Consider the following 72,089-nt stretch of genomic DNA (forward strand, 5'->3'; position numbering starts at 1 on the left):
CTGCAAGCCCCCTCCAGTTGTTTCTGCTAACCAGGGTAACGAGATGGTGATGGTTGCTCCAATCAACAGTCAGGTACACACTAATACTTACTTATCCTTCTATTACAATTCCTGTGTGTTAAGTGAAAAGCATGATATTCAAATGAATGAATGTGTCTGGATGATTATGTGCATTGAAAAAGTTCGTTTATCGCATGTCATTAAGGAATGGTGTCTTAGTATGCATGATTATGTCAAGTAGAAAGAGTGTATGCAATTGAACTTTAATCAACTTTATAATTGGTTTTTGAAGAGGGATTTAGAAAGGTTGGATGGTACAGATGTTTGTCCTAGTTATGATATGAAATGATTGTGGCATGATGGTTATGTTAAGATGAATCTTGTCAATACCGTGGATATTGAAATCTTGAATTTACACAATTATTTTTGGTATAAGGAATGCATTCAATTTGAAAGTATAAAAGTCATGTCTTGGAATTGTCAGGGATGTGCGAAAAAGTATCCTAGAGAGCACTTCAGGAACTTAGTTCAGTCGATAAAACCTGATATTATCTTTCTTAGTGAAACAAAAAACACTAGACAAAATATTATAAGCCTTTTCAGATCGGTCAATTATAATAACGTGCAAATAATGGATCCAATAGGAAAATCAAGGGGAATATCAATGGCTTGGGTTGACACAGTTAATCTTAAAGTTACTCAGACCTTAGACTACTTCATTAATGCTTGAATAACAGATCAGATCAGTGGTAAAGATTGGATGATTAGTTGCTTATATGGTAGTCCTAATAACAAGAACATTACTTGGATTTTTTTTTGTCTCATATGTCTTCTGTAATTAACCTTCCTTGGATGGTAATAGGGGATTTGAATATTACTTTGCATCAGGATGAAATCGGGGGTGTTGGTAAGATCAATAGAGGGGAAATTGATAACTCAGTTAATGCTGTGAATGAGGATGGTCTTATAGATTTAGGGTTCTGGGGATATCCTTTCACTTGGTCTAATCACAGAAATGATAACGATCTGATTGAAAAGAGATTAGATAGAAGTTTAGCGAATAATGAATGAATCTCTCTCTTTCCAGATGCTAAGGTTTCTCACTTGAGTCTGATAGCTTCAGATCATGGGTCGATTATTCTAAGTACTAAACATGATAGGAAAGATGGCGTTAAACCCTTTAAATGTTTTGGCACTTGGCTAGATGAAAAATCCTGTATAGATGTAGTAAATGATTCCTGGTTAATTTATCATCATGGTTCTCCTCCCTTTCAAGTTGCTAAAAAATTATGTGTTTGCAAAAGAAACTTAATTATGTGGAACAAAAACCAGTTTGGTAATGTTCATTTAAAATTATATCAGGCGATTCAAAATCTTGAAAATTTTAATAATAACACTCAGGTTAGAAATAAATCTGAAATTTTGAAACAGTTAAATATGGAAGTTGAGAAATGGTACAACATTCGCGAGTCCTTTCTGAAAATAAAAAGTGAAGATAAAATCTTGAACCTATGAGACAAAAATACTGGTTACTTTCATGGTCTTGTGAGAACTAGGACTATGAGAAATAGAATAACTGCTATTAAGAATGATAATGGTGTTTGGATGGAAAGTAGGAACCAGATTAAGGAAGTGTTTTTCAACACTTCTCTAAAATGGCGACTACTACTAATACTGAAATAAATAGTGAAATCTTGGCTAATATTCCTTGTATGGTTATTGATGATGATAATCTGGTCCTTATGAAAACTCCTCAATATGAGGAGATAAAAGACATCGTTTTTCAAATGACTCCTTCTTCTTCTCCGGGGCCTGATGGCTTCCCGGCTGTTTTCTTTCAGAAAAATTGGGATCTTGTTTCTTTGGATATTGTTTCAATGGTTCAAAAAAAATTAAACTTTGGGTTTCTTCTTAAGGAGATGAACAATATGTTCATTTCCTTGATTCCGAAAAACAAAAATCCGGATGAAGCTAGCCAATTCAGGCCGATAAGTTTATGCAATACTACTTATAAAATAATTTCAAAAACTGATGGCTAGTAGAATAAAACCTCTTTTAGATAAATTGATTTCTCCATTACAATCGGCTTATGTCCCAAGCAGGAAGATTTCAGACAACATATTAATAACACATGAATTGATACACACAATGAAAAAAAAGAAAGGAAAAAATGATTACCTAGGTTTAAAGATTGACATGTCGAAAGCGTTCGACAGGCTTGAATGGAATTTTCTCCTAGCTGTTCTTAGGAAAATTGGTTTTGGTCTTGCCTGGTGTAATCTTATTCACCAGTGCATCAACACTACCTCTTCTTCTGTGTTATTAAATGGTTCTCCTGGGAAGATGTTCTATCCTTCTAGAGGAATTATGCAAGGAGATCCTTTATCTCCTTACCTATTCATTCTTTGTATGGAAAGTTTGTCCTGTTATTCGATGGATTCTCAAAAAAAAAGGGTTAATACATGGTATTAAAGTTACCAAAGATTGTCCCCCTATCAATCATTTGCTTTTAGCAGATAATTGTCTGATTTTTGCTAATGCTAATCTCATTGAGAGTAAAAATATTCTTAAAATCTTCAATACTTTTAGTGAAGGAGCGGGTAAACTAATAAACTTTCAAAAATCAGGGGTGTTCTTTAGTAGTAGATTTCCTAATAAATTTCAGCGAATCATAATCAAAATCCTTAAGTCCAAAAAATCAAGTTAGATGACAAATACCTGGGGGCTCCTCTTTTCACCAACACCTCTAAAATTGCTTGTTTTGAACCTCTCGTATGTAGAGTTGCTGGTAGGCTAAAAGGGTGGAAAAATAGGAATGTTCCCCTGACGGCAGAGGAGTGCTTATTAAATCCACCCTTGAAACGATTCCGAATTATCAAATGAATTGTTTCAGAATTCCGCAGTTTACTTTAGACAAAATAATGGCATTGCAACATGATTTTTTTTTGGGGGAAAAGAGGGTAAATCTGAAAGGCTTTATCCCAAAGCCTGGTCTGGTGTTAATAAAAGAAAAAAAGAGGGTGGGTTAGGTTTCCGTAACCTAAAACTTATGAATGAATCTATGATAACTAAGAAAGGTTGGAGGTTGATATCTTATCTTAAGGCTTTGTGGGGTACTATTTTCAAGTTGAAGTATTTCCCTAATGGAGATATCTTAGATGCCAACTACAAAGCGAAACCTACTGACTCTTGGCTTTGGAAAGGGATTTCCAAAAGCTTTAAGAACCTCAGGAAGGGGAGTTTCTGGGAAGTTAATAATGGTACAAATGTTGATATTTGGAATCACAAGTGGATTCTAGGTGAAGATAATCTGATTGTTCCCATTAATGAAAAGGCCAGACTTAATTTTGTTAAAGTCAGGGATCTTTTTAATGTTCTAGCTATTAATTGGGATCTAAACAAACTTAAATTATGTTTTGCTGATATTATAATCCAAAAAGTTGTTGTTATCAGATTTGATATTAACTCCAAAGATAGGCTGAGATGGAGTTATACTCCAAACTTGAACTTCACTGTTGGGTCTTTGTATAAAAATTTGTCTGAAAATGATGGTTCTAATTGTCCGATACATTCTGTTACTAGTACTGTTAATTGGCCTAGGCTCTGGAAAATGAATGTCATGCCCAGAATTAAAGTTTTCATTTTGAAGTGTCTTCATGACATTCTTCCGTAGGAGACAGAATCCACAGGATTCTAAAAAACATAGATAATTGTTGTACTTTGTGCAACTCTGAAATAGAGAATGTTGATAATTTTTTAATGAATTGTGAATTTGTTAAAAATGTTTGGAAGTGTCTGCCGTACAACCTCAGTAAAGTTAAAACCAAAAGTCATACTTTTCAAATTTGGTTTCAAAATAAAAATAATTTTAGTCATGATGATGTTAACTGGGAAAACATATGTGCTACCACTATTTGGTTTGTATGGAAAGATAGGTGCCAGAAAGTCTTTGAGAAAAAAAAAAAACTTGTCACAAGTTTGTAGCCAGCCAGATTGTGAGTCATATTATGGTAGGCAACAATTTTACAAGAAAGAGGAAGACAGTTACAGATGCGTCTAGAGAGGATGGAAGTAACAAGGTTTACTTTACTATGTACAGAATGCTCAGAAATCTGAATCTTACTTTATTTTGTATGTCACTGATTTGGCAGGCAAGTTCGAAGGTGTCAGGTGCGGTGGAGCACCAAGAGGAGTGACTGAAAACAAGGAAAAGACCATGATAACTATGATGCGGTGGTTGATTGATTTAAGTTGTAATAGAGTCACAATTATATGGCAGGGAAAGGGGTTCTCTGGAGACTCAAGTGCTGGCTTACGAAATCTGAATCTTGAAGATTACATCAGGGATGCAAATTTTCAGAAGATATATAAAACTTTTATTTCCTTCAAAGTTGTTGTTGTAACATTATGAAAGACAATATAATGCTCAGTAATATGTACATGCTAAGAGTTCTTTTTGGTAGAGATTGGATGTGGTCGCAAATGGAAGTGAGAAACATGAAGAACTGGTTTGAAGTCTTGGAAAGGTCAGATCAGAATCTGAAGTCTAGCTCAAGTTTTACATATGATTTCTCTATGCAGGGTGAAGACCAGTCAGATAATATAAATGGAGTGGGTGAAATTGGGGGATATGGTTATCAATGATTACTACACAAAGGTTATGAATCAGGGTCATCTCGACAATATAACCTGGGAAGGAAGTGCTAATCATTCCAGAAATGTCTGGAGAGATGGCGCGAAAAGGAGATTCTTCAGAAATTCAATGTATGAAGCAGGTAGTATGAGTTGAGTGTCTGGATCTTCGAAAATTCTGAATACCACCAATGTAAACACTAGGTATAATTCTCAAGATAATAGTCAACTTGGGCATGTAACCGATTACACGGTCTCTGTTATCAATAATAAGTTTCTCTTTTGCCAAAAAAAAATGATCTCTTCTTAGAGGTCACTTAATTGATGTAGGTCGTAGGGGTCATTTAATCCATGTAGTTAAACAAGCCACTTCTCAATGGTTCAATGCAAAGCGTCCTTGAGATCCCAAATTTTATGGACAATGTCCATATCTTGTTTACCTAACTATTGTCCTAATTGTGATTTTTATTGTTTAGTATAATGACTAAGTGACTTTGATATGAAGCAACTCCAACTGTATTTTGACATCAAAGACACTATCAATATGATGCTGAGACACTTTTATCCTATACAGTATACACGAATTGAGAGAATTTTGCTTTTCTTTTTGATCGTAATGTCGGCGAATTTCCGAACTCAAGTCAACGGTATTATCACTCACCGGCCGGACCTCTATATACTACAATGACATTGGCAAAGGAATTGATGGAGGGTTTTGTCTTAGTGACAAACGGTTACTATTTGAAGAGAATTAATTCTCACAAGATGGGCCGTGGGTACAATTGTCTATACCCATTTAATCTTTTATGAAAAGAAGGCCGAATACTATGATGAACATTAAAGACTTAAAGTACTACTACATGGGAAGAGAGAGCATTTCTTTACAACTTTCTTAAGTCCTTTTCTTTTCTTCGTTTCATCCTTTTGTTTCTGCTAGGGCCTCCCGGGCATCAGTCATTTCGTGATCTTGTCTCTGTCACTGGGGTGGGGCTTTCTTCCCTTTTAGCCATGCATCTCTCTGCTTGTTTCTTACGAGCTTCTTCTTCTACGAGCTTTGCATTTTGCTGATCAACGGAAGTTGTTGTTGATGCGGCGGATATGCCAAATGACTAATTCCAAGAGATGGTCTACCTAATTCATAACTAAAGTGGGTCCAGTCATATGTAAAAGCGTAAAAGTGTGCCAAATACAAAAAAGATCAAAGTCTAGACTCCAGAATGCTAACCCCTTGCGAGTATTAGCGCACTCTTTCGCAATTAGGGATGATACAAGGCACGGAATCTTACATAGGCATGACGGCAAGCAAGGGTAACGTAATTGCTAGTCATAATTACAGGTGGTTAACAACTTCCACCTAAAGAACAATTATGATTTCATGAAATTAATGCAAATTATTAGGGGTCAGTTTCCCCAAAGTTGAAATAAGGTCTTTGGATATACTTTAAGAAATAATTTTTCAATTAAGTTGAAAAGTTAAAGAATAAATTTGGAACAGATTTTTTCGGAATAACTCGGTATGGAACAAATTTTTTTAATTTACTTCTGACTTCTAAAAACAACTTCTCTTTCCACTTATTAAACATGCTCTTAAGTTATACGGAACAAACATTTCTAATTTGCTTCTGACTTATGAAAAAAACTTCTCCTTCCGCCTGTCGAACAAACCGTTAAGTTTCGAAATCAAAGCTCTAGCAAACTAAGTTTTGCTAGGTTATCTGATCTAGTAATCACACTTTCTCCGCAAGATAAACCTAGTTTAATTGGGGGCCTTAACTTCCAATTGCGGGCCATTGAATTTTGTTTGCCCCCAAATTTTTTAGGGGTGTAAAAATCGGAAAATGAATATACTATTTTACCCTTGATTAATATTTTTTTTCTCAAGTAACGATCCTCATTAACGACCCTTCACCGATTTTAGCGACAGTTTAGGGTCGTCATTTACATCATGATCAAAACAATAACGACTCTAAACTGTCATACACTAACGACTCTTTTTAGAGATTAACGACAGTCTATAACGACATTTCTAAAACATTAACGATTGTTTAAGTCGTCAAATGCGTAACCAAAACAGTAACAACCCTTCCAAAGGGTCGTCAGGGAATTGATCATCTTTATGACGACCCAAAATTGTCGTACATTTCCGCCATTAATGAATCTTCGACAGTTTAGAGTCGTCACTTAAACAGTCTAAACATTAAACTATTGAGGGTCGTCAATGAAAATTTTTAATACCTTGATGATTTTTCATACTATCTGGGCAAAAAAAAAGTTAGACTTAAAATTGCAGATAAAAAATCTTGGAAAAAAAATTAAAATCTAATTAAGTAAGATTATCACTAATTAATTAATTAAGATTATCACTAATTAATTAAATTTTAACACTAATAATTTAGGGGCATTTTAGCCATTTAAAAAATATTTTTATAAGGGATGACCCAAATTAGGTTCTGGTGACCTTTTTGGTCCTCTAGTGCATGGCCCCCAATTAATTCCGATGGCCCCCAATTAAACTAGGAAGATAAAGATTGTTTTATTTTTGTTTTTTGTTAAGCATAATCTTACTGATATAAAGAAAAGATGGATTTTTGGTAGAAGACCCATAAATTACTTAATTGTCCCAATCTTTTACGTATTTATGTAAATACCATTGTTTTAAAAATAGATCAAATTTTTTAAAAACTTGATATCTTTCAAAATATACACCGGATTTTTAAAAAATTTATATATTTGAAAAGCTCTTTCAATTATCTAGGTAACAAGTACAAATAAGAATAGTAAATTTTTGTTTTAGAAAAAGAATTTCATGGCTTTCAAATTTAGTATCGTTGGATGAGTAAAAATTCAAACCCGTGCATCGCACATGTGTCCTTACTAGTAATTATAATGTTAATGACATAAATATGTATGCAATACTCAAAATTTAGAAGGATATAAATCTAAGGGTTATGTGCATGTGATTGTACGTATAACAAAATAATGGCATAGAACAAGTCCTTTAGAAGGGAGTTGCTAAGGTCTAAAGCCAAAAAGATGACCAAGTAAACAAGTTTTGGATGCCTAACATTACCAACCAAAGCCCCACTCCATCTCTCTCACTCTCTTACTTGCAGCTAAAAAAAGAGATTAGTTAATTGGTGACGTTTTGGTACCAAAGACAGTAACCAACCCCCACCCATACATATGTCTCTCCACATCAAACAAAGAAATACGAAAACCTTCTGTTTTTCTCCTCTCTAATTCAATGCAATTCAATCTCTTCCATTACTGTACAATTAGGTTATGCATATCATCACCAGTTATGTCATGCCAACTGTTTCTTCCTGTTATCATCATGTTGCTTTCAGTTTTCACTAAACAAGGTACCTAATTTGACTTATATTTTTTAAAAAGCTCTGCTCTTTTCTATATATATACAGTCTCTTTTTTATCATCCAACCCAAAAAGAAATCTGCATCCCATTTTTCTTCTGATCTTTTCATAAAAGTTCTTTTTAATGCAACCCATGTGTTTCTAATTACACTCTTTCTATATTTAGTTGTTTCCCATTTCAGTTTTCAGGTGTTTCTGTTGGCAATTTCTTTGGTAAACCCTCTTAAATATCTCTCTGTATTTGCAGTTGCATTAATGTGAATCAAACAATATTTTTGCAACACTTATAATTATCCTTGTTTGTTGATTAGGTTTTGAAGCTTGAAGATTAATCTTGTTACAAATGGATAACCACACAAATGGGAAGAAGGTAGTTGAACTAAGTGTGGAGAAAGGAGAACCAACTTTGGTGCAACCAGCTGCAGAAACAAAGAAAGGTTTATATTACTTGTCGAATCTTGACCAGAATATTGCAGTTATAATTCAAACTATCTACTGCTTCAAGTCGGATGAGAAGGGAAATGAACTAGCCGCGGAAGTGATCAAGGACGCATTAGCAAAGGTTCTCGTTCATTATTACCCGCTCGCTGGTCGGCTTACGATTAGTACCGATGGTAAACTTATCGTTGATTGCACCGGTGAAGGTGGTGTTTTCGTTGAGGCAGAAGCTAACTGCAGAATGGAAGAGATTGGGAACATAACAAAACCTGATCCTGCTACTCTTGAAAAGCTGGTTCATAACATTCCCAGTGCTAAAAACATTCTTGAAATTCCTCCTCTCGTAGCTCAGGTACGTAAAATTTGACGATTTTGCCTAATAATTTCATATCTTGAAGGTGTCGTCTTAAACGTGTACTTCTGTTAATTTTCTTAGGTGACTAAGTTTAAGTGTGGAGGATTCGTTCTTGGCCTATGCATGAACCATTGTATGTTCGATGGACTTGCTGCAATGGAATTCGTGAACTCATGGGGTGAAATGGCAAGAGGTTTACCGCTAAGCATCCCACCGTACCTAGACAGGCACATACTTGATCCCAGAGACCCACCTAATGTAGAGTTCCCTCACCGTGAATTTGAAGAGATCGACGATGTATCAAACATTATGGACATGTACGACGAAGAAATGCAGTACAGATCGTTCTGTATCGGTCCCGAAAAGCTTGATTTGCTCAAGATGAAAGCCATGGAAGACGGGGTTCTTGAAAAGTGCACAACGTTTGAAGCGCTTTCCGGTTTCGTATGGAGAGCTAGATGCAAGGCTCTAAATTTGCAGCCAGAGCAACAGACAAAGCTGTTGTTCGCTGTTGATGGTCGAGCTAGATTCAACCCGCCACTGCCAAGAGGATATTTCGGTAACGGGATCGTGCTAACTAATTCGCTGTGCAGCTCGGGGGAAATACTGAAGAATCCTTTATCATTTTCAGCTGGGTTAGTTCAAAAGGCAGTTAAGATGGTTTCAGACAGTTACATGAGATCTGCCATAGATTATTTTGAAACAACTAGAGCTAGGCCATCTTTAGCTGCAACATTGCTTATAACTACTTGGTCTAGATTACCTTTCCATATTACCGATTTCGGATGGGGAGAACCTGTTCTGTCTGGACCGGTTACGCTACCTCAGAAAGAAGTCATATTGTTCCTATCCCATGGAACAGAAAGAAAAAGCATAAACATCCTTCTGGGTTTGCCTACTTCTGCCATGAAAACATTCGAACAACTAATGGAAATATAATTACAGATTAATTATATTTTCCGACCCTCGGTTCCGTGGCATCTTTTGTTGAAGCAGTTGACGAATTTCGGCAAAATTGATACTGACAAAGAGGTAAATATTAAGCATGGTGGGGTGGTGAATTCGTCATTGTTGTAATTCAAGAAATGAAACTTCGAATCGAGGGGGAGAAAATTTGTGTTTGTTATTTCCTTCTTTTTTTTTCTTTTTCATTTTGGAGGTTATTGTTTGGACCTATAAAATTTATATGTTTACTATGTTTCAGAATTTGGTTTCGTGTTGTTTATCCATTGAAATGACAATTGTATTAGCAGTTGTATTTATTAATTCATTCATAAAGGTGATGTTTTGTTTCACTTACTTCATGTTTTTGATAACTTTGCTATGTGCTCTTTGTCAAGAGCATTTCATTGTGCCTGAAAAGTGAAAATGAAAAGCCGAAGCGAAATGCATCGGTTCGAAAAACAGTTTTCATTCATGACTTTATTTATTACCAAAATTACAACCGAAAATAAAAGAACCCACAAGAAAAGCCCAAATGGCAAACGCTAACCAAAACACAACTCAAGCAAGTTTTACTTGGTAAACTGGGCTGTAAAAGTCTTTGGATACTGCTTACACTAGTGAAGCTAGTTGTGAGGGCAACTCATATGGTACGAAGATATAAGCATCTGTATCTTAAGGATAATCCAAATAAATAGGAATATTTAGAATCTTATAAAAAAAATTCTACTATGGAAAATTTAGATAGATATCCACAAATCTGAACCTACGTTATTTTTCTTTATTTTATTTTAGATATCTTAAAAAGAAAGTGAAAAAAATTATCATTCGGCCAAAACATAGATTGATTTGTTTTCAAATAATATATTTTTTTAATAGTTGTTGTATATCGTCCGTTGAGTGACCGCACAAAGAAAAAACAAAATAAAAAAAGAAATCCTGGATGACCTTATATCTTATCTTGTCATTCAATGTTGGATGGATACTCCACACTAATCTCTTCAAATTTGAGGAGTACTTACCGGAGCTTATTGATTTGTGGAGGGTTTTTTTTCCACAGTAGCAAGTCTATATCTTATGGTCACATACTTGTGGATGAAATTTTTCTCCGTAAGAATTGCTCTAATGATGGATTGATTTAGGACTTAATTTGAAAAATCGTGGCTAAATCACATGAATAAGATAGTGTTCAAGCCTTTGCTTGAACATGAAGTTGGATCAATTCTGGAGCGTCCCACGCAGCTAGCACAAATGAATTTTACTTTTTTTGCCGAACCATTAATACTTCAAATCTGCGCAACCGTTTTTTTTTTAAGTTAAAACCCAGTGGCTTTATCTAGTTATGCGCATCAAATCTTAGCCATCGGATTTTCTTTTATAAGATAAAATCCAACAGTTTTATTTATTTGTGCCAACCATCCAATGCTTCTCATGAACAATTGTAGCAGTTAGTAGCTGGTTCAAGCTGACGTGGTTTCAAGTTGAAATTTGAATTTGAAGCACCCAGAGATAAGCTAAAAACTCTGAGGATGAGCTTCATACAAGCACATATTAAATGCAATTGTCGAGCAACATGCAGATTGGAATGACCATGGCCAGCCCGACCACCTAATATTTAGAAAAATTTAGAAAGTTAGTCGGTTTATGGGTCGGATCACAAAAATTATCAAATTCGGTTTCTGAAGAGATACACCAAGTGATAGCTTGTAGATCTATACAACAAGCTATAAAACATCTACGCAATATATACGATCTTGCCGGATCCCAATCAATCAAACATGCACCAAGTATCGCAAAGATCATAAAACCAATAAGAAAATCTTATAGTTTTCAGATCTTTTGTCTCAAAATACATGCACAAACTATCAAATATACCCTTTATTTTTTATAATCAAAAAATGACTTTTAGTCTAAACTCTATCCAAAATCTTAAATAGTATCACCATATATAAGGAGAAAAAATATATTCAATATCTTTCATATTAATCGTCATTCCCTTTTTAAATAAAAATATCTATGGATAGGTATAAAATTCTTTATAAAGATTCTACTTATTCATACATAATATGTTCATCCGTATTAATTTTAATAATAATATAGTAGCATTTAATAGGGTTAGTCAGACATTTGTTACGGTCACTTTAATATCCTGACTTTGTCAATTAGGACTGTTAATAAAAGATGGAGGGAGTACTTTACTAATATAATATCTAGAGATATGCTTTGATTATTGGGAAGTAAAAGCATATGCTTTCTGAATATCAAAAATATTTCTTAGAATATTTTGGTTTGGGATCTCACCTTGAGTATCAAGAAAATTATTTCAAATATTAAGTGATAAGAGTTTATCTCATGTTCAAAATATTATGTCGACGTTTTGCGAACTTTCTATATTAACCTAACTATATTTTAGAGAGTTAAAACCCTTAGTCAATAGCATAAAATTGGAAATTATCATGTTTGGTTAACATTAAAGATTGTCAAACTATAGATCCTTATTAAGAGATCGGTCCTGCTAGAGGTCCTTGGGACCGGTTCCAATAGAAACCCTTGCTTAAGTGATCAGTCCTAATAGAGATCATAGGGATCGGTCATAGTATAGATCTTTGTTTAAGGGACTGGTCCTAAAATAGAACCTTTGAACTACGAAACAAGTTTCGCAAGTTTACTTCCTTAAACCCATGTAGTTTTCTAGGTATGGAATAAACCCAAAAATTTAGCACTCTAACTAGTAAACAATTACCAAATAGTGTTATGTTGAATCTACGAAATTCAAAAGATAAACGTTATTATTCATGATCCATATACCAAAGTTATGTAAAACAATTAGTATACACTTCCTTGACACCTTGACCATAATATGATGATCAAATCTTTAATACCAGATATACATATATATACTTTGTATGTATATTTTCAATCTAAACGATTTGAAAGAAACATATACAGAAATGTTAACAAGTCAAGTATGCATTACTAACCTCGAACAAAAAAATGATGTGTACGTTGATGCAAATACGTCTTCAGTTTCTTCAGAGTAACACGGTCAAGTCTCAACATTTATATTGTTCCTATATAACCTAACAAAGTTGACTCTATTACTCTAATCAAGCAACCTCGAATTTGGAGTTAAAACATGACAACTGAACTTGGTATACCAACGCTTGGTGGGTTTAACCGAGCAATATTCTAACAATAAGGAAAATACTTATGGTGGGTTTGTTTGCAGAATTTACTGTTTCCAGGAATTTATAATCCCATGGGATTACAAATTATGGGATTCATGTAAATTCCTTGTGTGTTTGGTAACTCAATTAAAATTCCTAGGATTTATAGAGTTTTCTTGTATGAAAGTCTTTGTACCGTTTGATATTACCCTCAAATCTTAAAATTGCATATATATGAGATTTAGAGTTAAAAAAAATGGGTCCATAAATCCCTTGATAAGTTTCCCAGCAAATCTTGGGGTGGAGTGGGTGGATGGTGGGTGTGTGTGTGGTGGGTGTCTAAATTCCACCAATATCCCCAGTAAACATGATTCCAACCAATATCCCGTAGAACCATAAATTCCACCTTTAAAATTCTACATCCAAATCCACCATTAATTGATCTGACATCTGTGGGCGGGTGTCTAAAGGATTTTATAAGTGTCACCCGCGTACGGTATACAAAAATGACAGGTTTCAAAGGTTTATTTGTGCCTAGCCCACCAATAGACGGGAAGGTGTCCAACATGAAATACTGACTGGATCACGTAAAATCTGTTGATTTGAGTAGTTTTGTTTAACCCTAAAAAGGGTTATTAATGATTGCTAGGGACTTACATCCTATATTTTGATGAATCTCGCATACTACACAAAATAGGAGATGATGATTACTTATCCAATCGATTGAAAAAAGAGACAACATAAAGAAATAACTGAAGAAAATCATCGAACACCTTATCCTCCACATCTTTGTTAGATTGAATAACATCGTTTTGAATCTGACAGTTCTAATTGTTGAGGAATTTTTTAGAGATTTATCAGAATGAGGAAAGATAATGATAAGTTTAGTTAAGTCCTCGCCGCTAATTGCTTCTTATATAAACATGGTTATTTCTTACAAAATTAGAGTATGTGACATATTCTAATTTTAGCAGACCGGATCTAAGAAATTTTTTTCTTCCAAGTTTGCATATGCTTCCTATTTATATAGTGATGAATCTTTTTCTTCCAAGTTTGGATATGCTTCCTATTTATATAGTGATGTACAATATATGAAGGCTTTATTAAATCTCAAGCTAAGTTACTTCCATAAATGATACCTAACTTGATTCCCAAGATATATTATATCCATAAAAACAATTAGCTTGATTTCCAAGCAACATATATTGCTTAAGTTTTAAGCTAATCCATTTTCATAATCAATTATGATCTTTATTTTTAAGCAATTTACTTACCTAAATTAACACTCTTCCGATGTCTAACAAAATTGTCGAAGAGTTAAGTAATAAGTAAAACACTATTTAATTTATGTAAGTATAAGATAGTTTTAGTAATTAAAAACTAATCGATTTTCAAAATTTATTTATTGCTTTTAGAAACTGTATAATACAACTAAGATTAATTGAAATCCGAATTTTCAAAATATTTCCTTCCTATTTGGATACAAAAAGGGGATGCATACTTAAAATACGTGACATGTAGTTTTAATTTTAGTTTTCAAATACTTGGAGCATGTGACATATTCTAGCAACCAAATTCACGGTGTTTCGTCTATGCGATTTGTTTCCATGCATAAAATATGAATCAATCATTAACACGAAACATTGTAAACAATGGAGTATGAAAGGTAATATAAATTTGTAGCGGAGAATACATATTTTGTAATTCTATGATACAAAATTAAGACTTGAAATATCCAAGTCCACCTTTACGAAAAGAAATTCAACAAAAATTATCTCACAATCCAAAAAATAATTAAAAACAAACAATATTTCACATAAATTTATGCACGCATATTAATGGGGGTGTCAGTTTTCTCATATAGGTACATGGAAAATCCATACATTAAATGAAAACTTCCTTCACTACTAGATAGATACTCCCCAAATAAATTGGTACTCTTATTAGCGAAGTTAAAATTAAGGTGTTTTTACGAGAACAATCAACTCGCCAGAGCCATCAACGTCCACCAAATTAACCTCCCGGCGAGGTTGGCGGATTCATTAATGTCCCCTACTCATCTCACCTCCGTGAAAATAACCAATCTCACTGCTTGCTTTTCTTGGGTTCTTTTTTACTTTTAACTTGTACTGTTCAAACTGTTACTGGAACAGTACTTTTTCTGACACTCTGACTTTGACGAGACATTTTTCTCTGCCCTAAAAAAACAACACAACACCCACACCTCCAGTAATATCTCCAAAGCACAAGGGCCCTTCTCGTAACTTTCCCCGATCTGTCAGGCAAGCTTAAATCACTTGCCCACTTAAACACTTCAACTCCCCCTACGGACGCAAACAGAAGTAGATAAACAGGAAAAAAACATGTAACAGTTTCATTAAATCCGTTTTCGACGCCGCTTAATTTTCCGCCGATACGATTTCTTAAACACTTTATCGTACACACACAAAACGAAATTCAAATTTTAATTTACTAGGTTTCCAAAAAAAAAAAAAATTCCCCTAAAATCACAGCAGAAATTTCTTCAGCCATGGCTGAATCGGAATCTACATTGAATATCAAACAAGAAACGACACCGATTGATTCGATTAAAGGAAACGAGAACGGAGATTCAAAAAAATCTGCTGTTCAAGTAATTGATCTTGATAGCAGTAGTGGTGGTTCGGATTCTGATGATGATGATGAAGATAGTGATGGAGATGCTCACAGGTCTAAAGATTCTAGGGTTGGTGGTGGTGGTAGTAATAAGAGGAAGAAGAAGAAAAGAAGGATTGATAATAGAGGGGTAGTATTACCACTTGGATTTCTTGATCCATTACCTAGTAAAGATAAAGATGTTGCTGCTGGTGTTCCGAAACCTCCTGCTACGCCGAAAGATGTTGTGGTTCCGAAGCCTCCTGCTACACCTAAAGATTTTGTTGCTTCAAAACCACCAAATACACCGAAAGAGGTTGTTGTGCCGAAACCGAAAGATGTAGTTATGGTACAGACATGTAAACAGTTTTGGAAAGCTGGAGATTATGATGGAGGTGGTGGTGTGGTGGAGGATCCTTTTGCTTTTTCTACTGGTATTCTTTTACTCTCTTTAAATTGTGAGTCACTACTCTCTTTAATTTGGTTATTGGTCTGATTTTTATATTATCATACATAATGTTGTATCAAAACCTAAAATTCTTGTTAATTTGCAGTGAAATTAGTGTATTTTCCCTAGTTTAGATGCTACTTTTCTTTGTTATTTGGTTGATAAGAATGTGCATCTGATGGAACATTATCCCCTTAAAGATAGAGATTTGATGTGGTTTAGGAAACCATCGCTGTTGAGTAGTCGAGGTTGATATGAGTATACTGATGAACTTTCATGGCCTAATGTCTCTAGGATTTCTTTAACTTTAAAATTAGTGCAACTGTCAAGATGCAAAAATTTTGTTAGGTTTCGCTTGATGAGAAGTTAAAGAATTTGGAAAAGCTGTATGCAAACGACTGTTTTAAGGCTGAAGGAGGTATTTTTTTTAGAAGAGCTTACTACCTTTTTCACCCCGTTTACATAGAACTTCCGAGAGTCACAACTATTTGGAAGGGAGTCTTCAATCCAAACCATAACCTTCGAAATTTGAGTTTTGGAAAGTGCAAAAGAGTACCTGATTGAGATATTTGTTCATTTCGGCTATGGGCCTGCAGCAGTTAAAGGTTCTTTTATAGTATGTAACATTAAAGCTGTGTTAGTAATTCCACAGAGTGGGTAGAAATGACTGGAATAACTGCGTACTCTCGTGGTAGATTTAACGCCATTATATATTTTCAGTGTTTGGGATGCCTAATAAACTAAGTCGAGTTATTTTAGTAATTACGAGACAGTTGCAATTCTTATTTTGCATTCATAACCAAGATTTTTCCATAGCTGGTGGAACTCTAATGTTGTTTCGTTCCTGTTTGAAGGTGGCATGGATCATGTCAGGGTACATCCAAAGTTTCTGCATTCAAATGCAACCAGTCATAAGTGGGCTCTTGGAGGTGAGACTCCTTCCTTCCTTACTCGTGATGTTCGGGGTGTCAATTACGTAAACTTAACTTCTAATTAAGTACTTCACGATTAGGTCATTGATGCATTTTTGTTGAATCTTATTTTTCTTCTGCTTCCACAGCCTTTGCAGAACTGTTGGATAATTCTTTGGATGAGGTATTTACACCTATTCAAACACCAAGGTTATCGCTCCTACGCCTTTAGACTTTCTGTTTTTTTAATCTGCTAAAAATATGCACTTTCATGCCAGGTCTGCAATGGAGCTACATTTGTGAACATCGATATGTTACACAACATAAAAGATGGCAGCGAGATGCTGCTGGTGGAAGGTACATAGCTTTGCCTTCGTTTGTTTTGATATACATATGTTCAGCATTACACGCACTATGTACGACTCTGTTTGCTATGCGATACATATCCATGATTTGATGTTTTTGTATCCTTTTATCACATAATTATGATGGTTATTCCTGTATGCCAAAGAAAATTTAATGCTAAAATAAACACTTTTGCTACCCTGATCTAGATGACGGCGGCGGAATGGATCCGGATAAAATGCGACAATGCATGTCCCTTGGGTACTCGGCGAAAAGCAAACTAGCAAATACGATAGGACAGTGTATGTCACCTCTTCTTTAACATGAAAGAAAGTACATCCTTGATTCTTTACATCAGTTGTTCAGCATGAAAACCTAAGAAAACCTTTTTGTTATTTCTTGTTTTATTCAGATGGGAATGGTTTTAAGACGAGTACCATGAGACTAGGGGCAGATGTTATTGTCTTCTCACGCTGTCGTGGAAAAAATGGGAATAGGTATTGGGTTCGCTCATGTTGTTACGTATCGCTTTGTATCTCAGTAACTGTATTCTTTCACTTATGTATACTTGATTACCACAATGCTTTTAAGTTGATATGATAAATCCAGGCTGGAGACGAATCCAGGCTTGGTTACTCCACATAAATAAGTAGATGTGCCACCTTTCATATCACGAGAATAATTTTCAACAGGGCTTCCATTCCCTTAAAATGCTATGCGCAGTAGCAATCTTAGCAGGCTAGATAGTATTTGATTTTGTTAGTGGGACAAACACAACTCCTATGGAAAGCCAGCTTAATCTTCTTCTTTTGCCCCAAGCCTTTCCCCACCACACAATAATTGCATCCTCAGCAGCTCATGTAAGTCTTTGTAGTTGTGGAAAAACTCTCTCAAATACGCCAAGTATAGTAGACAGATATGTAGGGAATCAGTAACGAAGAGAGTATAAGTTTGATACTGTTTTTTACCTCTACCTCATTACTCCTTGTTATATGCATATTCTTTTTCTTTCTTGGAACTCGGTGTATTTTCAAGTTGTCAATTTTAAACTTATGGAGCACATTTTGTTGTATGGACAAATAATTGATAATTCATTCTATGATCTTTAGCTCTACTCAAAGCATTGGATTGTTATCCTACACATTCTTAAGGGGCACAGGCAAGGAAGATATTGTAGTTCCAATGGTAAGCAGCATGTTTCAGTTTCTGGTTATTGGTACTGGTGATTAAATATATTAGTACCTTTTGTATCAACTATCACTATTCTTCCTTCCTTTTTTGATAAGTTTTGTGTTGGTAATATTAGCTTGACTATGAAAAAGAGGGACGAGAATGGAAGGAGTTGATTCGATCATCTTCAAGTGACTGGAATAGAAATGTAGACACCATTGTGCAATGGTCACCATTTGCAAGTGAAGCAGATCTTTTGAAACAGGTGATTCTTTTCCTCGTCCATTTCCACTATGCTTTCTATATTAGCAACACTTCAAGTATGTGTTATTATTAATATTCTTGAACGAGTAAGCTTCTATTAAGCCACTTTGTATTCAATCATGAGATATATGGATGCTTCTCTTCTATTAATTGTTGCTAGCGTATATAACTTGTCCTACATGGGCATTTTGGAATACCGTCATTCTGTGAACGTGTGAGGTTGTGGTTGTAATTTTTGTGGACTCCAATTTGGTTCCTTAGTATCTAAGAGCAATTGTATCTAGTTTGTAATATTATGCTGTCAGTTTGAGGTATCTCATTGAAAATAATCATCTGATGGGACCCTGGGAACTGCAAAAATTAATGTGTATTTTGTAAGAGTTCTGTTACTGTACTTTGGATTCTTTTAGTAATACTTATGTTAAGGGATCAGAACTTCAGTATTGTTCTTTTAGAATTTAATTAATTTTTGTTCTAACTTCAGTTCAATGGGATCGGTGAGCATGGTACACGGTTAATCATTTACAATCTGTGGGAGGATGATCAAGGTGAACTGGAGCTTGATTTTCAATCCGATCCACATGTATGTTTTCTTTATCCTTTGCTCTCAATGAATACCATATTGTCAGGCGCTTATTTGATAATATTCAGAATGTAATGCTGTAAATAGGGCTGAACATGGTTTCGGTTTTTCGCTGGAACCGGACCGAACCAGACCAATTAGGAAGAAACCAATCCGAACCATTTACTAATGGATTGGTTATGGTGTAGAAAGTGAAAAACCGATAGTGTTGGTTTTAGTTTGGTTTTACCTCTAAAACCGAACCAAAAACCATTGGAAAACCGATTAATTTTTAAACTTAGTTTCTACTGTTGATTTACAAGTATTAGATTCTACCCATTGATTTAGAGGATAAATAGAAACCCTAAATCTAATATTTCATTATGATACTCTCCCTCATTCTCTTTCTCCTTCTCTCAGTCGCCTCCCTTCTCCACCCCCAACTACATCAGCCATTGCTGCTACTGGACTTTCTTCTTTCCGTCTTCCTTCTTTTTTGTTCGTCATTAACTAAATTAAGATATATTATATATCTTCTTTTGAGCTCTAGATTTAGAGTAAGCTTTAACTATTCTTGATATTCTTTTTATTTATTTTTTGTCTGTAAATTTTTGTAAACCAATACTATCTGCAGCTACGATTTTTTTTCTGTAAATTTGTGTAATTTTTTTTTTGGTTTGACATAATTATTGGTTAACCAAAAACCACTGGGACAAACCGAAACCGGCTGGAACCATTTGGAAACCGAACCAATGGTTAATGGATTGGTTTGGTTTAGATTTTTAGAAACCGATAATATTGGTTTCGATTTTGGTTTGGCTAGAAACCGAACCAAAACCGACCATGAACAGCCCTAGCTGTAAATACTTAATTCAGAAATAGAAAAAAACTTTACTTACTGTTAATATGTTTGATCAATATCAGTTTTATGATTTATCCATGTGGTTCGGGCTAACAAAAATGTCTGAAATGTGACAGGACATCCAAATAAGAGGGGTCAACCGAGATGAGAAGAAGATAGAGATGGCAAAAAAATTTCCCAACTCTAGACACTACCTGACTTATCGGCACTCATTAAGGGTATGTGATTATGTTGTGTTATCCCCGATGTGTATAACATTCTATGATCATTTAAGTGTTTTCTTCCTCTTTTAGTGAATTTGGGGTTCTCGTTCTGCATCGTTCATCTTCAGTAGTCATAGCTGGTGCTAGGCTAAGTTTTCCTTAATTTTGACATGGCAGAGATTGGTGTTTCTTTGGTTTCATCTCCCATAAAACATTCATATCTTTACCAGTTTCGAGCCTTTGTTAATTTACCTTTGGTCCTCGTATTTACTGAAAATTTACTTGTTTCTTTCCTTTTATTTTTTTCTTTTTCATGTCTGGATTCTTTTCGTTGATCTTTTTGCTTAGCACCATTATCTCAATGTGGCAGAGCTATGCATCTATTCTCTATCTCAGAATTCCACTTCGCTTCCGAATGGTTCTCCGTGGTAAAGATATTGTTCACCACAATCTCATTAATGATATGATGTTAGCTCAAGAGATTACTTATAGGCCACAACCTGGTGCCGACGGTATGCTGAAGGATCCAAATGTAGGAGTTTTTTTTCTTACTACACAGTGAATACTTAGCTGATATCCCTGAAAGCTATCTAGCCTAAACTTTGAACTTGGTCTTTCCCGCTTGGATATCAGGTGGTTGCAACTGTGACGATGGGATTTGTAAAGGATGCTAAAGACCATATTGATGTCCAAGGATTCAGTGTTTATCACAAGAACCGCCTTATCAAGGTTTTTATTCATCTTTGATTGCTGTACAACTGATTCTTGTTGTTTATTGTTTTATTTGATTAAAACAGACTTCTTTCCCTGATGAACTAAACTGACTTGATATTTTTCTCATCCTGCTAGCCATTTTGGAGGGTTTGGAATCCCTCAGGAAGTGATGGTCGCGGAGTTATAGGTATCCATCGTTTGTAATAATATATCTTACATTGATCAGTTGAGGCCAGAGGAACATCTAATGTGGCGTGTTACAAATACAGGTGTACTGGAGGCTAACTTTGTTGAGCCAGCTCATGATAAACAAGGGTTTGAGCGTACAACTGTGCTTGCTAGGCTTGAAGCACGACTTGTCCAGATGCAGAAGACATACTGGTCAGTTACTTCCTTTTCTCATTATTGAAGGATGTTTTTGCTTTCTTAGCGATTCTTAATTATCTATCTTGTTACATCCAGGACCACACTCTGTCATAAAGTTGGATACTCGTGTCGACGTAACAAGAAGCTTGTAGCAGCTGGAGGTATGTCACAATTTATTTCATTATTCAACTCTTAATTTGGATTTGGAAGACCAGATATATTTCTTACGCTCTGGATGGTCTACATGTGTAGATAGTTCGCCTGATTTTCTTCTTCGGCAATCATCCAAAAGTACGATGGGATCTACATCATGTTGGGAACCTGTTAACGGAAATGGGAACATGTACGGTAAAGGTGCGAACGGAAAGCCAACCAGCAGATTTCGACCTAGATCAAGTTCTTCAGAAGAGGATGACAGTGACTCTGAAAGGCCGCCTGGCATTCGAAAGAAAACAAAATACCAGTGGCAAAGGTCGAAGGATAGGTCAGACATAAACAGTAGTGAATCTGATGTGATTATACAACAGTTGGAAGCGGAGAATAGTGAATTGAAGAACAGGTAAATTTAGTCTCTTTAGTAGAAGTTATTTGAGTTACATGTGCCATACTTTCGGTTAGCATATCTCCAATGTCCCTTGTCTTCTACATGTGTGTTGTAGTTTAAGCAAAATGAAAGAATCCTTCTTGCGCGATATTGACTATGAAAGGGACAGAGTTAAACAACTAACTACACTATTAAACGGGAATGGCCCTACCAACTCTGATCCAGCGACTCTAAGCCGGCTGCGGACGGAGAATCATGAACTGCAGGACAGGTGATTATATATGCTCATGACTCCATGTTCAGTACTTTGTAGTTTGCTTGATTAAACAGTAAAGATGGGCCTCTTTACCATCTTTGTTTGTGTTGTAGAATGAAGAAAATGGAAGCATTGTTCTCTCGTGACGTGCAGTCTGAAAAAGAGAAATGTAATTTACTACAGGCTAAAGTAAGTGTGCTTGTCTATTGATATTTTTCTTGAGTTAACCAGTCCGTTATTGCAATCTCCTTTGGAAGTGTTCGGGAAAGTTCGGGCTAGCAGTACCTGTTGTGGTTTTAGATTTTTGGTTGCCATATGACTGCTGTACTTGAGTTGTAAAGAATCTTATAGTTTTGGTGTTTCTGAATCATTAGTTAAAGGAATCAGAGGAAAAGATTGTAGAAATGAATAAAGAACAGGAAGCCTTCATTGATATATTTGCCGAGGAGAGATGCCGGCGAGAGAAAGAGGAGGAAAACTTGAGGAGCAAATTAAAGGTGAGAAGCTTTTATCCATGGGTGGTTGTTAGTTTGTACACGCGTGAGACTATTATAGTTGGTTATTGTTAACACCTGTCTTTTTTCTGTTTGAAGGATGCTTCTAATACCATACAAGAGTTGCTCGATAAAGTTCGGCAGCTTGAGAAGTCCGACGGCAGAACTTAAAACCACTGGTGGTACTGGCATGAAAGATGATGTTTTTCTTCGCAAGTGGTAATGATCGGTGATGAAGGTTCTGAAGGACTTTATATTACACAGGCACATTCGGGTATGCGAACTTCCACAACAACTGATCAAACCTGACATGGAATGCCTTCCACAATGTTATTATTTATTCCCTTGTATTTGCATTTCTAATCGAGTTTACGCTCTCTCACTATGTAACCTATGTAGCAAATATTGTTCAGGGGTATTTGGTGTTAATAATGTAACCTATGCTGTCTTTCCTAATTTGGTCTGAAATATCTGGTGTACATTTCAATGACATTCAATTAGTTGTCTCTCATGCGATTCAAACGCTTAGTTTCACCTGTAAGTTGGATTTTTCATTTTTCTTTTTTTTGAAGTATTGTGTTTTGGTTTCTGTTGTGGACTAGTAAACATTGGCAGTCGTTGAGTGTTGGGTCCTGACTGGGTCAGAGCTTCCCAAGCTCTATGATGGGGCAAAATTATAGATCCATAATTTAGAGAAACTCTGCAATCTACCGATTTTGATACAAGACCAGCTGGTCATTGAGTCATAGACTTGCCATCGCCGCACTTCATTCAAGTCTTTAGAGACTTTAAGCAAATGCTCTCAAGGTACAGCACGTAAGCCATGCAACTAACTACCGATGCGACTTTGATTGCGTGGTCAGTGTGTTGGTGGTAACAAGAGTTGGTGTACTACATATGGGCCTATTGGGTGACTGGTAACAAGAGTTGGTGTACTACATATGGGCCTATTGGGTGCTCTTGTCATTGGAATCGTTGATTCTGTCAAAAGTGAAAGAACATCCTAGTTTTACTTTGTAACTGATCATATTCCCGATCAATTCAGGGACTTACGGAATCACGATCCTTCCACATCTTAAAGTTACCGAGTCCAAATATAACCGACTGCTGGTGTCTCAAATCTGTTGTCCGAGGGATTTGCATGCTTGACAATTCTTAACTGCTTTGAACCGCTCATGACTTATTAAGCGCTCCAACCATAGTTTTACACCATCGATGTTACCAATTCGATCTATATTCCGTCCTAAAGAAAGAAAGAAAGAAAGAGACATTCAACATTTAGAGACCGCTGCACGGTTTCCTAGTTTATAGCGCTGAACAGTATTTTCCTAAAATCTCTAAATATCCTAAAAATAATTCAATAAAATCAAAAGTTTGATTTTCCTAATTAAGTCAGGATTAGGATTTAGGTTTCTTTGTACTATCCTTCTCTCCCCTCCATATTATATACGTATATGTTTCGGCAAGCCATTCAAATCCTCCTTTTCTAGTGAGAAAACAATGGAGTCATACAACTGTTCACTCCCAGAAGATATCATAACAGATATACTTTCTCGGTTGCCAGCCGTGTTTCTGTTATCCCTAAAACAAGTATGCAAAACATGGAGAGATCTTCTGGTTGGTCCCAACTTTGCTCGTATCCATCTCCGTCGCCAGCAATATGTTGATCAGGGCATTACTCATGATGCTTCTATAAGTAACAACTATAAGGTGAGTTTTCTTTGCTTTCTAGAATCTACAGAAAATCAGTATCAACAGTCAATCCACTACAGAGAGTACCTTGATGATGAAAACCTTGAGAACTTATCAAACAGGAAATTTACAATAAATTTTAAGGGTCTTCCAGTTGATTCATGCAATGGGTTAATCTGTTTTTCTTCGGTCAACCGTCTCCATTGTGTCGAGGAATCTCCCATTGAAACCAGCAGTGAAGTCCAGGAATTTCCCATTGAAACCAGAACTGAATATAGAGTTCCAAACCTGAAACAGTTCACCTATGTCCACAATGATCCAACCTATATCTTTAATCCTGTTACCGGAGAAGAGTTGAGGCTTCCAGAGTTGTTGGTTCCTGATACTATTGTGGGTCACCAACTTACACTGTCAGTAGGGTTTGGTTATCTTCCTTCAACTGGTGAATACAAGGTTGTCAGAATTTATTACCAACCAAAGGACGTACTAAAGTACGACCGAACTCCGGTCGGAAAGGTCCAGGTATACACTCTTGGAGGGGAAAGCAGTAGTAGTGGGCACTGGAGAAACAAATGTGATATTCCTTACCACTTTGGGCAATCAGATGGTGTTTTCTTCAATGGAGCGCTTCACTGGGTGCAGTACGGCCACGGTGATAGAGAAAGGATTATGGCTTTCGATTTGGGAACAGAGGAGTTTTTTGTCGTCAAGTCGCCACCTGATTGTTTTCAGGGTGATAGCGCTCACGGTTATGAACTTTGCCGTCTGGGAGGTTGTTTAGGTGTTTATCACAACAAAGATTGTTATAATAGGAATGACAGAAGCTGGGATATATGGGTGTTAAAGAAGACCGAAAACGATACGAGTTTTGTAATGGACGAGAACGAAGAGTACTATGATTCTTCTTGGAGTTGGAGTAGGATATTCAGTATAGATCAAGCGGAGTTGAGTTATGATGATTGTCTGCCGCTGTCCGTCACGAAGAGTGGTGAAATTTTATTTAAATACCGTCAACTATCTGCATTGTGCATCTATGAACCAAAAACCGCAACTTTTAGAACAATACCTTGCCTTTTTAATATGGATCCATGGTTAGATACTTGCATGGTTCTTCATGTGAACACCTTTGTTTCTTTAAAAGGTATCGCACGAGAATTGCAAGAAATAGTTGGATCGTGAGGCATATTACGCGAGTTCTATCCTATCGTTCTTTTGTTATTATTTTGAATGTAGGATGATGTTGTGGGAATTATTAGTCCTACATCATCTGAATTATCTATATAATTTTCCATTTTATAATCCTAAGGGCCAGTCACTCAATTTACTTTTCCTGATTTATTGTCTACGTGTTAGAACCAACGAGGCTATGAGGGGGTTATTACTTATTAGTATAAGTCTTATCTTAGCCCATGTGCACCTTTAACAAGTTTGGTTTGCCTAGTAGCTAAAAACCAAAAAATGGTCGTGGGCATTGACTAGAGTCAAGATTTCAAAATCGCATATCAACACAGTTAATGCTTTTGTGAATCGAAGAACATAACCATCCAATTGAACCAATCACTTAGTAGATTCTTACAAGAATCTGTAAGATTTGGGAAACACAACTGGGGCTTAAATTCTTCTCCAGGCTATTCTGTGTCTGAATTTCTGGATTTTATTTTCTCACGCTTCTGTCCCCACCGTCATCTCCACCAATGGAATCTCAAGCACCGCCTCCCACCACCAATACAGTTCGAAGCCCCTCGACAAACTCACAACCTCAACCAACTTCACAAAACTTCTCTGGAAAGCTGCTTCGAAAAGACCATCAAACCCCACACAATACTCTTTCTGTAGATACTCCTTCTGATTCCCCAATGAAGGAATTAAAAAACCCTTCTGTCACTGAAGATTCACAACAAACCTTTTATTCCTTCTCCCCCGCATCTGTCTCGAGTAGGAACAACACTTTTACATCTGTCTCCCATAGATAAAACCAAGGTTTTGTTCTGTCTTTAGATATAAAATCAAGGTAACATGAACCAATTGATAATCCAGACTTATATTCCCGAAGAACAGCCTAGATTAATCAATCACCTCTCTACAATCCTTCCTGACTATACAAGCGGATTGTCGAGGAATAACAAACAGTGAGACGAAGATGTTCGTGACTTCTTTATCTTGCCTATCGGAGAACTCTCACGATCTCAAGCCAATCAATCGATTGTACTCGTACGATAGAAGATGCAAGATCAGATCACACAACTACGATAAAATTAGTATCGGTCTGGCTTCACAATCCCAATGAAGTCTTTAAGTCGTTAACTCGAGTTTAGAGAAGAAACTCAAGAGTTAATGGAGATCGACTCTAGCGAGAGCACTAGTAGCACACAGGCGTGTGGGGATTAGGTTTGCTCAATGCTAGATGTCTCCTTTATATACCCTTCAAATCAGGGTTTTGCCTTAGGTACAAAGAAAACTCTATTCACCGTTAGATGAAAACCTGATTTAGATTCAAGCCAATATCTCTCAACCGTTAGATCGAAAGACATAGCTTGTCACACACACTTGGGTACACATTTACTGGGTTTGAGAAAACCATACCCAAACGAGTACACGTATGTTGGTTCAACATGATAACCCAAAAGGTCAACCATATGAGCATCTCATATTAATCATGTTCTTCTTCACCATAAATAGTTCAATTGACTCAAATGAACTAGTTAAGAGTTGTTCAATTGCTATGAGATCTTATGTAACTACACAAGACACAATTGAAACAAATATGATTCGATTCGATTAGAATCGTCTCATGAACATTATAGCCACGGTTTGCATAAAGCATTCCTTTATAATTAATGTTTCATGTTCAGAGCACATCTTTAGATCATAACCTCTTAAGCTCACAAACAAGTTCGCGGACATAAGCTAATCAGTTGAGTTTTCCAAACTGAACAGAAATTCTCGGGTCGAGAACTTCCGCCAGTTCGCGGACTTACCACACAAACGGGTTTTGGAAATCCCAGCAGAAATTCTTGGTCGAGAATTTCCGTCAGTTCGCGGAATGAGTCTGCGGACTGGGTTCGCGGACTTGGCAAGCCAATTCCACAAGGAATACATGGTTATATAATCTAAACTCTCATTTCAATCATTGAAACATTCTCAGAGGTCGATATTCAGTCGTGAAGAACAACAGACCTTTCTCGTCAGAGCAATTTCCAAAGTGATTGAAACTTTCATGACTTTCGTCACTAGGTGAAGATAAACCTGATCAAAGAAAAACACTTTACCAACACATGATTTCGAGTAAAAGATAAGCAATGAATACTCAGCTCGAAATATCAAGTGTATATGATGTAGTCTATATAACATACTACTTTTGTCTCATAAGAAGTAGGAGAAGAATAGATAGACTTTCGAGTGATAGATAATTTTAAGTCTTCACATACCTTTTTGTTGATGAAGTTCCACGGTTCCTTGGTGTAGATCTTCGTCGTTGTCGTTGAATCACCATGAAGTCCTTGAGCTCAACTACACTTTTCCTATCCTAGTCTGAGACTTATCTAATAGGCTATAAATCAAGACTTTATAGTTTTGATCACTAACATTGACAAACATGATTGATATAGCAACGCATGCGAGGTTGACCGAGCTATGCTCTAACAATCTCCCCCTTTGTCAATTTTAGTGACAAAACTATTAATACATATGGAATACAAAAAAGATAAACTTTAGTGGTTCCTATTCCATAGTCAAATCTTCAACGTTCCTGGAAATCTTCGTCCTTCCAAGTACTCCAATGATCCCAAAGGTTGTAAGTTTAGTATCACCATTGTTGAAGATCCGTAGTTATAACAATGAGAGAAATCGAGATTCTCGATCATTATTATACAGTGTCATAGTATTATTATGAACATCAAATTCCAATTGCATCACGACTTTAAAAATAATACTATGGTGATATGTATCACTCCCCCTTAGTCAATACTCCATCTCGATCATGAAAACCGCTCCCCCTTACACAATGATCCGAAAACCATATGTATTTGTAGTGTGACCTACAATATTTCTCCCCCTTTTTGTCAATAAAATTGGCAAAGGTACAAGAACGGGTTCATAATGAAATTTCCACAAGAGACATTTCATGACCAAAAGAAAGACAACATATCATCTTAATTTAGATGCAATCTTATAGCCGAAGCTAACATCATTCATCAATGAGTATTAAGACGCAAGATAACCCCTTTAAAATTCCACAGCCGCACTCCCCGTAAGATATTACCATTAAGCACAAGTTCAAAAGAACTCTCCCCCATTTGATGTCATTCCCAAAGGAACAACAAGAGCGACCTTAATTTCGATAGAAAAGAAGGATTTTTATTTGGATACCAAAAACCATGTGAATGATTTTTTATATCCAAAACTCAACCAAAATACTCACAACTAAACCGATGAATATTCTAATTGGAATATGCAATTAAATCAAAACCACAAAAGTGATCAATTTAATTGAAAGTGCTCAACTTAAGTAAACTCACGGAGCAACAGGCTACGACTAAGTTAATCGTGGATGTGACTAACTTAAACGTTCAAGTACTCAACATAAGGAAAACCTTACGGAATACGTGACTACATTAACCAATAAAACATGATAGTGTAGCCGTTCATATACTCAACACAAGAACTTGTGAAATATATGAAAACTCAATTAGATTAATTACAAGAGAACCTATAATTAATCTAATCGGAATACAAACAAATAACCAAACTAATCACCGAGGTAATCAATTTAATTATTTTGAGATCAACATAAGAGATTATGGAACCCCGACTAAGATTATCATAAGACATGACAACCTTAACCGTACATCTACTCAACATAAGAAAGAAGACTTATGGAGTACAAAACTAAATAACCAAGGGTGATTAATTTAGTTCATAATGCTCAACATATAACATCTTACGGAACAACCAACATAAGTTGGTTACCTGAAAATATGGAGCCGTTTATGAACACGTCCTGGTAGAAGCACACACAGATTATATCACAGTCCTCTTGTATATCATGATTCTTGTGTAAGAGGTAGAAACGCAAGAACCATTTTTTAACAAGATTACTGATCACAATGCCTCCAATCCAAGTTTGGACTGGGATAAATTCTGCAGAGAGAGAAACCACTCAATGTACTAGGTTTCTGCTTACCCATTTGAGAAGGAGAATTACGAAGAACTTTTCTATCCAATGTAATCACAGTTTTAAGAAACTTGACTGTTGGTCTTTTCCAATCCCGCGCCATTTTTGAAAATTCCTTTTGATGAAGGGAGGACTTCCTTTCTTTTTTCGTCGTACAACGGTTAGCCTGAAGGGACTGTTTTTGATTTGACGTGCTAAGATGATCCTGAGATGAACTCAACTGAACATAGCGATTTGGTAAAATCTTTTCCGAGAAACTCCTGGAGTTCAATACGCGATCAGGAGAGGTTTGCTGACCCACAGAATCATGAGAATGATTTTCATCAAAAATACTGAGGAAGCAATCATAGATTTCCTCAGGACAATAATCAAGAGTATTCATCCATGCTTTAGTTATCTCTTTTACCTCAGTTTCAGGATTTTTTGAAGAGACTTGAACACACACAAGACTAGTTTCATTAGTATGGCTCTTCTCGGTATTCTTATCCTTTATATTGACTAATCGAGTTTCCTTTTGAGACTTTATTTTACTTCGTCTGAGGATTTTCTTAAGTTTTTGTATAAACAGAGACAGCGTAGAGATAAAGCAATTCTCATTTTTCTCTTTCGTCAATTTCGGATGACAAGACTTATGATCAGGAGAGGTGACACGGTTGCGAATCAATTGATGATCATTTCTTGCCATATATTCGCGATCGAAAATTCTAATTTTTCCGACAATTGTGTTTCGCGAAAGAGTATTAAGGTTATTTCCTTCAATGATGGCATGTCTTTTAGATTCGTATCTAGATGGTAGCGATCGAAGGATTTTATTCACAATTTCCTTTTCAGGAATGGTCCTACCCAATGCACATGATGCATTAACAATTTCAGACAGTTTGTGATAAAAATCGTCGAACGAATCTTCTTCTTCTGCCATATAAATGTCATCCCATTCGGAATTAAGGTTTTGAAGCCTAGCTTCCTTTTCACTGTGGTTACCTTCGAATACGCTTTCTAAAGTATCCCAAGCTTCTTTAGACATAGTGCAAGATGCCACATAATGTCTAAGGTTTGGGGTAATAGCATGCAGAATGGCATTCAACCCATCGGAGTTTTGCCTTGCAGCAAATAACTCGGCAATATTGTACATACATAAATCTTTTGGTACAACCACATCTCTTTCCATACAACTGTAGTCGCATGTCCATTCACAACACATATCTATGACTGGAAGTCGCGCGATTGAAGAAATGTGCGCATAACAACTTTTCACCATAAATAGTTTGAGCCATCGAGGACTGGTGGTACATTAACAGAGATAACACTTTTGTCCATAGAGTCAGAAAAATTCCGGGACCTACTCCAGATTGAATACACACTGTATTAAACCGCGACAGACACTAGCCTACTCCAAGCTAACTTCGGAATGATCTATAGTTGAACCCCTACCAATCTCCCACTGATACAAGGTACAATTTTACTCCTACGCCTCTGATCCCAGCAAGACACTGCGTACTTGATTCCCTTTGCTGATCTCACCCACAACAAAGAGTTGCTGCAACCCAAAATCACAGACATGATAATAAACGAATCTGTCTTATACAGAAAAGTCTATCGAAAGGATAAATCTGTCTCCCACAGATAAACCCTAGGTTTTGTTCCGTCTTTAGATATAAAATCAAGGTAACATGAACCAATTGATAATCCGGACTTATATTCCCGAAGAACAGCCTAGATTAATCAATCACCTCTCTACAATCCTTCATGACTACACAAGCGAATTGCCGAGGAATCACAAACAGTGAGACGAAGATGTTTGTGACTTCTTTATCTTGCCTATCGGAGAACTCTCATGATATCAAGCCAATCAATCGATTGTACTCGTACGATAGAAGATGCAAGATCAGATCACACAACTACGATAAAAGTAGTATCGGTCTGGCTTCACAATCCCAATGAAGTTTTTAAGTCGTTAACTCGAGTTTAGAGAAGAAACTCAAGAGTTAATGGAGATCGACTCTAGCGAGAGCACTAGTAGAACACAACCATGTGGGGATTAGGTTTGCTCAATGCTAGATGTCTCCTTTATATACCCTTCAAATCAGGGTTTTGCCTTAGGTACAAAGAAAACTCTATTCACCGTTAGATGAAAACCTGATTTAGATTCAAGCCAATATCTCTCAACCGTTAGATCGAAAGACATAGCTTGTCACACACACTTGGGTACACATTTACTGGGTTTGAGAAAACCATACCCAAACGAGTACACGTATGTTGGTTCAACATGATAACCCAAAAGGTCAACCATATGAGCATCTCATATTAATCATGTTCTTCTTCACCATAAATAGTTCAATTGACTCAAATGAACTAGTTAAGAGTTTTTCAATTGCTATGAGATCTTATGTAACTACACAAGACACAATTGAAACATAGATGATTAGATCCGATTAGAATCGGCTCATGAACATTATAGCCATGGTTTGCATAAAGAATTCCTTAATAATTAATGTTTCATGTTCAGAGCACATCTTTAGATCATAACCTCTTAAGATCACAAACAAGTTCGCGGACTTAAGCTAATCGATTGAGTTTTCCAAACTCAGCAGAAATTCTCGGGTCAAGAACTTCCGCCAGTTCGCGAACTTAGCACACAAACGAGTTTTGGAAATCCTAGCAGAAATTCTCAGTCGAGAACTTCCGTTAGTTCGCGGACTGAGCATGCGGACTGGGTTCGCGGACTTGGCAAGCCGATTCCACAATCCTACCGATTTCTCTTGATCAACAAAGTTCGAAAACTTCGGTTCAAGGAATACATGGTTATATAATCTAAAATTTCATTTCAATCATTGAAACATTCTCAGAGGACGATACTCAGTCGTGAAGAACAACAAACCTTTCTCGTCAGAGCAATTTCCAAAGTGATTGAAACTTTCATGACTTTCATCACTAGGTGAAGATAAACGTGATCAAAGCGAAACGCTTTAACAACACATGATTTCGAGTAAAAGATAAGCAATGAATACTCAGCTCGAAATATCAAGTGTATATGATCTAGTCTATATAGCATACGAATTTTGTCTCATAAGAAGTAGGAGAAGAATAGATAGACTTTCGAGTGATAGATAAGTTCAAGTCTTCACATACTTTTTTGTTGATGAAGTTCCACGGTTCCTTGGTGTAGATCTTCGTCGTTGTCGTTGAATCACCATGAAGTCCTTGAGCTCAACTACACTTTTCCTATCCTAGTCTGAGACTTAGCTAATAGGCTAGAAATCAAGACTTTATAGTTCTGATCACTAACATTGACAAACATGCTTGATATAGCAACGCATGCGAGGTTGACCGAGATATGCTCTAACAACATGCACCAAGTCAAGCCATTGAAAATACACATGGATGTTGGAGAATCTTCAAAAACTCGTCTTGACAAAGGTAAAGAGGTCATCCAAGAACATCAACAACCACAACTACAATAACAACAGTCAACTAAGAACGTTCAGGAGTTGCATGCTCCACAGAAAGAACATCCCATTGGTAGGGTTAACGATCCAACAAAATCGTCCTACTCAACACAGTTCCCGACTCATCTTTCAGTTGAAATGACTCGGAGAGGTTTAGCTTGGAACCCAGTTTCGAGCCAACAGAAACCTGACAAAGATACTGCAGCAAACCAACCATCCCAGCCGCAAAACCAAGGCGTTAAAAAATTTGCCCATGCAAAAGCACCTGCCTTTAATTCTTCGGGTACATGGAAAGTCGGAAAGGAGGCAGATAAGAGGGCCCCACCAGGAGACAAGCCATCGATGCCAGCTCAAAGCCTTAGCCAACTCACTACACAGGTGGAGATCCAACACAACTCTGACTCACAGACCCATCAAATAGATAATTGCAAAGGTAAAGGTAAGTCCCACACTGAGTAGGCTAAGAGAAGCAATCAAGGAGCCGTGGACCACAACCCAAACCCGAACCCATCAGCATCACAACAAACAAAAGTGAAGCCGGGCATCAACATAATGCTAGCTTTTTTTGCACCGGAATATACTAAAACTTTGTTGAATGTGTTGTAGAAAAAGGATGCAAAGGTGACCCTTTTTGTCCATAATGTTAACGGCAAGCCGGAGGTGATATTTACCACCAATGCAACACCGAACAAACATTATGACATCATGAAGCCAATATCCACCTACAAGAGAAGGACAATCAAAACTCCGACAAAACTGCCGAAACATCTTATGCTGCCAAATAAACCGGACTTTGCAATGCAACCTCCACCACCCAAAGCAAGAAAGTATCTGTCATTGGCACAGTTAGATACCCAACATGCCCTAAAACAAAGAGCATTGGTGTTTGACGTACCAACCACAAGAACCATGAAGCCGAGAAGCACTAGAAACTACACCAGACTACCACAAGACCACACAATCATTATTGGTTTTCCGGCTTCAAAGGACCATGCCAATATCTTGACAATCTCTAAACTACGTGCGTACACATGCAGGTTTAGACCAAGTTTATTTTTATTTTTTTCTAGAAACTCTTGCTACTTCTTCACATATGTCTTTTTTGGAAACTTCTTTAGGTTTTAATGGCTCTTGTACTGTACCTAGTGTAGGACATAAAGGTGGCCTCTGTTTGGTGTGGACATCCCACCTTAATATGTCAATCTTAGTAGCAAATCAAAATGTTATTCATGCTTACATTAGGCCTGCATCTTTGTATTCTACTCAACCATGGATGTTCATTGGAATTTATGGACCTCCACAACCTGCACCAAGGAAAATCTTTTAGCAATCGTTTGATGACTTCATCACAACTCCTACAGTCTCATGGCTACTCATGGGTGACTTCAATAATATTGTAGCTCAACATGAAAAGAAAGGAGACAGACCAGTGACGACTAGTCAGGTCATATTTTTCAACCACTTCATCAATAACAATGGCCGCATTGACTTAGGGTTCCATAGAGATGACTACACATGGTCAAACAACTAAACTGATGAAGGGTTTATCATGGAAAGACTAGACAGAGGGCTTGCAACTCAGTCTTGGCTGGACAACAACCCCAATGCTCTCCTCATACATCTTCCAAGAATTGGATCGGACCATGCTCCAATATTGCTGATGGAACGAGCCATGACAAGAAGAGATGCTAAACTTTTCCGCATAGAGCATCTATGGTTCCTACATTCTCAGATGAAAGAAATTGTCATCACAACTTGGCAGCAACATCAGTCACCGGAGGTGGCGAACAACCTTCTCATTAGAATGTCGGAAACATCAAAAGATTTGCAACATTTTCATAAACAGACTTTTGGCCATCTACCATAATTACTCCGAGAAGCGGAATTCCAGATAAAGCTGACACAAGCGACATGTGCTACAACTGTGGGAAGTGAACTTCTGATTTGGCTTCAACATGAAAAAGAAACGAGAAATTCTCATCTTATGTTACTGCATTGTCACGACACCTATTGGAAGCAAATAGCTAGAGTTGAATGGCTGCAGAGTGGTGACCTTAACACAATGTTCTTCCATACAAAGGCAACGATAACTGTTTGCACGACTTGCTCACATTCTCATCATGTATGAACACACATATTGTAGACCGCCAGACCAAAACCCTAGTTAATATCCCCCATGTGACACGATTGATGTCTCGTGATTTTAGTTAATAAGTTGTTGACTTGATGAGATGATGAGTCTTTGTATTGCTGAGTTGAACATGATTTGCAAATGTTCTCGGACTCATGAATTGAACGTTTCTGTTGAGACAGAGGTACAATTGTCGAATAAATATTGATAGTTAAGGTGAGCAAATATTACTTATTTGATGAATTGTTGAATATTGATAGTGAACTAATATTCCTTAGTGTGAGAAAATATTGCTCATCTGAGAAAATGTTGCTCGTTTGATGAATTATTGGTAGCAGAACCAACTAAAATATTAATTTAAAATACTAGCAACTAAACCGAGTATAACCAATTAAAATGTTGATCATGGGATCAATGTAAAATTATTAGTGTTTGAATCTGGAATTATGAACCTTTATGAGACCTAGTTTTGATTATATATCAAAACCCTAATTTTGATCAATTGCTGATCAATTGATGATTTATTGAAAATCAACCACATAGTGAAGGAGGGACCGGCTACATGAGATGATGAGTCGACCATGTAGCGCCCAGATGCTCGTTTCACCGTTAAAAGAAATGAAGCAACCAAGACAATGATTATGAGTATGTATAGAATGGATCTGAATTGCAACTAAGGGAAGCTTCTTGGTTGTTGCTTCTTAATGGTAGTGATGGCAGTTGAGCCTTGAGGAAATAATAATGCTTGAGAGTTTGGAAGGCAGCAAGTATTTTCAGCGATGGAGGGGAACCCCATGTGAAGTTTTACCATGAATGGGCATGTTGCGTCAGCACAGGATAAAATAACTTGATCAAATCCAAAGATTAAAAACCTATCAAAACATACTCTTGAGTGGAGTTGCTGATCTCTCCAGGCCACCGTCTTAAAATTAAAATTTGATTTAACTTTTCACCTGCCACTGTGAGTGACTGTGGATCTATAGCCCTGGTTCAGTGTTTGACAAATGATTTTTCTTTTTCCACTCGCTTTGCTCATACATAAGTGTTTCCATTGTACATTATTGTATTGACTCTTGAAAATATAAAGCTCGGTATTACATGTTAAAATTTATATGGCAATAATCTCACATTTTCTTTTATCTTTGAATGTACGAAAAATGATAATACCTACTACCAGTTGCTAGAAAATGACTGATGTACTAGTAAATGTAGTGTGTCAGTGTTAAATAAATCAGCACTAGTTTAAGCAGTATTCAGAAAGAGGATAAATATCCTAGAAGATGCAGTAGATGTATGTGTTCACCAACATTGCCTAAGATGATTCCATTTTTAGGAAAGGGAAGTCTTATCAATTCCATTTTGATGATTTCATCGACTTAATTTACTTTACTTCATCTACCAACTTAATTAACGGTTGAACTTATCTAAAATGTATAAAAAACCCATTCTTATTCCTTCGGGTTTGTTTACTGTTAGCTGATTGAAGACTAATTAATTATTTCCTAAAGTTAGCCGGAATATTTTAGGAAAAGGGTTTCCTAAACCGGTTATAATTCTTGGTGGCCAAGTTTGTAACCTATATAAATAGGTAATTAGGCCTTGTAGAATTGTATTGTGCAGAAAACGATTAAGAGATCGGTGAGATATTTCTTGTATAGCTTTTAGGGCTAAAGCTAGGGTTTCGTTTTAAGAACATATTGGTGAGGAACAAGAGACAAGGTTATCGTCTCGGGTAATTATTGCGGTGTAACCAAGGGTTTGCTGGGATTCACACGACGTTGTTATCGTTTCTCTCCATAGTGGATTTGAGTTGGTGCGTCTCAAAGTGGACGTAGACAATATATACAAGTTGTATGTATTGGTTGAACCACTATATATCTTATGTCTTGTGAGTTGATTTATCTTTCTCGTATTTTCATAGTTGCTTGTGCTTGGTTTACTTATTATTCATCATAATATCTCAAGATCCGTTATTCCGCGGTTGTGAGTGATTCCCTAAGAAAATCCTGACAAATGGTATCAGAGCTCGGGGTTAGAGCTTTAGGGTTTATCGTAGTACGATTGGAGTGGGAGTTATGGGTGATAATAACGAAAGTACGGTATCTAGGGTTAAAGTTTTTAATGGGAAGAACTTTGCGTTTTGGAAGTCTCAGATGGAAGACTATTTATATGAGAAAGACCTTGTTGATCCATTGGGTGGAGTTGCGAAAAAGGGAGCACACAAAGACGATGAATGGACAACTCTTGATCGCAAGTGTGTAGCCGTGATCCGTAGATGTCTAACGGAGGAAGTCTACAATAACGTACAAGAGGAAGCTAGTACGAAGGATATTATGGATAAACTTGAAAAGTTATATCAAAAGTCATCAGCCTCGGGGAAGATTATGTTGTGTGAACAATTATTTAATCTAAAGATGCAAGAAGGCGAAGCGATTTTAGAACATCTTGGGAAGTTTAAAATCAATTATTTCTCAGCTTTCAAAAGTTAGTATTACTTTTGATGATGAAGTTCAAGCTTTACGGTTGTTGTCGTCATTACCAAAGAGTTGGGAGACTACAAGGACAACCATTAGCAATTCCGCAGAGAGCAAGAAGTTGAAGCTTGATGATGTGCAACAAAGGTTAATTGTTAAATAGGAGAGAAGAATATAACAAGGTTATGTTTCTAATTCTTCAAGCTCGACCTTAAGTATGCATGAAGAATACAGAGGCAAGAGTTCAAATAGGAACAACAACAAGACTAGATGGAAGTCTAGAGGAAAGTCTAGGGGGAGATCTCAATCCCAGACTAGAGGTGTTGTTGAGTGTTGGGCGTGTAAGAAAGTAGGACACTTCAAGTGCGATTGTCCGGAAAACAAAGGTGCTAATAATGGTGGAAACAAAGGTAATCAAGAAGAGGTCAACGTAGTTGCAGCTGCGGAACCGGTGAAGGTCCTTTTTGATAACAAGAAGGTGATTATGGAAGGTTTTCTAATACTCTCTGAGGACAAGCAAGATGAGTCTTGGATTATAGACTCAGGAGCTTTTTTCCATGCAACGGGTGATAAGAGTATTATGATCTCTTATAAAGAAGGATATTGTGGCCAAGTATTCTTAGGTGACGGTGAAGCATGGGACATCATCGGTTTGGGTGATGTGATCTTGAATGTCAACGGTTCGACATGGAAATTGAAGGATGTACGACACGTTCCAAATTTGAAGAAGAACTTGGTGTCTGTGGGCCAAGTTTGTGATGATGACTGTGAATTTGTGTTAACGAAACACAATTGGAAAGTAAAGAAAGGAGCTATGGTGTTATCTCGTGGAGTTAGAGTCGGTACTCTATACCGGACATCAGATGGAACTACTTTAGCAGTGGCTAGTAGTGGTGAAGACACTAACTTATGGCATAGAAGATTAGGGCACATGAGTGAGAAAAACATGAAGATTCTATGTTCGGGAGGATATCTACCTAAGGTGAATTCTGTTGATATGAGTTTTTGTGAAGACTGTGTTCTTGGAAAGCAAAAACGGGTTAGTTTCAGCAGAGGAGGAAGAGACTTGAGAAGTGCAAAACTTGATTTGGTTCACACGGATGTATGGGGACCAATTGATGTTGCATCTCACAGCGGGTTCCAATATTATGTCACCTTTATTGATGATCACTCAAGAAAGGTGTGGCTTTACTTCATGAAGAATAAGTTCGAAGTGTATAAAGTGTTTAAGAAGTGGCTTTACTTTATGTCAAGGGATCAGAACTTCAGTATTGTTCTTTTAGAATTTAATTAATTTTTGTTCTAACTTCAGTTCAATGGGATCGGTGAGCATGGTACACGGTTAATCATTTACAATCTGTGGGAGGATGATCAAGGTGAACTGGAGCTTGATTTTCAATCCGATCCACATGTATGTTTTCTTTATCCTTTGCTCTCAATGAATACCATATTGTCAGGCGCTTATTTGATAATATTCAGAATGTAATGCTGTAAATACTTAATTCAGAAATAGAAAAAAACTTTACTTACTGTTAATATGTTTGATCAATATCAGTTTTATGATTTATCCATGTGGTTCGGGCTAACAAAAATGTCTGAAATGTGACAGGACATCCAAATAAGAGGGGTCAACCGAGATGAGAAGAAGATAGAGATGGCAAAAAAAATTCCCAACTCTAGACACTACCTGACTTATCGGCACTCATTAAGGGTATGTGATTATGTTGTGTTATCCCCGATGTGTATCACATTCTATGATCATTTAAGTGTTTTCTTCCTCTTTTAGTGAATTTGGGGTTCTCGTTCTGCATCGTTCATCTTCGGTAGTCATAGCTGGTGCTAGGCTAAGTTTTCCTTAATTTTGACATGGCAGAGCTTGGTGTTTCTTTGGTTTCATCTCCCATAAAACATTCATATCTTTACCAGTTTCGAGCCTTTGTTAATTTACCTTTGGTCCTCGTATTTACTGAAAATTTACTTGTTTCTTTCCTTTTATTTTTTCTTTTTCATGTCTGGATTCTTTTCGTTGATCTTTTTGCTTAGCACCATTATCTCAATGTGGCAGAGCTATGCATCTATCCTCTATCTCAGAATTCCACTTCGCTTCCGAATGGTTCTCCGTGGTAAAGATATTGTTCACCACAATCTCATTAATGATATGATGTTAGCTCAAGAGATTACTTATAGGCCACAACCTGGTGCCGACGGTATGCTGAAGGATCCAAATGTAGGATATTTCTTCTTCTTACGACACAGTGAATACTTAGCTGATATCCCTGAAAGCTATCTAGCCTAAACTTTGAACTTGGTCTTTCCCGCTTGGATATCAGGTGGTTGCAACTGTGACGATGGGATTTGTAAAGGACGCTAAAGACCATATTGATGTCCAAGGATTCAGTGTTTATCACAAGAACCGCCTTATCAAGGTTTTTATTCATCTTTGATTGCTGTACAACTGATTCTTGTTGTTTATTGTTTTATTTGATTAAAACAGACTTCTTTCCCTGATGAACTAAACTGACTTGATATTTTTCTCATCCTGCTAGCCATTTTGGAGGGTTTGGAATCCCTCAGGAAGTGATGGTCGCGGAGTTATAGGTATCCATCGTTTGTAATAATATATCTTACATTGATCAGTTGAGGCCAGAGGAACATCTAATGTGGTGTGTTACAAATACAGGTGTACTGGAGGCTAACTTTGTTGAGCCAGCTCATGATAAACAAGGGTTTGAGCGTACAACTGTGCTTGCTAGGCTTGAAGCACGACTTGTCCAGATGCAGAAGACATACTGGTCAGTTACTTCCTTTTCTCATTATTGAAGGATGTTTTTGCTTTCTTAGCGATTCTTAATTGTCTATCTTGTTACATCCAGGACCACACTCTGTCATAAAGTTGGATACTCGTGTCGACGTAACAAGAAGCTTGTAGCAGCTGGAGGTATGTCACAATTTATTTCATTATTCAACTCTTAATTTGGATTTGGAAGACCAGATATATTTCTTACGCTCTGGATGGTCTACATGTGTAGATAGTTCGCCTGATTTTCTTCTTCGGCAATCATCCAAAAGTACGATGGGATCTACATCATGTTGGGAACCTGTTAACGGAAATGGGAACATGTACGGTAAAGGTGCGAACGGAAAGCCAACCAGCAGATTTCGACCTAGATCAAGTTCTTCGGAAGAGGATGACAGTGACTCTGAAAGGCCGCCTGGCATTCGAAAGAAAACAAAATACCAGTGGCAAAGGTCGAAGGATAGGTCAGACATAAACAGTAGTGAATCTGATGTGATTATACAACAGTTGGAAGCGGAGAACAGTGAATTGAAGAACAGGTAAATTTAGTCTCTTTAGTAGAAGTTATTTGAGTTACATGTGCCATACTTTCGGTTAGCATATCTCCAATGTCCCTTGTCTTCTACATGTGTGTTGTAGTTTAAGCAAAATGAAAGAATCCTTCTTGCGCGATATTGACTATGAAAGGGACAGAGTTAAACAACTAACTACACTATTAAACGGGAATGGCCCTACCAACTCTGATCCAGCGACTCTAAGCCGGCTGCGGACGGAGAATCATGAACTGCAGGACAGGTGATTATATATGCTCATGACTCCATGTTCAGTACTTTGTAGTTTGCTTGATTAAACAGTAAAGATGGGCCTCTTTACCATCTTTGTTTGTGTTGTAGAATGAAGAAAATGGAAGCATTGTTCTCTCATGACGTGCAGTCTGAAAAAGAGAGATGTAATTTACTACAGGCTAAAGTAAGTGTGCTTGTCTATTGATATTTTTCTTGAGTTAACCAGTCCGTTATTACAATCTCCTTTGGATGTGTTCGTGAAAGTTCGGGCTAGCAGTACCTGTTGTGGTTTTAGATTTTTGGTTGCCATATGACTGCTGTACTTGAGTTGTAAAGAATCTTATAGTTTTGGTGTTTCTGAATCATTAGTTAAAGGAATCAGAGGAAAAGATTGTAGAAATGAATAAAGAACAGGAAGCCTTCATTGATATATTTGCCGAGGAGAGATGCCGGCGAGAGAAAGAGGAGGAAAACTTGAGGAGCAAATTAAAGGTGAGAAGCTTTTATCCATGGGTGGTTGTTCGTTTGTACACGCGTGAGACTATTATAGTTGATTATTGTTAACACCTGTCTTTTTTCTGTTTGAAGGATGCTTCTAATACCATACAAGAGTTGCTCGATAAAGTTCGGCAGCTTGAGAAGTCCGACGGCAGAACTTAAAACCACTGGTGGTACTGGCATGAAAGATGATGTTTTTCTTCGCAAGTGGTAATGATCGGTGATGAAGGTTCTGAAGGACTTTATATTACACAGGCACATTCGGGTATCCGAACTTCCACAACAACTGATCAAACCTGACATGGAATGCCTTCCACAATGTTATTATTTATTCCCTTGTACGCTCTCTCACTATGTAACCTATGTAGCAAATATTGTTCAGGGGTATTTGGTGTTAATAATGTAACCTATGCTGTCTTTCCTAATTTGGTCTGAAATATCTGGTGTACATTTCAATGACATTCAATTAGTTGACTCTCATGCGATTCAAACGCTTAGTTTCACCTGTAAGTTGGATTTTTCATTTTTTTTGTTTGTTTGAAGCATTGTGTTTTAGTTTCTGTTGTGGACTAGTAAACATTGGCAGTCGTTGAGTGTTGGGTCCTGACTGGGTCAGAGCTTCCCAAGCTCTATGATGGGGCAAAATTATAGATCCATAATTTAGAGAAACTCTGCAATCTACCGATTTTGATACAAGACAAGCTGGTCATTGAGTCATAGACTTGCCATCGCCGCACTTCATTCAAGTCTTTAGAGACTTTAAGCAAATGCTCTCAAGGTACAGCACGTAAGCCATGCAACTAACTCCGATGCGACTTTGATTGCGTGGTCAGTGTGTTGGTGGTAACAAGAGTTGATGTACTACATATGGGCCTATTGGGTGCTCTTGTCATTGGAATCGTTGATTCTGTCAAAAGTGAAAGAAAACCCTAGTTTTACTTTGTAACTGATCATATTCCCGATCAATTCAGGGACTTACGGAATCACGATCCTTCCACATCTTAAAGTTACCGAGTCCAAATATAACCGACTGCTGGTGTCTCAAATCTGTTGTCCGAGGGATTTGCATGCTTGACAATTCTTAACTGCTTTGAACCGCTCATGACTTATTAAGCGCTCCAACCATAGTTTTACACCATCGATGTTACCAATTCGATCTATATTCCGTCCTAAAGAAAGAAAGAAAGAAAGAGACATTCAACATTTAGAGACCGCTGCACGGTTTCCTAGTTTATAGCGCTGAACAGTATTTTCCTAAAATCTCTAAATATCCTAAAAATAATTCAATAAAATCAAAAGTTTGATTTAGGATTTAGGTTTCTTTGTACTATCCTTCTCTCCCCTCCATATATATATATATATGTATATGTTTCGGCAAGCCATTCAAATCCTCCTTTTCTAGTGAGAAAACAATGGAGTCATACAACTGTTCACTCCCAGAAGATATCATAACAGATATACTTTCTCGGTTGCCAGCCGTGTTTCTGTTATCCCTAAAACAAGTATGCAAAACATGGAGAGATCTTCTGGTTGGTCCCAACTTTGCTCGTATCCATCTCCGTCGCCAGCAATATGTTGATCAGGGCATTACTCATGATGCTTCTATAAGTAACAACTATAAGGTGAGTTTTCTTTGCTTTCTAGAATCTACAGAAAATCAGTATCAACAGTCAATCCACTACAGAGAGTACCTTGATGATGAAAACCTTGAGAACTTATCAAACAGGAAATTTACAATAAATTTTAAGGGTCTTCCAGTTGATTCATGCAATGGGTTAATCTGTTTGTCTTCGGTCGACCGTCTCCATTGGGTCGAGGAATCTCCCATTGAAACCAGCAGTGAAGTCCAGGAATTTCCCATTGAAACCAGAACTGAATATAGAGTTCCAAACCTGAAACAGTTCACCTATGTCCACAATGATCCAACCTATATCTTTAATCCTGTTACCGGAGAAGAGTTGAGGCTTCCAGAGTTGTTGGTTCCTGATACTATTGTGGGTCACCAACTTACACTGTCAGTAGGGTTTGGTTATCTTCCTTCAACTGGTGAATACAAGGTTGTCAGAATTTATTACCAACCAAAGGACGTACTAAAGTACGACCGAACTCCGGTCGGAAAGGTCCAGGTATACACTCTTGGAGGGGAAAGCAGTAGTAGTGGGCACTGGAGAAACAAATGTGATATTCCTTACCACTTTGGGCAATCAGATGGTGTTTTCTTCAATGGAGCGCTTCACTGGGTGCAGTACGGCCACGGTGATAGAGAAAGGATTATGGCTTTCGATTTGGGAACAGAGGAGTTTTTTGTCGTCAAGTCGCCACCTGATTGTTTTCAGGGTGATAGCGCTCACGGTTATGAACTTTGCCGTCTGGGAGGTTGTTTAGGTGTTTATCACAACAAAGATTGTTATAATAGGAATGACAGAAGCTGGGATATATGGGTGTTAAAGAAGACCGAAAACGATACGAGTTTTGTAATGGACGAGAACGAAGAGTACTATGATTCTTCTTGGAGTTGGAGTAGGATATTCAGTATAGATCAAGCCGAGTTGAGTTATGATGATTGTCTGCCGCTGTCCGTCACGAAGAGTGGTGAAATTTTATTTAAATACCGTCAACTATCTGCATTGTGCATCTATGAACCAAAAACAGCAACTTTTAGAACAATACCTTGCCTTTTTAATATGGATCCATGGTTAGATACTTGCATGGTTCTTCATGTGAACACCTTTGTTTCTTTAAAAGGTATCGCACGAGAATTGCAAGAAATAGTTGGATCGTGAGGCATATTACGCGAGTTCTATCCTATCTTTCTTTTGTTATTATTTTGAATGTAGGATGATGTCGTGGGAATTATTAGTCCTACATTATCTGAATTATCTATATAATTTTCCATTTTATAATTTTAAGGGCCACTCACTCAATTTACTTTTCCAGATTTATTGTCTACGTGTTAGAACCAACGAGGCTATGAGGGGTTATTACTTATTAGTATTAGTCTTATCTTAGCCCATGTGCACCTTTAACAAGTTTGGTTTGCCTGGTAGCTAAAAACCAAAAAATGGTCGTGGGCATTGACTAGAGTCAAGATTTCAAAATCGCATATCAACACGAAGAACATAACCATCCAATTGAACCAATCACTTAGTAGATTCTTACAAGAATCTGTAAGATTTAGGAAACACAACTGGGGCTTAAATTCTTCTCCAGGCAACTCTGTGTCTGAATTTCTGGATTTTATTTTCTCACGCTTCTGTCCCCACCGTCATCTCCACCAATGGAATCTCAAGCACCTCCTCCCACCACCAATACAGTTTGAAGCCCCTCGAAAAACTCACAACCTCAACCACTTCACAAAGCTCCTCTGAAAAGCTGCTTCGAGAACACCATCAAACCCCATGCGATACTCTTTCTGTAGATACTCCTTCTGATTCCCCAATGAAGTAATTAAAAAACCCTTCTGTCACTGAAGATTCACGACAAACCTTTTATTCCTTCTCCTCCGCATCTGTCTCGAGTAGCAACAACACTTTTACATCTGTCTCCCATAGATAAACCCAAGGTTTTGTTCCGTCTTTAGATATAAAATCAAGGTAACATGAACCAATTGATAATCCAGACTTATATTCCCGAAGAACAGCCTAGATTAATCAATCACCTCTCTACAGTCCTTTCTGACTACACAAGCGGATTGTCGAGGAATCACAAACAGTGAGACGAAGATGTTTGTGACTTCTTTATCTTGCTTATCGGAGAACTCTCATGATCTCAAGCCAATCAATCGATTGTAATCGTACGATAGAAGATGCAAGATCAGATCACACAACTACGATAAAAGTAGTATCGGTCTGGCTTCACAATCCCAATGAAGTCTTTAAGTCGTTAACTCGAGTTTAGAGAAGAAACTCAAGAGTTAATGGAGATCGACTCTAGCGAGAGCACTAGTAGCACACAGACGTGTGGGTATTAGGTTTGCTCAATGCTAGATGTCTCCTTTATATACCCTTCAAATCAGGGTTTTGCCTTAGGTACAAAGCAAACTCTATTCACCGTTAGATGAAAACCTGATTTAGATTCAAGCCAATATCTCTCAACCGTTAGATTGAAAGACATAGCTTGTCACACACACTTGGGTACACTTTTACTGGGTTTGAGAAAACCATGCCCAAACGAGTACACGTATGTTGGTTCAACGTGATAACCCAAAAGGTCAACCATATGAGCATCTCATATTAATCATGTTCTTCTTCACCATAACTAGTTCAATTGACTCAAATGAACTAGTTAAGAGTTGTTCAATTGCTATGAGATCTTATGTAACTACACAAGACACAATTGAAACAAAGATGATTCGATTCGATTAGAATCGGCTCATGAACATTATAGCCACGGTTTGCATAAAGCATTCCTTAATAATTAATGTTTCATGTTCAGAGCACATCTTTAGATCATAACCTCTTAAGCTCACAAACAAGTTCGCGTACATAAGCTAATCAGTTGAGTTTTCCAAACTGAACAGAAATTCTCGGGTCGAGAACTTCCGCCAGTTCGCGGACTGGGTTCGCGGACTTAACACACAAACGAGTTTTGGAAATCCCAGCAGAAATTCTTGGTCGAGAATTTCCGTCAGTTCGCGGACTGAGTCTGCGGACTGGGTTCGCGGACTTGGCAAGCCAATTCCACAATCCTACATATTTCTCTTGATCAACAAAGTTCGAAAACTTCGATTCAAGGAATACATGGTTATATAATCTAAACTCTCATTTCAATCATTGAAACATTCTCAGAGGGCGATATTCAGTCGTGAAGAACAACAGACCTTTCTCGTCAGAGCAATTTCCAAAGTGATTGAAACTTTCATGACTTTCGTCACTAGGTGAAGATACACCTGATCAAAGCGAAACACTTTACCAACACATGATTTCGAGTAAAAGATAAGCAATGAATACTCAGCTCGAAATATCAAGTGTATATGATCTAGTCTATATAGCATACGACCTTTGTCTCATAAGAAGTAGGAGAAGAATAGATATACTTTCGAGTGATAGATAATTTTAAGTCTTCATATACCTTTTTGTTGATGAAGTTCCACGGTTCCTTGGTATAGATCTTCGTCGTTCTCGTTGAATCACCATGAAGTCCTTGAGCTCAACTATACTTTTCCTATCCTAGTCCGAGACTTAGCTAATAGGCTAGAAATCAATACTTTATAGTTTTGATCACTAACATTGAAAAACATGCTTGATATAGCAACGCATGCGAGGTTGACCGAGCTATGCTCTAACAATCTCCCCCTTTGTCAATTTTAGTGACAAAACTATTAATACATATGGAATACAAAAAAGATAAACTTTAGTGGCTCCTATTCCATAGTCCAATCTTCAATGTTCCTGAAAATCTTCGTCCTTCCAAGTACTCAAATGATCCCAAAGGTTGTAAGTTTAGTATCACCGTTGTTGCAGATCCGTAGCTATAACAATGAGAGAAATCGAGATTCTCGATCATTATTATACAGTGTCATAGTATTATTATGAACATCAAAGTCCAATTGCATCACGACTTTAACAATAATACTATGGTTATCTGTATCACTCCCCCTTAGTCAATACTCCATCTCGATCATGAAAACCACTCCCCCTTACACAATGATCCGAAAACCATATGTATTTGTAGTGTGACCTACAATATTTCTCCCCCTTTTTGTCAATAAAATTGGCAAAGGTACAAGAACGGGTTCATAATGAAATTTCCACAAGAGACATTTCATGACCAAAAGAAAGACAACATATAATCTTAATTTAGATGCAATCTTATAGCCGAAGCTAACATCATTCATCAAGGAGTTTCAAGACGCAAGATTGCCCCTTTAAAATTCCACAGCCGCACTCCCCGCAAGATATTACCATTAAGCACAAGTTCAAAAGAACTCTCCCCCATTTGATGTCATTCCCAAAGGAACAACAAGAGCACCTTAATTTCGATAGAAAAGAAGGATTTTTATTTGGATACCAAAACCATGTGAATGATTTTTTATATCCAAAACTCAACCAAAATACTCACAAGTAAACCTATGAATATTCTAATTGGAATATGCAATTAAATCAAAACCACAAAAGTGATCAATTTAATTGAAAGTGCTCAACTTAAGTAAACTCACGGAGCAACAGGCTACGACTAACTTAATCGTGGAGGTGACTAACTTAACCGTTCAAGTACTCAACATAAGGAAAACCTTACGGAATACGTGACTACATTAACCAATAAAACATGATAGTGTAGTCGTTCATATACTCAACACAAGAACTTGTGGAATATATGAAAACTCAATTAGATTAATTACAAGAGAACCTATAATTAATCTAATCGGAATACAAACAAATAACCAAACTAATCACCGAGGTAATCAATTTAATTATTTTGAGATCAACATAAGAGATTATGGAACCCCGACTAAGATTATCATAAGACATGATAACCTTAACCGTGCATGTACTCAACATAAGAAAGAAGACTTATGGGGTACAAAACTAAATAACCAAGGGTGATTAATTTAGTTCATAATGCTCAACATATAACATCTTACGGAACAACCAACAAATCCAAGGTTAATCGACTTAGTTGTAAGTTGCTCAACATAAGACATACAAGTGAACCTTCACGGTAAAACATAATAAAATGGATCAATGAAGATCAATACCGTGGATAACATACAAGGATCTATTCTATATTTGCATCATTATATGCATAACAACATAATAGACGTTATCCTTGTCACACAAAATATTTAATCCTATTTTCCATCAAATACATGATTGCATATGCATAGCTTTTGTATATGTCAAAAGTCCATTCGTCCTTTCATCAATACGAATACCAATTCATGGACGACTTTACTTTTGACCGCAATATGGGACCTTCAAGTTCACAGACGCAAACAATACATATCCCATAAAAATATTGCAATATAGCAAACCAAGAAAATACTGCAATAATTATCATCCTCCGAATATTTTTAGAATTTAAAGCAATAAACTTAAAAAATAACATAAGAAGATGAAAACAAATAATAGCTATGTGTAGTCACAATCTTCGCTATTTAAAACACTAGTTATTCTTCCATCTAATTCCAAAAAGAAGACATCATAGGTATCTAAACCTCTTGTATAACATTTCACTTACTTTGAATATTCTTCTCGTATTCCCTATATTCTTCAAGCTCATCTTCGATTAGGTCAATCCTTGATTCAAGACTATCCATTTTCTCTTCAAGTCTTTTGGAAGAAGCTTCAAGTTCATTTTTCAGAGCACGAACTTGTTCCAAGACGAGATTCATTGTTAAAGAGATCTTATCAAACTGAGAGACAGTGAGGTTCTCATCAAAAGAAGAAGAGACATGTTTTTCATAGCATATCTCATTATCAGAAGAGTCGAAATGAATCTTCTTTGAGGGGAACATAATCATCCATACATCACTTTCTTTACTTGAAAGACTAGAGGAGGACATGGTAGAGAAGATGAAATGAGAAGGTAGAAGAGGTAGTGTTTAAAAAAGAAACCAGTGAGTAGAAATCCCAGAAACACCCTTTTTAGCAAACCCTAACATAAGTTGGTTACCTGAAAATATGGAGCCATTTATGAACACGTACTGGTAGAAGCACACACAGATTATATCACAGTCCTCTTGTATATCATGATTCTTGTGTAAGAGGTAGAAACGCAAGAACCATTTTTTAACAAGATTACTGAGCACAATGCTTCCAATCCAAGTTTGGACTGGGATAAATTCTGCAGAGAGAGAAACCACTCAATGTACTAGGTTTCTGCTTACCCATTTGAGAAGGAGAATTACGAAAAACTTTCCTATCCAATGTAATCACAGTTTTAAGAAACTTGACTGTTGATCTTTTCCAATCCCGCGCCATTTTTGAAAACGCCTTTTGATGAAGGGAGGAATTCCTTTCTTTTTTCGTCGTACAACGGTTAGCCAGAAGGGACTGTTTTTGATTTGACGTGCTAAGATGATCCTGAGATGAACTCAACTGAACATAGCGATTTGGTAGAATCTTTTTCGAGAAACTCCTGGAGTTCAATACGCGATCAGGAGAGGTTTGCTGACCCACAGAATCATGAGAATGATTTTCATCAAAAATACTGAGGGAGAAATCATAGATTTCCTCAGGACAATAATCAAGAGTATTCATCCATGCTTTAGTTATCTCTTTTACCTCAGTTTCAGGATTTTCTGAAGAGACTTGAACACACACAAGATTAGTTTCATTAGTATGGTTCTTCTCGGTATTCTTATCCTTTATATTGACTAATTGAGTTTCCCTTTGGGACTTTCTTTTACTTCGTCTGAGGATTTTCTTAAGTTTTTGTATAAACAGAGACAGCGTAGAAATAAAGCAATTCTCATTTTTCTCTTTCGTCAATTTCGGATGACAAGACTTATGATCAGGAGAGGTGACACAGTTGCGAATAAATTGATGATCATTTCTTGCCATACATTCGCGATCGAAAATTCTAATTTTTCCGACAATTGTGTTTCGCGAAAGAGTATTAAGGTTATTTCCTTCAACGATGGCATGTCTTTTAGATTCGTATCTAGATGGCAGCGATCGAAGGATTTTCTTCACAATTTCCTTTTCAGGAATGGTCCTACCCAATGCACATGATGCATTAACAATTTCAAACATTTTGTGATAAAAATCGTCGAACGAATCTTCTTCTTCTGCCATATAAATGTCTTCCCATTCGGAATTAAGGTTTTGAAGCCTAGATTCCTTTTCACTGGGGTTACCTTCGAATACGCTTTCTAAAGTATCCCAAGCTTCTTTAGACGTAGTGCAAGATGCCACATAATGTCTAAGGTTTGGGGTAATAGCATGCAGAATGGCATTCAACCCGTCGGAGTTTTGCCTTGCAGCAACTAACTCGGCAGTATTGTACATACATAAATCTTTTGGTACAACCATATCTATTTCCATACAACGAGAGTCGCATGTCCATTCACAAAACATATCCATGATTGGAAGTCGCGCGATTGAAGAAATGTGCGCATAGAAACTTTTCACCATAGATAGTTTGAGCCATCGAGGACTGGTGGTACGTTAACAGAGATAACACTTTTGTCCATAGAGTCAGATTGCTACAAACACAGACTTATGAGGTCTTTAACGTGTTTGCCTGCTCTGATACCAATTGAAAAAGCGGGGGTCTAAAAACACCACTCAATATTTCTCTTAGCAATCTGTATGGACTAACTCCGAAATACTCTGATAGAGAATCAACTAGACAATCAGACTCAATCTGGATAAAAAGTATCTCAAGAAGTTATTATCTCAATCTCTAGATTTGATTTCTACTCAAGCTAAAATCAATAGCGAGTCTTTATCAAAGAGAGATAACTTGGACGGTACCAAAGACCAATGTCCAAGGATCAATCAACTACAATCAACAACCAAAAGTTGGATTAGAGAAGTTGATGATCACGAACGCACAACCTGTATTATCTATTATACAAAGTATAATGCGGAAAATAAATAACACATACACCAGAAGTTTTGTTAACGAGGAAACCGCAAATGCAGAAAAATTCCGGGACCTAGTCCAGATTGAATACACACTGTATTAAACTGCTACAGACACTAGCATACTCCAAGCTAACTACGGACTGATCTATAGTTGAACCCCTACCAATCTACCACTGATACAAGGTACAATTGTACTCCTAAGCCTCTGATCCCAGCAGGACACTGCGTACTTGATTCCCTTTGCTGATCTCACCCATAACAAAGAGTTGCTGCAACCCAAAATCACAGACTTGATAATAAACGAATATGTCTCACACAGAAAAGTCTATCGAAAGGATAAATCTGTCTCCCACAGATAAACCCTAGGTTTTGTTCCGTCTTTAGATATAAAATCAAGGTGACATGAACCAATTGATAATCCGGACTTATATTCCCGAAGAACAGCCTAGATTAATCAATCACCTCTCTACAATCCTTCATGACTCTACAAGCGGATTGTCGAGGAATCACAAACAGTGAGACGAAGGCGTTTGTGACTTCTTTATCTTGCCTATCGGAGAATTCTCATGATCTCAAGTCAATCAATCGACTGTACTCGTACGATAGAAGATGCAAGATCAGATCACACAACTACGATAAAAGTAGTATCGATCTGGCTTCACAATCCCAATGAAGTCTTTAAGTCGTTAACTCGAGTTTAGAGAAGAAACTCAAGAGTTAATGGAGATCGACTCTAGCGAGAGCACTAGTAGAACACAGACGTGTGGGGATTAGGTTTTCTCAATGCTAGATGTCTCCTTTATATACCCTTCAAATCAGGGTTTTGCCTTAGGTACAAAGCAAACTCTATTCACCGTTAGATGAAAACCTGATTTAGATTCAAGCCAATATCTCTCAACCGTTAGATTGAAAGACATAGCTTGTCACACACACTTGGGTACACTTTTACTGGGTTTGAGAAAACCATGCCCAAACGAGTACACGTATGTTGGTTCAACATGATAACCCAAAAGGTCAACCATATGAGCATCTCATATTAATCATGTTCTTCTTCACCATAACTAGTTCAATTGACTCAAATGAACTAGTTAAGAGTTGTTCAATTGCTATGAGATCTTATGTAACTACACAAGACACAATTGAAACAAAGATGATTCGATTCGATTAGAATCGACTCATGAACACTATAGCCACGGTTTGCATAAAGAATTCCTTAATAATTAATGTTTCATGTTCAGAGCACATCTTTAGATCATAACCTCTTAAGCTCACAAACAAGTTCGCGGACTTAGCACACAAACGAGTTTTGGAAATCCCAGCAGAAATTCTCGGTCGAGAACTTCCGTCAGTTCGCGGACTGAGCATGCGGACTGGGTTCGTGTACTTGGCAAGCCAATTCCACAATCCTACCGATTTCTCTTGATCAACAAAGTTCGAAAACTTCGGTTCAAGGAATACATGGTTATATAATATAAACTCTCATTTCAATCATTGAAACATTCTCAGAGGGCGATATTCAGTCGTGAAGAACAACAAACCTTTCTCGTCAGAGCAATTTCCAAAGTGATTGAAACTTTCATGACTTTCGTCACTAGGTGAAGATAAACCTGATCAAAACGAAACGCTTTACCAACACATGATTTCGAGTAAAAGATAAGCAATGAATACTCAGCTCGAAATATCATGTGTATATGATCTAGTCTATATAGCATACGACTTTTGTCTCATAAGAAGTAGGAGAAGAATAAATAGACTTTCGAGTGATAGATAAGTTCAAGTCTTCACATACCTTTTTGTTGATGAAGTTCCACGGTTCCTTGGTGTAGATCTTCGTCGTTTTCGTTGAATCACCATGAAGTCCTTGAGCTCAACTTCACTTTTCCTATCCTATTCTGAGATTTAGCTAATATGATAGAAATCAAGACTTTATAGTTTTTATCACTAACATTGACAAACATGCTTGATATAGCAACGCATGCGAGGTTGACCGAGCTATGCTCTAACAACATACACCAAGTCAAGCCATTGAAAATACACATGGATGTTGGAGAATCTTCAAAAACTCGTCTTGACAAAGGTAAAGAAGTCATCCAAGAACATCAACAACCACAACAACAATAACAACAGTCAACTAAGAACGTTCAGGAGTTGCATGCTTCACAGCAAGAACATCCCGTTGGTAGGGTTAACGATCCAACAAAATCGTCCTACTCAACACAGTTCCCGACTCATCTTTCGGCTGAAATGACTCGGAGAGGTTTAGCTTTGAACCCAGTTTCGAGCCAACAGAAACCTGACAAAGATACTGCAGCAAACCAACCATCCCAGCCGCAAAACCAAGGCGTTAAAGAATGTGCCCATGCAAAAGCACCTGCCTTTAATTCTTCGGGTATAGGTAATGTCGGAAAGGAGTCATATAAGAGGGCCCCACCAGGAGACAAGTCATCGATGTCAGCTCAAACCCTATCCAACTCACTGCACAGGTGGAGATCCAACACAACTCTGACTCACAGGCCCATCAAAGAGATTATGGCAAAGGTAAAGGTAAGTCCCACACTGAGGAGGCCAAGAGAAGCAATCAAGGATCCGTGGACCACAACCCAAACCCGAACCCATTAGCACCACAACAATCAAAAGCGAAGCCGGGCATCAATAAAATGCTAGCTTTTTTCGCACCGGAATATACTAAAACTTTGTTGAAAGTGTTGTAGAAAAAGGATGCAAAGGTGACCCTTTTTGTCCATAATGTTAACGGCAAGCCGGAGGTTATCGTTACCACCAATGCAACATCGAACAAACATTATGACATCATGAAGCCAATCTCCACCTGCAAGAGAAGGACAATCAAAACTCCGACAAAACTGCCGAAACATCTTATGCTGCCAAATATACCGGACTTTGCAACGCAACCTCCACCACCCAAAGCAAGCAAGTATCTGTCATTGACACAGTTATATACCCAACATGCCACAAAACCAAGAGCATTGGTGTTTGACGTACCAACCACAAGAACCAGGAAGCCGAGAAGCACTAGAAACTACACCATACTACCACAAGAGCACACAATCATTATTGGTTTTCCGGCTTCAAAGGACCATGCCAATACCTTGACAGTATCTAAACTACGTGCGTACACACGCAGGTTTAGACCAAATTTAGTTTTATTTTTTTTCTAGAAAATCTTGCTACTTCTTCACATATGTCTTTTTTGGAAACTTCTTTAGGTTTTCATGGCTCTTGTATTGTACCTAGTGTAGGACATAAAGGTGGCCTCTGTTTGGTGTGGACATCCCACCTTAATGTGTCAATCTTAGTAGAAAATCAAAATGTTATTCATGCTTACATTAGGCCTGCATCTTTGCATTCTACTCAACCATGGATGTTCAGTGGAATTTATGGACCTCCACAACCTGCACCAAGGAAAATCTTTTAGCAATCATTTGATGACTTCATCACAACTCCTACAGTCCCATGGCTACTCATGGGTGACTTCAATAATATTGTAGCTCAACATGAAAAGAAAGGAGACATACCAGTGACGACTAGTCAGGTCATATTTTTCAACCACTTCATCAATAACAATGGCCGAATTGACTTAGGGTTCCATGGAGATGACTACACATGGTCAATTAACCAAACTGATGAAGGGTTTATCATGGAAAGACTAGACAGAGGGCTTGCAACTCAGTCTTGGCTGGACAACAACCCCAATGCTCTCCTCAAACATCTTCCAAGAATTGGATCGGACCATGCTCCAATACTGCTGATGGAACGAGCCATGACAAGAAGAGATGCTAAACTTTTCCGCATAGAGAATCTATGGTTCCTACATCCTCAGATGAAAGAAATTGTCATCACAACTTGGCAGCAACATCAGTCACCGGAGGTGGCGAACAACCTTCTCATTAGAATGTCGGAAACAACAAAAGCTTTGCAACATTTGCATAAACAGACTTTTGGCCATCTTCCATAATTACTCCGAGAAGCGGAATTCCAGATAAAACTCGCACAAGCGACATGTTCTACAACTGTGGGAAGTGAACTTCTGATTTGGCTTCAACATGAAAAAGAAACGAGAAATTCTCATCTTATGTTACTGCATTGTCACGACACCTATTGGAAGCAAATAGCTAGAGTTGAATGGATGAAGAATGGTGACCTTAACACAAGGTTCCTCCATACAAAGGCAACGATAACTGTTTGCACGATTTGCTCACATTCTCATCATGTATGAACACACATATTGTAGACCGTCAGACCAAAACCCTAGTTAATATCCCCCATGTGACACGATTGATGTCTCGTGATTTTAGTTAATAAGTTGTTGACTTGATGAGATGATGAGTCTTTGTATTGCTGAGTTGAACATGATTTGCAAATGTTCTCGGACTCATGAATTGAACGTTTCTGTTGAGACAGAGGTACAATTGTCGAATAAATATTGATAGTTAAGGTGAGCAAATATTACTTATTTGATGAATTGTTGAATATTGATAGTGAACTAATATTCCTTAGTGTGAGCAAATATTGCTCATCTGAGAAAATGTTGCTCGTTTGATGAATTATTGGTAGCAGAACCAAATAAAATATTAATTTAAAATACTGGCAACTAAACCGAGTATAACCAATTAAAATGTTGATCATGGGATCAATGTAAATTATTAGTGTTTGAATCTGGAATTATGAACCTTTATGAGACCCTAATTTTGATTATATATCGAAACCCTAATTTTGATCAATTGATGATTTATTGAAAATCAACCACAGAGTGAAGGAGGGACCGGATACATGAGATGATGAGTCGACCATGTAGCGCCCAGATGCTCGTTTCAACGTTGAAAGAAATGAAGCAACCAAGACAACGATTATGAGTATGTATAGAATGGATCTGAATTGCAACTAAGGGAAGCTTCTTGGTTGTTGCTTCTTAATGGTAGTGATGGCAGTTGAGCCTGGAAGAAATAATAATGCTTGAGAGTTTGGAAGGCAGCAAGTATTTTCAGCGATGGAGGGGAACCCCATGTGAAGTTTTACCATGAATGGGCATGTTGCGTGAGCACAGGATAAAATGACTTGATCAAAGCCAAAGGTTAAAAACCTATAAAAACACACTCTTAAGTGGAGTTGCTGATCTCTCCAGGCCACCGTCTTAAAATTAAAATATGATTTAACTTTTCACCTGCCACTGTGAGTGACTGTGGATCTATAGCCCTGGTTCAGTGTTTGACAAATGATTTTTCTTTTTCCACTCGCTTTGCTCATACATAAGTGTTTTCATTGTACATTATTGTATTGACTCTTGAAAATATAAAGATCGGTATTACATGTTAACATTTATATGGCAATAATCTCACATTTTCTTTTATCTTTGAATGTACGGAAAATGATAATACCTACTACCAGTTGCTAGAAAATGACTGATGCACTAGTAAATGTAGTGTGTCAGTGTTAAATAAATCAGCACTAGTTTAAGCAGTATTCAGAAAGAGGATAAATATCCTAGAAGATGCAGTAGATGTATGTGTTCACCAACATTGCCTAAGATGATTCCATTTTTAGGAAAGGGAAGTCTTATCAATTCCACTTTGATGATTTCATCGACTTAATTTACTTTACTTCATCTACCAACTTCATTAACGGTTGAACTTATCTAAAATTTATAAAATACCCATTCTTATTCCTTCGGGTTTGTTTACTGATAGTTAATTGAAGACTAATTAATTATTTCCTAAAGTTAGTCGGAATATTTTAGGAAACGGGTTTTCTAAACCGGTTATAATTCTTGGTGGCCAAGTTTGTAACCTATATAAATAGGTAATTAGGCCTTGTAGAATTGTATTGTGCAGAAAACGATTAAGAGATCGGTGAGAGATTTCTTGTATAGCTTTTAGGGCTAAAGCTAGGGTTTCGTTGTGAGAGCATATTGGTGAGGAACAAGAGACAAGGTTATCGTCTCGGGTAATTGTTGCGGTGTAACCAAGGGTTTGCTGGGATTCACACGACGTTGTAATCGTTTTTCTTCATAGTGGATTTGAGTTGGTGCGGCTCAAAGTGGACGTAGACAATATATACAAGTTGTATGTATTGGTTGAACCACTATAAATCTTGTTTCTTGTGAGTTGATTTATCTTTCTCGTATTTTCATAGTTGCTTGTGCTTGGTTTACTTATTATTCATCATAATATCTCAAGATTCGTTATTCCGCGGTTGTGAGTGATTCCCTAAGAAAATCCTGACAACCGGTATCAGAGCTCGGGTTAGAGCTTTAGGGTTTATCGTAGTACGATTGGAGTGGGAGTTATGGGTGATAATAACGAAAGTACGGTAGCTAGGGTTAAAGTTTTTAATGGGAAGAACTTTGCGTTTTGGAAGTCTCAGATGGAAGACTACCTATATGAGAAAGACCTTGTTGATCCATTGGGTGGAGTTGCGAAAAAGGGAGCACGCAAAGACGATGAATGGAAAACTCTTGATCGCAAGTGTGTAGCCGTGATCCGTAGATGTCTAAAGGAGGAAGTCTACAATAACGCACAAGAGGAAACTAGTACGAAGGATCTTATGGATAAACTTGAAAAGTTATATCAAAAGTCATCAGCCTCGGGGAAGATTATGTTGTGTGAACAATTATTTAATCTAAAGATGCAAGAAGGCGAAGAGATTTTAGCACATCTTGGGAAGTTTAAATCAATTATTTCTCAACTTTCAAAAGTTAGTATTACTTTTGATGATGAATTTCAAGCTTTACGGTTGTTGTCGTCATTACCAAAGAGTTGGGAGACTGCAAGGACAACCATTAGCAATTCCGCAGGGAGCAAGAAGTTGAAGCTTGATGATATGCAACAAAGGTTAATTGTTAAATAGGAGAGAAGAATAGAACAAGGTTATGTTTCTAGTTCTTCAAGCTCGACCTTAAGTATGCATGAAGAATATAGAGGCAGGAGTTCAAATAGGAACAACAACAAGACTAGATGGAAGTCTAGAGGAAAGTCTAGGGGGGAGATCTCAATCCCGGACTAGAGGTGTTGTTGGGTGTTGGGCGTGTAAGAAAGTAGGACACTTCAAGAGCGATTGTCCGGAAAACAAAGGTGCTAATAATGGTGGAAACAAAGGTAATCAAGAAGAGGTCAACGTAGTTGCAGCTGCGGAACCGGTGAAGGTCCTTTTTGATAACAAGAAGGTGATTAGGGAAGGTTTTCTACTACTCTCTGAGGACAAGCAAGATGATTCTTGGATTATAGACTCGGAAGCTTCTTTACATGCAACGGGTGATAAGAGTATTATGATCTCTTATAAAGAAGGATATTGTGGCCAAGTATTCTTAGGTGACGGTGAAGCATGCGACATCATCGGTTTGGGTGATGTGATCTTGAATGTCAACGGTTCGACATGGAAATTGAAGGATGTTCGACACGTTCCAAATTTGAAGAAGAACTTGGTGTCTGTGGGCCAAGTTTGTGATGATGACTGTGAAGTTGTGTTAACGAAACACAATTGGAAAGTAAAGAAAGGGGCTATGGTGTTAGCTCGTGGAGTTAGAGTCGGTACTCTATACCGGACTTCAGATAGAATTACTTTAGCAGTGGCTAGTAGTTGTGAAGACACTAACTTATGGCATAGAAGATTAGGGCACATGAGTGAGAAGAACATGAAGATTCTATGTTCGGGAGGATATCTACCTAAGGTGAAGTCTGTTGATATGAGTTTTTGTGAATACTGTGTTCTTGGAAAGCAAAAACGGGTTAGTTTTAGCAGAGGAGGAAGAGACTTGAGAAGTGAAAAACTTGATTTGGTTCACACGGATGTATGGGGAACAATTGATGTTGCATCTCATAGCGGGTTCCAATATTATGTCACCTTTATTGATGATCACTCAAGGAAGGTGTGGATATACTTCATGAAGAATAAGTTCGAGGTGTATAAAGTGTTTAAGAAGTGGAAAGCTTTGGTTGAAACAGAAACTGGTCTGAAGTTGAAGTTGAAGTGTCTAAGGTCAGACAACGGTGGTGAGTATGACAAAACCGAATTCTTACAGTTATGTGCTACAAATGGAATTCGTTTGGAGAGGACAGTTCCAAGGACGCCACAGGAGAATGGAGTAGCAGAACGTATGAATTGGATGTTGAATGCACGTGTTAGGTGAATGAGGTTGCAATCTGGTTTGCCCGAGACCTTCTGGGCACATGCAACGGAGACGGATGCTTATCTAATTAATGGGACACCTAGTAGTCCATTAGATATGAAGATACCAGAGGAGGTTGGACCGGAAAAAAGGTAAATCTTTCATATTTGAAAGTTTTTGGTTGTGTTGGTTATGTTCATATTAGTCCCGGTGAGAAGTAGTCCCGGTGAGAGGTCTAAGATAGGTGCTCAAGCAAAGAAGTGTATATTTCTTGGTTACGGAAATGACGCTTTTGGGTATAAACTTTGGGACTATGAGGGTCACAAAGTTATTAGAAGTAGAGACGTCACTTTTAAAGAGAATGAGTTGTACAAGGATAAGAATAAAACACAAGTTGAAGATGTCGGATCAAGCAACGTCGATAAGGAGTTGTATATCGATATTGATGATGTTTCTGGAAAAAGTGTGATACAAGAAGGGAACGGTGTTGCTGACCGCAGAGAAGTACAAGGTGAAGAGACTTCTGCTGCAGTGGGAGTTACTCCTATAGTTCCACAAGAAGTACGAAGATCGTCAAGAACTCCGAAACCGAACCCAAGGTATGCTCTGAATTATCTATTACTTACGGATGGAGGTGAACCTGAAGATATTAAAGAAGCAGTAGCGGATGATGATTCAGGCAAGTGGCAACTTGCTATGAAAGATGAGATGAATTCACTTGAGGAGAATGACACTTGGGTGTTAGTAAAATTACCAAGAGGTAAGAAGGCGTTGCATAATAAGTGGATTTATCAGATGAAGTCTGAAGCAAATGGAGATATTCGCTACAAGGCGAGGTTGGTTGTGAAAGGTTCTAGCAAAAACCTGGTGTTGATTACGACCAAATATTTTCTCCAGTTGTGAAGATGACTGCTATTCGAGTAGTGTTAAGTCTAGTGGCTTGTTAGGTGCATATTTTGCATATATTTAGTGTCGAATCCATGCTAGTAATTGATATATATTCTTACGAATTATTGTATATTATACTTGTTTCTTTTATTTGTGTTTTATTAGATGAATCATCCAAAAGAAGTGAAATAGCTACAAAAGTGAAGTCACAAGTGAAGAAGGGCCAAAGACTAGTGGAACTCGTTCAAATGGAGGAATTCTAGCCATCATTTTGTAGAGGACAGGAAGATGAAGTCAACGACGAAAGAACCAAGTCTTTCTGAGTTCGTATGAAGAAGTTACGAACAAAACAAGAACTTGGAAGATTATAAGGGTAATATGGTCATTTTAAAAGGAAGTGCTATTAACATCCCATTGTACGTTAAGGGGAAGTCATCATGTTAAGGGGTGACTATTTCAAAGAAACTGCTAAAGGAAGTCACGTCATTTACTGAGGGGAAGTTAGAATTCAAATAGTGTTAAGGACACCAGGCCATTCAGTTCCGGGCTGCCACCTTCATCTTCTTTCCCTCAACAGAACACGATGAGTTTGCCGGCCAATCTCATGTTGTCGTACTGAAGATTAACAGGGAAGTGGTGATCGATGGAGTTGATCAGAGACTAAAGGATATGGGTTCGGAGTTCGAGAAGATCATTGGGTTGCTGTTAAATGAGATGGGTCGATGACTGTTTCTCAAGTTTCCTGTGATGATAAACTTGAGGTTGTTGTTTCTGCCAACCACGACACTTGAGCTCGAAACAGAACGCTGTCTTGATGTAGAATCTCATGGTGATTGAGGTGAAACAGAAAGGATGGGGCTTGTGCCGGTGCTGGCCTTTGTTCGTGATGATTTCGATGCTGCTGGGAATGAGTTGATGATGCTGTGAAGAGATGAAAGAGTAGTTGTTGCCATTGGCAGTGGTAAGAAGGAGCTGTTGATGGAATTTGAGCATCACCGGCGATTGAAGAACAGAGAAGCAGTGATGCTCGGGCTTTGCTGTGACGGATAAGAGATGAGCAGAAGATGATAACTCATTGGCAGTGATCATCATAATGGTGACTGGGAAGATTTAATGAGGAAGAGAAGAAGTCAGGGAAGGTATGAAGCAGATGGGTTTGCTGCCATCGGAGATATAGCTAGATTTGTTTGAGTTAAACATGGGATAGACAGAAGCACTCGAGCTTAGTGATGAAGCTCAAAAGCAGTCGGTAATGATGATAGCAGCAGTCAATGGGAGCTAGTGAGATGACGAAGATGATTGGTGGATGAAATGACGGTTGAGATTATCAGTGACAATGATTGATTGATGATGTTTGTTAACTGACCGTGATGATGCTAGAGTGACGAGGAAGACGTGCCGAGTTCGAGTTTAGATTGAGCCGGTATTGGGCTCGATATCAGGTGAAGCAAGATGGCTTCTGCCATCGGTTTTGGTGGTTAGAAAATGACTAAGATTATAATCCTTACAGTCCTAGTTTGATTAGAACAGCTGGTTAGTCGGATAGATCTTGAACCGATAAAACAGGGAGTTTATGGAGGTGCAGATGCTCAGCGACTTGAGAAAGAAATCAGATCAAAATGAATGAGCATCCGTGCATGGTTTGATGATGGACGACCGAGATATTAGGTTGTGGCGGTTAGGAAGATTGGGTTGTTATCCAATTCGACTTGGCAGCTAAGGAAGAGAAGTTTCGATAAGTTTCAAAAGCTTGAAAACAGCCACCGAGTGATGCTTTTGCCGTTGAATTTCAAGATGAACGGTGAGGATTCAAGAAAATTTTAGAGTTTGAGTCGGCTAAGGAATATTTGTGATTATCAAATTCGAAATTTGAGGAATAAAAGCTTATAAATAGAAGCTCTAATCACCACAGAAAGTCATCTCCTCACCCTCACTTTCACGCCCACAAACTGCTCGATAAAATTCTCCAGAGAAGAACAGAAGCATAAAAACTTCACATATGCACTAGTAACACAAAGGTTATAGCAACAAGGATACAGTGGCTGATCTTTTGCAACAGAGGCAGTAGTAGCTAAAGTTTTCTTGCAACAAGGCGACAGTGGCTGATCTCCTACAACAGAAGCAGCAGTAGCTAGAGCTCTTCTACAACTACAGTTTGCTTTCTATAAACTCCATTATGTCTAGCTAATTTACTTATTTGATTGAGGATGAATTCTAAGTATTATATATGATTTGATTTAGTATATGAATCTGTTCTGATTTCTTCATATGATTATTGTTTGTGTTTATTATTAAAAATGAATATGATTGATTGATAGATTGTTTAGGTGACCAACTGAATATATTTGTTAACTCAATCTAATACTAATAAGGTTTAGGATATCCGTAATTGTTAAATAAATTTTTACACAAGTAGAGAACATGAGACCTTGCGGAGGGATTCCGTAAAGCAATCGCGTGTAAACACAACACTAGAAAGTAGACCGAGCGTATTGAGTCTAACTACTATGATTAAACCTAAATTCATAGACCATAAAACATTCGACTGAATTACATCTTGTAAGCGTACCTCAAGGTGGTTCAGACGAATAGACTCTGGCGACTAAGCGTACCTGTTGTCCAGTGGCTTAAGGGATTTTGGAGATAGCTAAGCGTATTTATTATCTTATGGTTAGTAATAATCTATGATTAATGATGAATGGATGAATATACTACTTTGATGAATATTTAGTTATGAAGAAGGATTACTCGATCATCTCACTCCATTTTACTTGCAATCTTAATTACTTCTCATTGCTTTATTATTTATTTAGCTTTTGAATCTAAAACAAAAAACCCCATTTGTGACATTTTTTGACAACTAAACTCCCTGTTCTTCGTGGGAACGATCCTTACTTCCATTATATTACCAGCTAATTATGTGTAAATAAGATTATTAATTTGTTGAGCCTATGACACCCATCAAATTTTGGCGCCACTGCCGGGGAGCAGTCGGTAGCTTTAGTTGTTTCTTTTAGTTTTGTTTTTGTTTTTAACTTTGTTTTCTAGATTTTTGTTTTAGGTACTTAATCTCTGGCATCAAAGGATTGGGATTACCCGAGGTGCGGAATTCAAACTCGAAAGGGAACGGTACTAAGAGCACGTCCAAAGTTGCAATAAGAACCTTCTGCAGTAAAGATGGTTAATACAGACGACGGGGGAAATCCTCCACCACCTCCACCCGTGGAGAGGAAGTTAGGAGAGTTGACATATCCATGCTTAGATTCGCAACCACTGTGCATTACAATCACTAACCCAGTGGAGATGAAGTCGAATCTACTTCATCATATACCAAAGTTCAAGGAACATCCAAGTGAAAATCCAAATCGACACCTTCAACAGTTCCAGAACACAATCACAAGTCTGAGGCATGCAACCGCAGACAGGGATATGGCTATGCTACAAGCCTTCCCGTTCTCATTGTAAGACTTAGCAGAAGAATGGTTGTATTGTCTTCCTCCAGGGAGTGTTACAACATGGACTGAGATGAAAAAGCTATTTCTGGAGAAATATTTTCCTGCTTCGAAAGCGACATCCGTTCGTAAGGAGATTAGTGGCATTCTACAGATATCTGGGGAGTCTCTATATGAATACTGGGAGAGGTATAACAAGTTGTTGTCAAGCTTCCCACGCCATAATATATCCTCAATACTTATCATTCAATACTTCTACGAAGGATTACTTCCAGAACAGAGGAATTTGATTGATGCGGCTGCCGGTGTTTCACTAACTGAGAAGACAATCTCGCAGGCAACCAGTTTGATTGAGAGTATGGCTTCCAATGCTCAACAATTCTATACCAAAAACAACTCTAATGTCAGAAGAGTTAGCGAGATAGGAGAGTCTGCACAGTCAGAGCAACGGATGAACAACATAGAGAAGGTAGTACAACGAATGGCGGCAGTGATTATTCCTACTTATGAAGAAGAGTCTGAACAGGTGAATGCTATGTTCTCTAATCAGAGGCCAAAGTATGATCCCTACTCTAATACTTATAATCCAGGTTGGAAAGATCATCCAAATTTTAGTTATGCAAATCAGCAAGCTGCAGCTCCTAATCCGTATGGGCGACAAAATGGTTTTCAACAACCACATTTCCGACCACAACCTCCACCTCAACAGCAAACTCAGAATTCTAGTTTAGAGGAGATGATGAAAATGATGATGCAAATGCTCAGCGTCAAGATACAATTCTGCAGAAGCAAGATATGGCTATAGAGGACTTGCAAACTCAAATTGGACAATTGGCTACAAACATGAATGAAATAAAAGCAAAAAAATCGGTAAAGTTGCCATCACAGCCTTTCGTGAATCCAAGAGCGAACGTTAATGTTGTAACTCTAAGAAGTGGGAAGCAAACATAAGAGCCAAAACAACAAGAAAAGTTTAGTCACGACTTGGAAGAGGAAGTATAAGTGTAAACCATTCCAAAGGAAAAGCCAACCTCAACTGGCCAACCTAAAGACAAAGTTCATACCTTTACCACACCACCTCCTTTTCCTAGTCGTTTTGCCAAGTCAAAGAAGCAAGCTCTAGACAAAGAGATTATGGATATTTTCAGCAAGGTGCATATCAACATTCCATTTATTGAGGCCATCAGAACGGTACCCAGGTATGCCAAGGTTCTGAAGGATTTGTGCACAAGGAAGGAGAGGTTAATTGCTAACGAGATCACTCAGGTGGGAGAAAGTGCTTCAGCTATGTTGTTGAAGAAGATGCCTGCAAAGCGTAAAGATCCTGGTGGTTTTACAGTGCCAATTACTATTGGTGAAAAATGGTTTGAGCGTGCTTTGCTTGATTTGGGAGCTTCCATAAGTATGATGGCAGCCGATGTTTATGATTCATTGAATCTTGGGCCTTTAAAGGAGACAGGGATTATCATTCAATTGGCTAATAAGTCTAACATATATCATAAGGGACTCGTGGAAGACGTGTTGGTGCAAGTGAATGAACTAATCTTTCCGGTTGATTTCTTTGTTGTGGATATGCAAAATGGGGACAATTGTTCGTCTACTTCATTACTTCTCGGGAGACCATTTATGAAGACTTCTAAGACGAATATTGATTGTGATACTGGGACACTCACTATGGAGTTTGACAAAGAGGTTATACGCTTCAATATTTTTGAAGCCATGCGTTATCCAAGTGATATCCATTCCGCATTTTCTGTTGATGTTATTGGTTCATTAGCACAACAGATGTTTGATTTGCACAACGAAGATGAACTTGGATCTGTGATACAAAATAACATAGATATGGACGTCCATGGCATGCCTAACTTGGATGTTGATATTACCAAAGAGTTCGTTGAAACATGGTGCTTTAACGGCATCACAAGAAGTTACCAGAGGTAATATTTCATATATCTCCTTACCTGTAACTTATGAAGTTCCTTTACCTTCTGTTGTGCAGGCACCTAAATTAGAGCTGAAACCTCTACCAGATCACTTAAAGTACGCTTACTTGGGTGATGGGAAAGAGCTTCCAGTCATTATTTCAAAGAATCTCACAGCAGTACAGGAAGAACGCCTTCTTCGGTTCTGAAAGAGCACAAAACGGCTATTGGTTGGACAATTGCTGATATCAAAGGAATTAGTCCAGCCATGTGCATGCATAGAATCCTAATGGAAGATGATGTAAAGCCAGTACGTGATGCTCAGCGTAGGCTTAACCCCCCAATGATGGAGGTCGTGAAGAAAGAGATCCTCAAATTACTAAGTGTAAGGGTGATTTACCCAATTTCTGACAGCAAATGGGTTAGTCCGGTGCAAGTGGTGCCTAAGAAATCAGGTGTCACTGTTGTTAGAAATCAAGATGATGAACTTATTCCAACAAGAGTTCAAACAGGATGGCGAGTGTGCATAGACTGCAGAAAGCTCAATTCGGCTACACGCAAGGATCACTTTCCTTTGCCTTTCATTGATCAGATGTTAGAGAGATTAGCGGGACATTCTCATTATTGCTTTTTGGATGGTTATTCGGGCTATAATAAAATTGTTATTGCACCGTAGGATCAAGAGAAGACTACCTTTACTTGTCCTTTCGGTACATTTGCATACAGAAGAATGCCATTTGGTCTTTGCAATGCGCCTGCCACTTTTCAAAGATGTATGGTTAGTATATTTTCTGATTACGTGGAAAACATCATTGAGGTGTTTATGGAAGACTTTAGTGTTTATGGCGATTCATTTGATATTTGTTTAAATAATCTTGAACTTGTGCTTAAAAGATGCATAGACACTAATTTGGTTTTAAACTGGGAGAAATGTCACTTTATGGTAAACCATGGAATTGTACTTGGCCACATCGTTTCCTCTCAAGGGATCGAGGTAGACAAGGCAAAGATAGACTTGATTAGGAACTTACAATACCCCACTTCGGTGAGGGAAATTCGCTCGTTTCTTGGTCATGCATGTTTTTATAGAAGGTTTATCAAAGATTTCTCCAAAATCTCAATGTCGATGTGCAAATTGTTGCAAAAGGAGGTTGCCTTTAACTTCAACCAGGAGTACAAGGATACCTTTAATAAATTGAAGGAATTGTTGACTACTGCACCAATTATTAAGTCACCTGAATGGAGTTTGTCGTTCGAGTTAATGTGTGATGCAAGTGATTATGCACTCGGAGCTGTTTTGGGTCAGAAAGTAGACAAGAGGTCACATGTGATTTATTATGCATCAAGGACCCTAAAAGATGCTCAAATAAACTATTCTACTACTGAAAAGGAGTTGTTGGCTATAGTATTTGCATTAGAAAAATTTAGAGCTTATTTGGTGGGTACCAATGTGATTGTATATTCTGATCATGCAGCACTACGGTACCTATTAAAAAAGAAGGAGGACAAGCCAAGACTCATACGTTGGATTCTTTTGCTGCAAGAATTCAATATGGAAATCAGAGATAAGAAAGGTGTTGAGAATACAGTTGCCGATTATCTTAGTAGACTTGTTGTTTGCGAAGAAGCACTTCCTTTATAAGATCGTTTTCCAGACGAACAACTTTTCTCAATTGAAGAGTCAACACCTTGGTATGCTGATATAGTAAACTATTTGGTTACAAGGCAAGTACCTAGTACGATGTCTAACTTTCAAAAGTTAAAGCTTAAGAAAATATCCAAACAGTATGTGTGGGATGAGCCCTACTTGTGGAAATATGGTGTTGATTAGATTATTCGCAGGTGCGTACCTAACTCTGAATTTCAATCTATTTTATCTTTTTGTCATTCTTATGCTTGTGGTGGTCACTTTGGTGCAAAACGTACCGCTCTCAAAGTCCTTGAGACTGGCTTTTATTGGCCTACCCTATTTGAGGATGCATATGCTTTTTTCAAATCTTGTGATAGATGTCAACGAACAGGCAATCTAGGTGCTCGAAATCAAATTCCCCTCAATCCTATTCTCACTGTCGAGATTTTTGATGTGTGGGGCATTGATTTTATGGCTCCTTTTGTTAATTCGAATGGAAAATTTTATATACTTCTTGCTGTGGATTATGTTTCTAAATGGGTGGAAGCAAAATCCACCCCTACTAATGATTCTCAAGTTGTATGTGAGTTTGTGAAGGAATATATTTTCTCTAGACATGGTACACCAAGAGTGGTTATCAGTGATGGAGGCTCGCACTTCAAGAAATCCTTTCACGCTCTCCTCAAGAAGTACAACATTACACACAAGGTCGGTACGCCATATCACCCACAGACTAGTGGGCAAGCTGAAATTTCAAATCGTGAGATCAAGTCCATCTTAGAGAAAACCGTTAACACCACACGAAAGGATTGGAGTTTTAGACTAAACGATGCATTATGGGCTTATAGAACAACATACAAGACACCGGTTGGTATGTCTCCGTATAGATTGGTTTATGGAAAAGCTTGCCATCTCCCAATTGAACTTGAGCATAAGGCTTTATGGGAAGTAAAGATGTGCCACATGGAGTATGACAAAGCGTGTAAACAAAGGTAACTACAAATCAATGAGCTAGAGGAGATATGTAACGATGCTTACGAGAGTGCTCGTATATACAAGGAAAAGACTAAGCTTTTCCATGACAAGATGATTTCTCGAAAGAATTTTGTTATGGGACAAAAAGTTCTTCTATTTAATTCTCGTCTTCGTTTATTTCCTAGTAAACTAAGGTCCCGATGGATTGGATCTTTTATTGTTAGTAATGTTTTTCCTCATGGTGCAGTTGAGATTACTAGTAGTAAAACCGGGATAACATCCAAGGTCAACGGCCATAGATTAAAGCCATATACGAAAACTTCTCTATTGAGAAGGTGGACGCAATTAGACTTCAAGATTTACTCCCTCTAGAGGAGTAGTAAGGAGACTGCCCAGTCGGGCTGACGACTTTAAACTAAGCGCTGAATGGGAGGCAACCCATAGGTTTTGTATTTTCTATCCTTTTGTTTTTAGTTTTCTTCTTTTGCATATCATATTAGGATTTCCCACCTTGACTTTATTTAGGATGAGTCAATTACATTGAGGACAATGTAAAGTTTAAGTGTGGGGGAGTCTTTTGCATATAGAGTTTTTAGCCTTTTTGAGTCAAAATTTTCAATTTTTTGTATATATTTGAATAACACCTCCAACTTGTAGAGATTTTAGAGTCACTAGCATACTTCTAGGTATGCTTACTTAGAGAATTCTGACCGACATAACTGAATTTGGAAGTGTTAGGGAACTGCGTTCGGATTTCTTACGAATTGGAGTGTTAAATAATGGATTTAATCATGTCGGTGATGCAAATGAGGTGCAGGGAGAAATGCATTATTAGAATTGCTTATCAATCATTAGTGGAGACTACCCATTTTCATATCAACCGAGGCACCAAACCAGATTTCTTTTTTTATAAATGACTAAAGAGCTTTCTTCTGAGTGCGTGTCACCGCACGTTAATTCTGGGTAAAATGGTGAGCTACCCAACCTCCCACCAATAGAAGCACTACTCTTTGATCTCTTGAGTGCTAATTTTGTCAATCATGAGGGTGACGTCTATAGACGAAAACCATTTTCTTGTAGTTTGATTTGCAGTTAGCACCATTCTCTCTCTCGCCAACAACAGATCCATAGAAACACCATCATCGTCAACAAGGGAGAGACATCAAAATCCACAAGGAAAGTTGAATACATTTGAGGTTTACAAGCAACAATACAAGAAAGAGCAAATTTCATATTCAAGTAAGCAACAAACAGTGAGCGGATTTTTATACACATGTTGAAGACTTATTACAAGAGCAAAGAAAATCAAAAGATGAGAATTATTGAAGTTTATGATACAAAGACATTACAAGTTGTGAAGATTAAAGTGCTAACATACTTCTCACATGGCCATGTTAATTGTATTTCATATTTATTGTTTTAGTTGCAATCTCTTTTCAAAAAAACAATTGAAAAAAAAAAGAAAAAAAAAAGAGAAAATACAAAAAGATTTGCATTTAGATTGTTATTTGTTCAATAAGGTCATGAGGAAGAAAAATATATAAAGAAGTTTCAAGCAACAAGGAATTTGAGGAAAAGAGTTAGAAATTTTCAAAATTCTACAAAGTTCAAGAGTTTATCATCAATCGTTGAAGACTGAATACCGAGAAGATGAAGAAGACGAGCTGAAGACTACGTTTCTATTGGATGCCGTGAGAGTGGTGCTACCATTACTGCCGATCGGATGTGAAGGTGGTAAGTACTCCCATCCTTTCTATAATGGTTGATTTCTTTTCTTAGAGATCATCAGAAAAAGTCTTTTATTTCCCACGATATTGTGGGGTCTCGAAAAATAATTCGGAAGGTCTCCTTCCCACCATTCAACGTGTGTAGGATTTCTCTCTTTATTCCTACCTGCACACATGTGAGACCCATAAAAAAGCCGTCTTTTTGAGTGCAATTATCATAAAATCCTTTTAAGTCAGGCAGAAGTCGAGGAGAAATGCTTATTGATCGCTCTCAAACACGCGTTCTCTCATTATGGTGTGGTTATTTCTCACTCAAGATTTAAGAATGAATATGTTCTTTGATGTTTCTAACTTCTTATTACTAGCATGCAGAAACTCTATGTCCTCATAGCTCTTTGGATGCTTGGGAAGATGGAACGCTTTGAAGTTGGAGTAGATTTTGTGGGTATACCTCTCGTAAGCCCTCAAGAGACTATAACTCCTCCACTAGGGACACCTAGGGGTTTAAAGTCATGTTGCACATGCTAAGTGCAACCGTATCCTCGACGACATGGAGTTGTTGTATTTTAGATAGTTTGCTCGAGGACTAGCAAAACACAAGTGTGGGGGAATTTGTTAAGTGCATATTTTGCATATATTTAGTGTCTAATCTATGCTAGTAATTGATATATATTCTTGCGAATTATTGTATATTATACTTGTTTCTTTTATTTGTGTTTTATTAGATGAATCATCCAAAAGAAGTGAAATAGCTACAAAAGTGAAGTCACAAGTGAAGAAGGTCCAAAGACTAGTGGAACTCGTTCAAATGGAGGAATTCTAGCCATCATTTTGTAGAGGACAGGAAGATGAAGTCAACAACGAAAGAACCAAATCTTTCTGAGTTCGTATGAAGAAGTTACGAACAAAACAAGAACTTGGAAGATTATAAGGGTAATATGGTCATTTTAAAGGAAAGTGCTATTAACATCACATTGTACGTTAAGGGGCAGTCATCCTGTTAAGGGGTGACTGTTTCAAAGAAACTGCTAAAGGAAGTCATGTCATTTACTGAGGGGAAGTTGGAATTCAAATAGTGTTAAGGACACCAGGCCATTCAGTTCCGGGCTGCCACCATCATCTTCTTTCCCTCAACAGAACACGATGAGTTTGCCGGCCAATCTCATGTTGCCGTACTGAAGATTAACTGGGAAGTGGTGATCGATGGAGTTGAACAGAGACTAAAGGATATGGGTTCGGAGTTCGAGAAGATCATTGGGTTGTTGTTAAATGAGATGGGTCGATGACTGATTCTCGAGTTGCCTGTGATGATAAACTTGAGGTTTCTGTTGCTGCAAACCACGACACTTGAGCTCGAAATAGAACATTGTCTTGATGTAGAAGCTCATGGTGATTGAGATGAAACAGAAAGGATGGGGCTTGTGCCGGTGCTGGCCTTTTTTCGTGATGATTTCGATGCTGCTGGGAATGAGTTGATGGTGCTGTGAAGAGATGAAAGAGTAGTTGCTGCCATTGGCAGTGGTAAGAAGGAGCTGTTGATGGAGTTTGAGCATCACCGGCGATTGAAGAACAGAGAAGCGGTGATGCTCGGGATTTTCTGTGACGGATAAGAGATGAGCAGAAGATGATAACTCATTGGCAGTGATCATCATAATAGTGACTGGGAAGATTTAATGAGGAAGAGAAGAATTCAGGGACGGTATGGAGCAGATGGGTTTGCTGCCATCGGACATGTAGCTAGGTTTGTTTGAGTTAAACATGGGATAGACAGAAGCACTCGAGCTTAGTGATGAAGCTCAAAAGCAGTCGGTAATGATGATAGCAGCAGTCAATGGGAGCTAGTGAGATGACGGAGATGATTGGTGGATGAAATGATGATTGTGATTATCAGTGACAATGATTGATTGATGATGTTTGTTAACTGACCGTGATGATGCTGGAGTGACGAGGAAGACGTGCCGAGTTCGAGTTTAGATTGAGCCGGTATTGTGCTCGATATCAGGTGAAGCAAGATGGCTTCTGCCATCGGTTTTGGTGATTAGAAAATGACTAGGATTGTAAGACTTACAGTCCTAGTTTGATTAGAACAGCTGGTTAGCCGGATAGATCTTGAACCGATAAAACAGGGAGTTTATGGAGGTGCAGATGCTCGGCGACTTGAGAGAGAA

General features: G+C 37.6%; 5 protein-coding genes across 6 annotated transcripts; all 5 read left to right on the plus strand.

Moving 5' to 3' along the window:
- Positions 1-8,070: 8,070 nt before the first annotated feature.
- On the plus strand, positions 8,071-10,096 carry LOC113281088 (omega-hydroxypalmitate O-feruloyl transferase-like). Its single transcript, XM_026529732.1, has 3 exons — positions 8,071-8,217; positions 8,316-8,794; positions 8,879-10,096. The coding sequence occupies exons 2-3, from the start codon at positions 8,348-8,350 to the stop codon at positions 9,734-9,736; spliced, it is 1,305 nt and encodes a 434-aa protein (XP_026385517.1). The 5' UTR covers positions 8,071-8,217; positions 8,316-8,347; the 3' UTR covers positions 9,737-10,096.
- A 5,145-nt stretch (positions 10,097-15,241) lies between these two features.
- On the plus strand, positions 15,242-23,220 carry LOC113281089 (protein MICRORCHIDIA 7-like). 2 transcript variants are annotated; one of them, XM_026529733.1, is made up of 20 exons: positions 15,242-15,998; positions 16,843-16,917; positions 17,049-17,083; positions 17,178-17,256; positions 17,454-17,546; positions 17,657-17,741; positions 18,354-18,429; positions 18,551-18,679; positions 19,163-19,261; positions 20,219-20,320; positions 20,676-20,837; positions 20,939-21,034; positions 21,155-21,206; positions 21,289-21,400; positions 21,482-21,546; positions 21,638-21,944; positions 22,045-22,200; positions 22,299-22,374; positions 22,560-22,682; positions 22,779-23,220. In XM_026529733.1, the coding sequence occupies exons 1-20, from the start codon at positions 15,437-15,439 to the stop codon at positions 22,848-22,850; spliced, it is 2,556 nt and encodes an 851-aa protein (XP_026385518.1). In that variant the 5' UTR covers positions 15,242-15,436; the 3' UTR covers positions 22,851-23,220. The 2 variants fall into 2 exon arrangements, with proteins under 2 accessions (XP_026385518.1, XP_026385519.1); XM_026529734.1 differs by having other exon boundaries at positions 15,242-15,974.
- A 959-nt stretch (positions 23,221-24,179) lies between these two features.
- Positions 24,180-25,550, plus strand: LOC113278815 (F-box protein At3g07870-like). The gene has a single exon (XM_026527557.1). The coding sequence runs from the start codon at positions 24,180-24,182 to the stop codon at positions 25,548-25,550; it is 1,371 nt and encodes a 456-aa protein (XP_026383342.1).
- Positions 25,551-38,865: 13,315 nt separating this feature from the next.
- Positions 38,866-42,155, plus strand: LOC113281090 (protein MICRORCHIDIA 4-like). Its single transcript, XM_026529735.1, has 12 exons — positions 38,866-39,006; positions 39,205-39,306; positions 39,661-39,822; positions 39,926-40,021; positions 40,142-40,193; positions 40,276-40,387; positions 40,469-40,533; positions 40,625-40,931; positions 41,032-41,187; positions 41,286-41,361; positions 41,547-41,669; positions 41,766-42,155. The coding sequence occupies exons 2-12, from the start codon at positions 39,250-39,252 to the stop codon at positions 41,835-41,837; spliced, it is 1,278 nt and encodes a 425-aa protein (XP_026385520.1). The 5' UTR covers positions 38,866-39,006; positions 39,205-39,249; the 3' UTR covers positions 41,838-42,155.
- A 932-nt stretch (positions 42,156-43,087) lies between these two features.
- Positions 43,088-44,458, plus strand: LOC113278816 (F-box protein At3g07870-like). Its single transcript, XM_026527558.1, has one exon. The coding sequence runs from the start codon at positions 43,088-43,090 to the stop codon at positions 44,456-44,458; it is 1,371 nt and encodes a 456-aa protein (XP_026383343.1).
- The last annotated feature ends 27,631 nt before the right edge of the window (positions 44,459-72,089 follow it).

This window comes from Papaver somniferum, chromosome 5, assembly GCF_003573695.1.
Source record: "Papaver somniferum cultivar HN1 chromosome 5, ASM357369v1, whole genome shotgun sequence".
In the NCBI taxonomy this organism is placed as follows: Eukaryota; Viridiplantae; Streptophyta; class Magnoliopsida; order Ranunculales; family Papaveraceae; genus Papaver; species Papaver somniferum.

Coding starts and splice junctions, on each gene's coding strand:
- LOC113281088 (XM_026529732.1), top strand. CDS start 8,348: ATGGATAACCACACAAATGGGAAGAAGGTAGTTGAACTAAGTGTGGAG. Junction 8,795..8,878: donor TTCCTCCTCTCGTAGCTCAG/GTACGTAAAATT, acceptor TAATTTTCTTAG/GTGACTAAGTTTAAGTGTGG.
- LOC113281089 (XM_026529733.1), top strand. CDS start 15,437: ATGGCTGAATCGGAATCTACATTGAATATCAAACAAGAAACGACACCG. Junction 17,547..17,656: donor AGCAAATACGATAGGACAGT/GTATGTCACCTC, acceptor TGTTTTATTCAG/ATGGGAATGGTTTTAAGACG. Junction 21,547..21,637: donor GAAGCTTGTAGCAGCTGGAG/GTATGTCACAAT, acceptor CTACATGTGTAG/ATAGTTCGCCTGATTTTCTT.
- LOC113278815 (XM_026527557.1), top strand. CDS start 24,180: ATGGAGTCATACAACTGTTCACTCCCAGAAGATATCATAACAGATATA.
- LOC113281090 (XM_026529735.1), top strand. CDS start 39,250: ATGGCAAAAAAAATTCCCAACTCTAGACACTACCTGACTTATCGGCAC. Junction 40,388..40,468: donor CAGATGCAGAAGACATACTG/GTCAGTTACTTC, acceptor TGTTACATCCAG/GACCACACTCTGTCATAAAG. Junction 40,932..41,031: donor AACAGTGAATTGAAGAACAG/GTAAATTTAGTC, acceptor TGTGTGTTGTAG/TTTAAGCAAAATGAAAGAAT.
- LOC113278816 (XM_026527558.1), top strand. CDS start 43,088: ATGGAGTCATACAACTGTTCACTCCCAGAAGATATCATAACAGATATA.